We start from the raw sequence: 72,089 nt of genomic DNA, 5'->3' as shown, positions 1-72,089 counted from the left end.
TTCAGCAGGAAAATCTGGCTCTGTTTCTAATGCTTCATAAAGTTCATTAGCCAATTGCAAATAATTTTCGAAACTTTCATTATTTCTAATGCTTTCGGAAAATTTAATACTTAATTGATTCAGTACACTAACTAACATTCCAAGAAACTTTTTACGTCATTTTGCTAAAAAGTTCATATTTCTGCACCATATCTCTTTCTAACAATTCACGCTTAAAGCCAGTGTCAGATGGGAAAAATGTTATACATGCGTGCATGTGCTGACAAATGATTGACCTAATTAAATAGTCCACACAAGTGCAAGAGTATGTATGAAAGCAAATCTTAAAATACTTTTCGCATCTCATACAAAAACTGTTACATGTTTGATTAGCCTGTGTAACCACATATGATGATACATTCCACTGTTTATCGGAAATAATTTGTATCTGCTTTATATTTTCACTTCTCTTATGCCTTTTTGTTGTCTCTCTCTATCTTGTTGATATACAAATTCAATTCATTCTTTTATTTCTGTAACAAAAGGCTTCCACTTCAATCCTTAACACCATATCAATGGTCTTATCCATTCTCTTACTGTATTTTCTTCCCATGACACGTTTCTTCATTTGATTATGGTGGCTTTCTAAGAACATGTTAGTGTTAATCCCTAATCCTTTCCTATAGCAATATGCCCATGTAGGTTCACGGTAGCAGTAAACTTTTCTTAAATATGTTACAAATGATTTTGTATCATCATCTCACTCAAGCTCATCCAAAAATTTATTTAAACTAGACCTGAATTCCCTTTCATCTAAAATCATTTTTATAGTTATCAATTTCTCATACATTAAGTCTCTCTTTTCTCTATTAACAATCTTGGCAGCTGCTACCCTCTTCCAACTTCTGGACACGTGCTAAGAGCATAACAGTTTATGCCGTGAAGCACCCATGACAGATGACCCAGCATTGAAATATGCTGGGCAGTCATCTGTCATGAATGACTTTGTTTGATTTTACCGACTGCCTTAGAGATTTTTTCAAAAAATATTTTACGTTACTTCGTCTTGTCTGTTTGCAAAAAAATGCAACTGGAACTCCGCTTCCAAATTCATCAATCACCATTAATGTATGCAACTGGTAATTGTAACAATTTGTTCCAAGGGTGACATCAAAGCAAATTATGTCTGTGCCAAACTCCTTCAACATTTCCGCCTACATCTTAGTCATTTTTATTAACATATAATCTTCCTCTCTAAGCCCATAATCAACAGTGTTGACATTTTTATGAAACAATACTGAAAATTGCTCGCCTGTTTTTCTCTACCCAAAGGTTCACACTGATATAATCAGTTGGGTGTTTGTATGTACGGTATGGTTTTAATTTTTTTTTCTTATGTTCCACAAATCTTTACTGGAGACTAAAGAATACCCTCAGTGATAATTAATTATTATACGATGCTTCACGTATATTGCCAATGATAACAAAAATCCCTTTGATATCTCTGTACAAATGTTCGTTTGGTTTGTTTTACGGTGACATTATCAATAAAAAAGCGACGAAAATAATAGTTTATATCCAATCTTAATCATTATCACACTTAACATAGATAAAACTATTACTTATTGATACATAGGCCATCGGGCACCATAACATATTTATCGTCTCGACTAAAAAAATTGCTCTCTATACTCTGATTACCTTGTAACAAAGGCTATAAACTCTATCCGTAAACCAAACCAAACCTTTCGCGACACACGGCTAAAAAACGGCACAACGATATATACATATATAAAAAAACATGGTTCGAATATACTAAAATGGCGAACAAAGCGGATGGTACAATAATGATAATTAGAATACATAGGTAAGAATAAATAAGTTTCGCGTATGATAGAAAAACTAAATGTTATGAAGTAATAAAACATTAAAATTAGTAAAAATTAGACTAACATGAAGAAGAGAAAAAACTATTTGATAGATAAAAACAGCGAAAAAGTGTCACTGGCCGTTCTATCTGTATGACGCACACCACTAGAACGTTAATCCAACCGTCGGGTACAGGTCCGTACTTGGCAAGACCGAGTGAAGCCCTTGCCAGTATCTCTGCACCCGCAGAGATACGACTTCTAAAATACAAATTATGCCTGCAATCTGCTCTAATTAACGAAGGTTGGCTAGTCCTTTCGTTACCGTGCCGCATACGATGTATAACTAAACTGATCGCGATAGCCGTTGTGATCGTTATGCAAAGAAATCATATCCCAATCCTATTACGTGTTTGTAAGATCGGTTGGATAAAGCCGCGAATTGAGCACCAGACAATGCTGACCCGGCAGAACTGAGGCCAACATTAGTACGCGTAATAATAAAAAAAGAGAAAATATTTAAAAAAGACAAGAAAAACATTATCAAAATTATTAAAACTAATTCATTATTGCATCATCTTAAAAAAACACGAAAATACACGACGTTAAAATATAAAATATAAAAAACTATACTAATACTACAAACCAATTACATTATACAAACTTATTACAGAACCATCCAGCTGGTCAGATACAATTAGCATGTCTATGATGTAATTCTTTTAACTAATAAAGAATAATAATCATAATAAAGTAGACAGATCCAATGCGGCACTGTTTGCCTAGCATATACATTTTTTTGTAAACTCTACTTTTAAACTCTAATTGCGTTCTCTACGCAATTTTTAGGTACGCGGTTTTTGTCTCTTGGTAGCGCGCGTTTACTTAAAAATTCACTTTCTTTTCGAATCATAGACATGCTAAATACTATTCCCTCCGCGAAAAATCATAAAAACGAATGAAAAGATAAGCAACCGAACATACTCTGTTTTAAACATATTTGCTATCTCATTAGTCAATTTTCAACGATACAAAACTTAAAAACTATTATTAAAAACTAAATAAAAAAACGTATGCCAATGTTTGATTAAAACACCCATATTTGAATTATATAAAACAAAACTAATCCTAATTATCCTAAACCTATCAAAATCCTAACTAAAATGTTACTAACTTATTAAGAAAGTACAAACTAAAAAATACTAAAAAGTATCAATCTTACAGGCATAATAAATTATGTATTATTCTGACTATCCTATACCTATCATGATCTAATCTAAGTAATTATGTCCCATTCGCAAATCATCTCGAAAAAATTATGTAATTACAGGGTTCATCAAACATCGAAGCGGGTCCAAGGGCTCGCGGCCCGGAACCGACCGACCTCCTCAGAGGATGTTACAATTCTTAATGATTCTTTTTCAACCCTGAACTTGCACTTTATATTGCAGGGACCCTAGTAGAAGCAGGTGGGGGAGTCAATCTGCACTGAGGGTTGTGCAAACCTTTGACGACAATGCCAATTGTCGTTACAATATGGCCTTCAGTAAATATAGTGCCAAAATTAATATTCATGTCATTTTTGATAACAATCCACATAGCCTTCACTGTTCTCATTTCTAATGAACCAACATTTGACTTATATTTTCCATAACATTCTATTTTGTAGAGTAAAACACTGGAAGACTTATTAATAAGTATATATTCAATGATGTTTCTTCTTCGGCTGATTGTAATGAAAGCGGAGGTATTTTATAAAGTCTATACATAAGTTGCGACAGGTTATGTCAAACGCGAACATTGTGATTGCCTGACAAGTTATCAACATATATGACGCTGACGCGCGGTTTTTTAAAAGTGTAAGAATGAATAATTTTGTCCATGTTCCCCTGGGATGCAAGCATCACGTATTATTATGAATGAAGTAATAAAATTATTCTTACAACAATCAATTGTCTCAAATCTAACAAGTAATATCAAATTAAAATGAGAATAATATAACAATAATAAAGTAATATAATATATAATCATGGTATAACAACAATATAATAATGTGCATAACAAGAAGACTAATGATTTTGACAGAAAATAACTAAAAAAAAACAAAACACTAAATTGACAATGTCAAAATTTATAATTCGAGAAAAGAAGATTTATGATTTTTGAAAAAAAAAATTGACGGATCAAAAAATATAATTCAAAAACATATGCATATATAAATATATCCAACATTTATATCCAAATTAGATTAAATGCTATATTCAAAATCACTTTTTATAGTTTTAAATCTAAATAAAAATCAATGTTTATAAATTCAAATAAATGTTGACATGAAAAAAAGTGAAATGTCATTTTATGTTCTGATCAATCTGTTCAGATTGATTCTGAGGTCAATTCTGTTCAGATCATAAATATATTGAATTAGCAATAATTTATGATATTGAATTTTGCTTAGTAATTATAGATATCAAGCCATTATTTATAATTCCACATGATATATATTATTAATTATTAGAATATATTATCGGCATAGAAACAAAAAAGTCATTAATAAAATAGGGTAAATTAAGACTTTTTTTAATTTCCTTAGCGGGGATCGTAAATTTATTGCCTTTATTAGCATTTAAATCATATAAGCATATATCAAAATCTCTAGAATCACATGGAATTATAAAAATTTATATGTTTAGGCGAGTTCAAAGTTTACCAACTGAACCCGCCTAAACTACATTTGAAGGCCAAAACATCATTTGCAATATGTATTAGGTTATGGGCGTTGTACGTTAATCTGCCAGTTCCATATAGTTTGGGGTATTCACTTACAAATTTAATGAGGGTATTTTTAGCTACATCATTCTTCTCAATACAGGTTTCAGCATCACATAAGATCCTGATCTCCAAACGAAGTTGTATAAAATTTATGTAGTTTGGCTTTCCAGATCATGTAGTCTTTAAGCGCTCTGGGTAATCTCGAAAATTCTGCTGGAATGTGAGCTTTAAATTTTAGTAAATATTCGCTCACTGTATCCTGTAATATCATTGTATTGTCATCTAATTGGACGTCTTTCGTTCCTTTTACCCAGAGGCTTAAAAGTCTCTTGGTGACACCTAGGCAGACAATATGCATTTAGTCGAGTGCTATTTGAGATTCCATTCCGATATTTAATTCCTCCAAAACGGAGTCATTTGTGTGATGTCCTGGGTTCATCCTCATGCGAAAAGATTTATCTGTTCGAAGATCTGAAAATGTGTTATTTAAAATGACATGGGTTGAAAACTCTTCTCTTTGAATACTTTTGGAGCAGCTTTCATAACCCGCATGCCCAGTTGTCTTTGTAATGAACAGGACTAGCACAGATTATTTTTGATATATAAACATGACAATTTCTATTGAGACAAATTAAACCATGTTGTAACACTTTCATTTCTTCCACAAAAGTCTTAAGGAAAATGTTTGCATCGTCTAGTTTACCATTTCCATGGTGCACCCCTACCAGAAATAGTTCAATCTTTTGTGGAATCTAACATCAGAGATATGGGCCAAAAGGCACTAGCCGAACTCTTCGTCAATGGAATGTGGAATACGTGCTTCTACCCCAAAATGAATGTATGAACCACCGTTAATTAATTTTATACCATCGGTGGCATATTTTGGAGTGCCAATTCATCTTTCGAACACACTAGTGGATTTTGGGAAGACAATAAAGTTTTGGGGAAATGGGATTGTAAGTTTTTAATTGTAGAGAGAGAGGTTTGGGAATTTGTTTGTTTTCTATGAGTGAATCAATGAATTTCAAAGCATTCCGATTTATAAGGTCGGTGGGATCTGAATTTATAGGCTCGTAAGTGTTTATATCAGCTAGGAGGGACATGGATTTGGAAATATAGTCATCTTTGTTCATGATAACCGTCATGTTACCCTTATCTGCCCTGGTAACAATAATTTCTGGGTGTTGTTTGATAAAGGATTTGCAAAGGTGGATATCTTTGAGTAATTCTTTATGTTGATGAAAGTTAGAAATGTCAAATTTGAAAAATGAATTAAGTTGGTTGCAAAAAATAGATTTAATGCGGTTTTTTTCATTGATATCTTTTAAATTACGTAAACTATATTCTAAAGAGCTAAGTGTTTTGACAAAATTAAACGATTTTTTCTGTTGTGGAATGGAAAATTTGGGACCTAATGCTAAAATATTCAAAACATTGGATGGGATGTCTAAATCTGAAATGTTTTTAACCCATTTATTGATGATATCAGGGTTTATATTTAATTTGGATTCGTTAGACTTTTTCGAATAAAGGGTATTGAATTTTTTTATGAAGGATTTTTTTGACATATTAAAAGAATTATTGAATCTAGAGTTTTCGAAATCTAAAAAATTGTTAATGTCAATGTGATTATTAATAGTGGAAAATAAGGATTGGATGTTGTAATTTAGAGATTTATTTATGTTATCAATAGAGGTAATGCAATGTTTGATTTCTAGATTCAGCAACATAAAGGAGAAAGAAAGCTTTTTATTTTTAAAATAATTGGAATTTAGATGATCAAAGTTTGTTAATTTGAAATCAAAGGATTTTGGTAGGAGTTTTTCTTTACGACAACGAAGTAAAAAAGTTCTTTTGTTGGTGACGATAGCCAGTTTTGAGAAAAGGTTTGAAATAGTTTTAAATAAAATGAGTTTGGTAGGTCCATAGCAATGGAAAATGTAATCGAAAAAAGATGGAAAAGAGTAAGGAATGCATTGTGTAAAACTATTATGAAAATAATTGTTGTAACGGTAAATTGACGAATTATTGAAATTATTATAATTCTGTGTGTAAGTTCGATATTGATAAGAGGAACGATTATTATGTCTTACCTTATTTGTATGGAGAGCACTATTCACATATATAGTATTGAAATTATAGTTATTTTGAAAATTCATGTTGTTAAAATTAAAAAACACTTGTAAAAGTTCTTGAAAATGATCAAAATCTTGGATTTGTAACTTCAGTGTAGTATTGGTTATGAGTGTCCTAACAAGGAAGTCTTGATATGTAGGTTTCGTAAGAGTCTTAAAACTTGTAGAATATTTGAAAATCAGTGTCTTGAGAATGAACAAAAAATCTTGAATATTTTATGTTGAAATTGTCCAATTTTTCAGCCCTTGGATTATATAAAGCGAGAGGTTTTTCTTCAGATGGTGAAATAATATAATAAAATTGTTTCTTGGGCATCCATCCAGTAATTAAAAAACAGTTTTAATGAAAAATGTTTTTATTTAAAGAACATACGTTTCGGGTCTTGATTTGACCCATCTTCAGTGCTACAATTAAATAATTCAGGGTTACAAATTAAAACAATATAAAAAATACATAATTAACAGACAAAAATAAGTAAAACAATGTATATGAAAAGTATATATGAAAAACAACCATAAAATAAACAATATAAAGAAACTCACCATACAAATAAACTTTGAAAAACAACACAAAAACACAAAATTGCACGAAAAATAAATAAAAGTGAAATAAAAAATTGATGAAACGTCGAGTTATGAAAATTTTTTAAAAAAATTGTAAAATTAAAATGAATGATATATTTTATTATAAAAAAGCTTATTCCAACGAACATGTTGTTAGTTTGGAAGTTGTATTACGAATGTGTACGAGAGTAAAATGTGTGCGAACGTGTTTGCGGAAATACTGGAAACTGTATCGTCATTGGTGAGAGAACGGGATAGAGAGAATTTTGGTGGTTCCATATTACGAAGATTTTCTCAACGATCATGCGCAGTAGGAACATAGTAAAAAATTTATACATGTGCAAGACATCCATAACAAATCCCCAAATAATGTGAATGAAGAGAAAATTATTAAGAAAAAGTATAGATTTAACAGAAAAACGATAATAGTTATGGAACGATAAAAGTTACATAAAAATTATAACATAACATATATATGTATATATAAACGCAAAACAATAATGTAATATATGTATACACATACACATACACATATATGCATACACCAAAGAATATGTAGAATACATAAAAGAAATGTTAGGATGTATTACGCATATTGAAAAAATTATTTGAAGCAATCGCGGTAAATATTGCAAAGAGAAGCCGAATCAAATCGTTTGTTAATAGAAGGTAATATTTGTATGAAAATACTCTCAGCGAACTTCCTGCGTAAAATGTTAGATTCACGATGAATAACTCTTGGATTGGTGAAATTAAAAGAATGTTTAAATTTGGAGACATGTTCGGTGATCATGGTTTTATTTTGTTTTCTGTTCAAACTATTAAGTTCGTGTTGGCGCATTCTTTTTGAGAGAAATTGTGAGGTTTCTCCAACATAACAGCTTGAACAATCATTACAATCAATGACATATACGATGTTTGAAGTGCGGGAAATAGGGGTAGGAGTTTTTAAATTAGTGTATAAGTCTGAGAGAGTGTGTCCAGTCGAACATACTAGCTTCAGACCAACGGATGAAAAAGTTTTTTCCATGAGTGAAAAGGCAGTCAATGTACGGTAATGAGATGAAGGAATTGAGAGATAGTGAATTTTTCAGGAGGCTTCACAAGGTTTTGTGAAATACTATTTTGTTGTGATTGGGAGGTAAATAGGAAGCTGTACGGAATTTATTACGAAGAACAGGGTAATCTATTATTTATTACTGAGCGTAAAAGTTGTAGTGGATAGGAATTATTTTGAAGGGTAGAATATATCAAATTAATATTTTTTTCCCAATGTGATGGATGAGAAAGAAGGATGGCATGATCTAGTAAGTTGATGATGTATGCAATCTTGGGTAGATTTGGGGTGATAGGAATGGTAGTTTTAAATAGCGTCCAGACCAAGTGGATTTTTGATACCAACATGTAGTGATAGAGTTGTTATTTATGAAAAGAGTAATATCTAAAAAATTAATGGAGTTGTTAAATTGAGTCTCTAAGGTAAAACTAAGGTGTGAGTCAAAATTATTAAAAGATTTAGGAAATTGGTTATGTTATAAGTAGGAATGCAAGTTAAAATGTCGTCAACGTAACGTTTGTAAAAAAGAGGTACATATGACAAGGTATTAAGAGTAGAGTTCTCTAGGAACTGCATACAAAGTTCAGCAAGAGGGGCACTCAAACTGGAACCCATTGGGGTGCCAAATTTTTGTTTAACAAAAGGAGTCGTTGAACGAAAATAAGTATTGGAAATAATGAATTTAATACATTTCAAACCAAGAAAATTGAAATCTGTGTGTTTGCTGATATCAGCCCATTTATGGTCTATGGCAGAGAGGATAAGGTCAGGTGAAATGTTAGTGAAGAGGGAAACAACATCTAACTTATAAAGGAAAAATCAGATGGTACATTGAGGGAGTTAAGTTCGGGAATGAGTTCAAAAGAATTTTTTGACAAAATGGGGAGAATTATGAGTGATATTGGACAAAATTGAACTAATAAATTTGGATAATTTGCAAAGAGGGGGAATTTAAGTCAGCAACTATTGGTCGAAGGGAAAGCAATCTTTGTGGATTTTGGGAAGACAATAAAGTTTTGGGGAAATGGGATTGTAAGTTTTTAATTGTAGAGAGAGAGGTTTGGGAATTTGTTTGTTTTCTATGAGTGAATCAATGAATTTCAAAGTATTCCGATTTATAAGGTCGGTGGATCTGAATTTATAGCTCGTAAGTGTTTATATCAGCTAGGAGGGACATGGATTTGGAAATATAGTCATCTTTGTTCATGATAACCGTCATGTTACCCTTATCTGCTGCCCTGTAACAACAATTTCTGGGTGTTGTTTGATAAAGGATTTGCAAGGTGGATATCTTTGAGTAATTCTTTATGTTGATGAAAGTTAGAAATGTCCAATTTGAAATGAATTAAGTTGGTTGCAAAAATAGATTTAATGCGGTTTTTTTCATTGATATCTTTTAAATTACGTAAACTATATTCTAAAGAGCTAAGTGTTTTGACAAAATTAAACGATTTTTTCTGTTGTGGAAGGAAAATTTGGACCTAATGCTAAAATATTCAAAACATTGGTGGGATGTCTAAATCTGAAATGTTTTTAACCCATTTATTGATGATATCAGGGTTTATATTTAATTTGGATTCGTTAGACTTTTTCGAATAAGGTTATTGAATTTTTTAATGAGGATTTTTTTGACATATTAAAAAGAATTATTGAATCTAGAGTTTTCGAAATCTAAAAAAATTGTTAATGTCAATGTGATTATTAATAGTGGAAATAAGGATTGGATTGTAATTTAGAGATTTATGTTATGTTATCAATAGAGGTACTGCAATGTTTGATTTCTAGATTCAGCAACATAAAGGAGAAAGAAAGCTTTTATTTTTAAAATAATTGGAATTTAGATGATCAAGTTTGTTAATTTGAAATCAAAGGATTTTGGTAGGAGTTTTTCTTTACGACAAAAAGTAAAAAAGTTCTTTTTGTATGGTGACGCTTAGCCAGTTTTTGAGAAAAGTTTGAAATAGTTTTTTTAAATAAAATGAGTTTGGTAGGCCATATCAATGTAACCCTAGTAGAAACGAATCGTGGCGCAATATTGTACTTTTTATGGCTCTATATTGTTTACCATATTGCTATATATTATTCTGTTAACATTTTCCCATATAAATCCAATATTAAGACCAATTAGGCCCCATATAAACCAATATTGATAAACAATATTAAAATCCCATTCAAAACTAATATAAGCCCAATATTAAAAACCAATATAATATTAATATAAATAAACAATATTTACCCTACATAAAAAAACAATATAAGCTCAATATAATAAACAATATTTACCCAAATTCAAAATTATTATTTAACCCACATTTAAAAATATCATTAAATTAATATAGAAAAACAGTATTTAACTCATTGATAATAAAAGTTTATTCATTCTAAATGAATACATACATTTTTAAATAGTTTATGTATTGAATCTAATAATTTTATTACCAATTTACACATTATTTTATGATATAAGATATAAAACAATCAAAATATTTTCAGTCATCATAATAATTTGGAGGATCTTAATGGTAAATCATAATTCATCTTTGTTAATCCTATCGCCTTAATTGTCTTTATAAGTATTTTAATTTGTGATTTGTGATGTAATTCTTATATTATTTGGATATTTTCACACATTTCTTGCATTCGATCACGATTACACCTGATAAGATAAATATATTAATATTTTATAGCAATATTTCTGGAATATATTGATTTTATAAACTCATAATAAATTCAATTACTTAGCTTTTAATAAAAAAACATTTCTGGCATTGTAGTTTATTGAAAACTCATATTTCTAGAACTCGATCACAGTTAATCTGAAATAATTAAAATACAGTAATATAAAATTTTGAACATTAATTTACAAACAATGCAATTATGATTTTAATTAAAACAAAAAACTGTTGATGGAAATACGAATATCAAATATTCAAAAGCGATAACAAATTATTGAAAAGTCTGCATTTAATAAGTTTGTTAATATTTTATTACCTTTTTATCAAATCCATTTTTGCATTTTTGATAGTTTTTATATATACAGCTGATTTTACATCCATTTCAATTTAGTCAATCTAGAATATATAAAACACATCATTGTTTACTAAATATGTATGTTTATTTTATATAATATAAGTAATAAATATACTTACGACGTACTTTAACCATAAAACTCAAATTGTGTTAATTAACCGCTGGATTTTAATTATAAACTGTTCACAAAATATGTTCTTAGCCAATTATTATTTTGATATCATAGATCATTTTATTATTCACTAAAAATTCACGCAAGTTTTTTCCAGACTTACTATATATTATGAATATTTTTTAATATTATAATAAATTCTAAATTCAACAAGAATTGCTAAAAGCACAGCCAAACAAATTTGACTCTACTGAAAAATGCGACAATGCGAGTATCTGCTTCCCTTCCCCGACCAATGCGGTTCGAATAAAAGGTTTTTATGTTTATGCTTTTTATGTTTTTGTATCATTTTTATGTTACGAAGTATACGCTCATTAATTTGTCGTTATTAGTTTATTCAGTGTAGTAGTCATTAAAGTTTATACATAACTTCTTTTTCAATCATTTCAATATGATATAGTTAGTAAATTACATAATCTGTGAAATGTTACTTAGAAAATATTCAAAGCGACATTAGTAAAAGCCAGATTAATTACTATTATATTAAATATGTTCATATATATACCTTTTAAATGTTTAGATTTATTATTAAATAATTTTTTTTTCTGAATTATATTACATAAATTTTATGTTCACTAACAAAATTAATATTTCACTTATTTTATTCTACGTTTTGGGCTAAGGATTCTTTCGTTCTGTAAGAACTAACCAACAACAAACGTACACAATAATAAATTTAAACAAATCTCCTTTTACCTTAAGTTAATTTTTTAATTAAACTTTTACTCTTAAATTAAACATTAATATAAATAATAAACTAGTATAGTAATATAAATAATAATTGCTATTAAGAAAATGTAAGAATATGTAATTAAAACAAACGTGCTATGACAAAATATTAGTTCATAAAATACGTATAAAATAACTTCGGCCATAACTGACACAGTCAGGTAAAATATTTCTTCGTAGGGACAAACGCATAGGACGAAGGACATGCATCGTACACGAAGCGAGATACTCTTATACAAATATCGGTTATATGAAAGAAAGAAGACACTCTTGAGAAGTTTCTCAAAAACAGATGTTCGTACATATATATGGTATGGTTCATACATACATGTATATGATGCAATTTCAGAATTTTTATTCTATGAATAAATATAAAACTCGATATATATTAGTAGATATAACAGATTTAAATAATATTAATACATACCGAACCAGGGTAAAACAAATTTAAGCAGGTCATGTGACTAACCACAGAATTTTATTATTTAACTTTTATTTTATTCGAAGTTTTGAATTTTTTCATCAAACATTTTGTTTACATTTTTTTCTCGGTTACTCACATTATTTAAATTTAATATATATATTCTGATACTTTTGCACTATTATAATCTTGTATAATTTTTTTTTGTTTTGTTTATTGAATGATGGCCATACTTACAATATCGTTAAATAATATAGTTATAAATAAATACAATATAGTTAAATTATTTATTGCTTTTTTAACTTCCGTAGGGTAGTTATAGTAATGAGACGAAAATCGAAAATGAAATTTTTTGCGTATCTTCACGTTTAATAATGGATTTAATTAATTTAGCTATTAATTAATTAATTCTGATCAAAAATATGTTACTTAAGAGTCACCATAGATGTTTTTGGCGCTAATTGATGATTTAAAATTGATTATTTTCTTGACCAATGTTAATGTTACTTATTTCCCAAGTTCGATAATAAAGAAAAAATAAATGTGAACATAATATTTACAATTTATATTGAATTCATATAAAATTTATATCAAACTGTTAATTACAATCGAGCTGATCAATGATTAGCTATGTATTAGCTAAGATATTATCAATGAGTTAAATTCTGTTTTTATATGAATTAAATAATATTTTTAAATGTGGATTAAATAATAATTTTGAATTTGGGGTAAATATTGTTTATTTATATTAATCTTATATTGATTTTCAATATTGAGCTTATATTAGTTTTGAATGGGATTTTAATATTGTTTATCCATATATTATATGGAGCCCATACTGGTTTTAATATTGACACTTACACAAAAGCATTAATGTAAAAAAATGTATCAAACTATTAATTACGATCGAGCATATGACCTTTTAAAAGCTTTAATCGTGTTTTTGGTGATAATCAATTATTTAAAGTTAATTTTCTTCGTAACCCTTATAAAGACCACATATTTCCCAAGTTCGATAATACTAAAGAAACGAATCGTGGTTGCCCAGAAAAAAATGCATAACCCCCACATTTGAAATTTATATTTAATTCATAAGAAAAATGGATCAAACTATTAATTGCGATCGAGCATATGACTTTTTAAAAGCTTTAATCATGATTTTGATGCTAACTAATTATTTAAAATTAATTTTTTTCGTAACCCTTATAAAGACCACATATTTCCCAAGTTCGATAATACTAAAGAAACGAATCGTGGTTGCCCAGAAAAAAATGCATAATCTTCACATTTAAAATTTATATTGAATTTAAAAGAAATATGTATCAAACTATTAATTGCGATCGAGCATATGTCTTTTTAAAAGCTTTAATCATGATTTTGGTGCTAATTAATTATTTAAAGTTAATTTTTTTCGTGACCCTTATAAATACCATGTATTTCCCAAGTTCGATAATACTGAAGAAACAAATCGTGGTTGCCCAGAAAAAAAATGCATAACCCCCACATTTAAAATTTATATTGAATTTAAAAGAAATATGTATCAAACTATTAATTGCGATCGAACATATGACTTTTTAAAACCTTTAATCATGATTTTGGTGCTAATTAATTATTTAAAGTTAATTTTTTTCGTAACCCTTATAAAGACCACATATTTCCCAAGTTCGATAATACTGAAGAAACGAATCGTGGTTGCCCAGAAAAAAAATGCATAACCCCCACATTTAAATTTATATTTAATTTATAAGAAATATGTATCAAACTATTAACTGCGATTGAGCATATGACTTTTTAAAAGCTTTAATCATGATTTTGGTGCTAATTAATTATTAAAAGTTAATTTTTTTCGTGACCCTTATAAATACCATATATTTCCCAAGTTCGATAATACTGGAGAAACGAATCTTGGTCGCCCAAAAAAAAATGCATAACCCCCACATTTAAAATTTATATTTAATTTATAAGAAATATGTATCAAACTATTAACTGCGATTGAGCATGTGACTTTTTAAAAGCTTTAATCATGATTTTGGTGCTAATTAATTATTAAAGTTAATTTTTTTTGTGACCCTTATAAATACCATATATTTCCCAAGTTCGATAATACTGGAGAAACGAATCTTGGTCGCCCAGAAAAAAATGCATGAAACCCACATTTAAAATTTATATTGAATTTATAAGAAAAATGTATCAAACTATTAATTGCGATCGAGCATATGACTTTTTAAAAGCCTTAATCATGATTTTGGGGCTGATTATTATTTAAAGTTAATTTTTTTCGTGACCCTTATAAATACCATGTATTTCCCAAGTTCGATAATACTGAAAAAACGAATCTTGGTCGCCCAGAAGAAAAATGCATGAAACCCACATTTCAAAATTATGTATAATTTGTGTAAATATAAAATTAGAGGCGTAAATCAGATGGTAAACATGTTTATTATTTGTAATAAACCATATAAAACAATTTTCCGATAAATTTTCCAAATTTTCCATAATTTTGAAAACAAATATTGTCCGGTCCATCTAAAGACAAGATTCGAATATTGCGCCACGATATTTTACCCCTCTAGCCACGATATATTTCTACTAGGGTATATATATATATATATATATATATATATATATATATATATATATATATATATATATTATATGTTTAAATATTATTCAAAATACACTTCTAAATATTTCTCGTTTTAATTACAAATAATTATAATATATAATATTCTAAGCAAATTTGCTATTAATTTAAAGCACCTTTTAAATCACTTTCAACATACATATATTTCATAAACACCATTGTGCAAACATACAATTGACTGCATAATATTTTTCTAAAATTAAATATTACGATATATAAAAAATATATACGATATAAATTATTATATTACATACATTATTCTAATTTCAATTATTTACACGTTTCACATAGCTGTTTCACATATTCCCATTCCTTTTGGTGTGGCCTTGATTCTATTAGCAGCCCACACGGATGGCTGGTATTCTTGGACTGTATACGGACTGTATTTGAAACTAAAAAACGTTCTGTTTTCTTATAATAACAAACTAAAAAAAGACCTTACTTTAAATGATAAAAGGAAACTTAACACAATAAAACTTTTAAATTAAACCAAAGAAGGAGAGCAAACTGAATACGAATTGAATACGGAACTGGAAACGCGCTAGAACGAAACAGAACTAGGAACCAACTAGAATAGACTGACCCCATGTCGGAAGTCTAGGTGAAAGTTTTGGAAGGAAAGAGACAGGTAGTCTGGATTAGGATGGAATAAATCGGTTGACATATTGCAATCCCGAGATGGCGACTTTATTATTATAGACTCATGTAATAGTCTTAGTGGCGTCACCATTTCTTCCCCGGGCGAAAAGGGTACCATTTTAAATACTAGAAAATATAAATGGAAATATCAAAACCATTAGTCAAACTATGCGAAAATGAAACACATGAGAGATGGTGAAGAAATAACATGTTGATTATTAATTGAATTGAAGAAAGTTAAGTTTTGATGGAATATCTAATGTTTTTATGCTCACCAATCAGAATCAATATTAAGGATAAGTAATCTTGACAGGAAAGCAGTAACCTTTATTTTTGTTTAAAATATATTATAGTTGCTCAGTATCTTGCTGTAATAATACTGCCAAATTTCATTTTTTCGATATTATAGCAAATGATTTTAGTATATTCTATTAATGGATATCACTTCCATGAGACTTGCATATAGCACCACAGGAAATTATTTTAGGCTTGCATCATACATGCTTGTTTTCGGAAGACATGAGAATTTGTCTTGGTGTAATTATCGATTGCCATATCTAAGATGCCTTTATGTTGAATAGGAATTAAAATTTCATTGATCTTGTTTGTGGATTTGTTTATGATGGTTGTAGTTTATTTTTGAGTAACCAGCATGACTTGAAACAACCAGTTCGGATTTGAAGTGTGTCCAATATGGGTATTCATTTCCAAATTAAAGGCATTTTCACAATAACTGCAATACATTATGATGATTCATAGCGTTCAATATTCTTGAATGTACAGATTTTTGAATATTATCAAAAGTTGTGAGAACAACTGAGCATATAACATTCTGCTGCTCTTGAGTGTGATTGAGTTGTCATGCGATTCCTCTGAATAGAAGTAGGTTACTGATAAAGTTACTACATATAATGGTAAAAGGAATTAATTGAAAGGTAACAAATAGAAGCATTAGACTTTCTATCATTTGCAAATATGAAACAACATATTTCCTCACTATAAATTACTGTGTAGGTAGGGGGCAGAGCTTTACTACAGGGCGTTTCAATAACGTATCCCTGGTTCTTACTAAAGCTGTGCGCACCTCTCGGTCTTTTCCGGGAAAAACGTCTTCAATAACCCCCATAGACCATTGAAGAGGTGGCAAATTTTCATTTTTGATTAGAACTAACATACCCTTTTTAGCCGGGAGAGAAGGGGTATTCCACTTTTGACGTGATTGTAATGTACAGTGTTTAATTCATAAATGCCGAGAGGATCTTCCGAAGATTTCCGAAATTTTTGTTCTAAAATACAATAACGCTTATGCGCGAGTTCATATGATTTCTGAAAATCAGTTTGTGTTAAACATTCGAAGTGAACACATCGATTGCGTAACAAAATAAACACGTTAAAAATGCAGGCTTGCCTGGTATACATTTATAATAAAACAGTTATTTTAATAACTATATAATGGAGTGTGTTAAACCGAAAAACACACTTCTATTTAATTTCAAAGTAATTGAAGGAATAATTTTGCCATTAACTGCTCATTTCTGGTTAAAAGGAATTTTAAATAGTATTTATGAAGATATCAGCTGTATATACGGAATATCCATGGAAAATAAGGTATTAAATGTGAAATTTAATAATGAGAAAATTATAAATGAAATTAAAAGTAAATATGAAACTAATATAAAATTTAAGTCCGATAAAAATCAGTGTTATGAAATTGAATATAGTGAACCTAGGGAACCGCCACAGTGGATAAAATTGTTAAATGTACAATGGGAGACATCGGAAGAACAAATAAGGAAAATAATGTCAGAGTACGGCAAAATATTAAAGTACCAAGAAGATATATGGACAGGAGAAGGCATTATAAACTGCTACACTGGAAATCGAACCTTATTAATAGAAGTAACAAAAGAAATTCCAAGCATGATTAAAGTGAATGGAAAAAACACAACAATAATAATTAGAGGACAACCAAGAAAATGTTTTAAATGTGGAGAAACAAGCCACGTGAAAAAAGAATGTACAATGAACTCAAAAATAGGAGAAAGATTAAAAGATTTAGGGAAAAATAAACCAATAGTGAAAAAGAATGAAGAAAACATAATAGATAAAATTGTTGTTACCCAAAAGGAAAAAAATGATCAAATTAGAAAAAATGAAGAAGAAATTAATAATAAAAAAGAAGAAAAAATAATAATTATAAAAAACAATGAAAGTTCTAATTATATGACTGAATATAAAAAAATAAAACAAAAAGAAGAAAAAGGAAAACAAAGCATAAATGAAACAGAAAAAACGCCTATCAGTAATAAAAAAATTAAAATAACAACCCCAAATACAGAGGAAGTAATGAAGGATATAATTGAAAACATGGATATAAATACACCAATTTCTTCAATGAATTGTATTCTACAGGATTCAGATATAGATATGTCAGAAGAAGACAGATCACTAGAATATGGAAAAGAATATGGTGAAACACCTAATCCTGAAATAAATAAAGAAATAACAAAATTAAAAACTATATAATTTAAATTTCTTCTTAAATTCCTTTTTAAGAACACATCTTGATGAATAATTATAAAATCAGAAATATTGCCACAATAAATATAAATGGTATTAGAAGTTTAACGACTAAAATATTACTGAAAAAATTTATAACAGATAATGATTTAGATATAATATTGTTACAAGAAATAAATGAAAACGATTTAAGATTTTTTAAACCATATGAAGGTATACTAAACATTAATGAAAATCAAAGAGGTACAGCCATATTAACAAGACCAGGAATTGAAATAAAAAATGTAATCCTTCATGAAAATTCTAGAATAATAGGTGCTAACATAGATGATTTAAATTTAGTAAATATATATGCCCATGCCGGTAATGGTCAGCGTCCACAAAGGGAGAAATTATTTGAAGAAGATATAGCCAGTATAATAGGACCAAACAAATCTAATATCATGATCGCAGGCGATTTTAATTGTGTATTAAATGCCAAGGACCAAAAAGGAAAAACAAATTATAGTGCAGCACTAAAAAGATTGTTAAACCAATTAAAATTAAAAGATGCGTGGCAGTATTTAAATAAGAAAGATAATGGGTTTACATTTATTAGGGGTGATTCAGCTTCATGATTAGATAGATTTTATACTGACACTTTAATAAAAAATAGAATAGTTGATTGCAAAGTAATTCCAGTAGCCTTCTCAGACCATAATGCGGTAGTTCTGAAATTGAAAGTTGTGACATCAGTGCCATTTTTTGGAAAAAGTTACTGGAAAATGAACACAAAAATACTTAAATCCGAAGACTTTGATAATTTATTTAGACAAGAATGGGAGAAAATTGTTAAAATTTCATCACGTACGAATGTAATTGATTGGTGGCAAAATAAAGTAAAAACCAAATTAAAATACATTACAAAAAATTTATCCAGACAAAATGCAATAGATTTCAATAATACAATAAATTTTTTTGAAAAGGTATTGAAGGAGGCAGTTGTAAATCACAACAATAATGGTGAAATGTGGGAAATAATTAAAGAAACAAAAGCCACAATTAGAAAATTATATGATACTCGTAACGAAGGAATTAAAATAAGATCAAGGACCCAAACAATTACAGAGGAAGAGCGCATTACTACATATCAAATTGCAAAGGAAAAAATCAATGGAGAAAACAAATTCATTAAATCGTTATTTAATAACGAAAATATTTGTTTAAAAAATTCTAAAGAAATAATTGTAGAAATGGAAAGGTCATACAAAAATTTCTACAAAGAAAAACCGATAAATTATAAGGAAATGGATCTCATACTAAGGAAATATAATAAAAACATAAGCATTCTTTCTAATGAACAACTAAGAAAAGAAATTTCGGAGGAAGAAGTGAGGGAAGCGATTAAGACAAGCAGTAAAAATAGGACACCTGGAATAGATGGCATTCCGTATGAATTTTATCAAAAATATGAAGACATTTTAACACCCTTTTTAGTTAAAATATTTAACGAATTTTTAAACGAACCGGAAAAGATAAATAAAAAACTTAATGAAGGAATAATAATATTAATTTCGAAAAAAAAGGATCCAAAATATACGGACGATTATAGACCAATTACGCTTTCAAACTGTGATATGAAATTATTTTCAAAAATTATTTCAAATAGAATAAAAATTGCTGTTCAAAATATTATTAACCAGGGGCAATCATGCTGTATGGATAAAAGAAATATTGTTGATAATTTAATAACTGTTAGAAACTTGGTGGCATACTATAATATAAAACATAATAAAAAAGCATCTTTGATAAACATAGATTTTAGGAAAGCCTTTGACATGATGTCACATGATTATTTGCTGCATGTATTAAGAAAAATATCAATTCCTGACAAAATAACCAAAGTAATAATGAATCTTAATAAAAATGCAACCTCACAATTACAAATAAATGGGAATCTATCTGAATATATAAAAATTGAAAGATCCGTCAGACAGGGATGTCCATTGTCAATGAATCTATTTGTTATTGGTTTAAATCCTTTACTTGAAGAATTGGAAAACAAATTAGAAGGTCAAAATATAATAACTAAAAATGTTAAGATACTTGCATATGCTGATGATGTTACTTTAATAGTTAAATCAAATAGTGAAGAAAGAAAATCCTTAGAAATCATTAAATCTTATTGTAAAAGTTCAGGAGCAGAAATAAATGAACAAAAATCCACATTTCTATCGCTAGGTATGAGATGGGTAAGGGATTCAGAAAGCAACATACCAGAAACCCCAAAAATTAAATATTTGGGAATGATTATATCAAAAAATTTAGAGGAAATGATTAATGAGAACTGGAATAAGTTAATAAATAATATAAGAGTGACATTAAATACAGATTTATCAAGACGACTAAATGTATTTCAAAAAATCTGGCATATAAATCAATTTGCCTTAGCAAAATTGTGGTATTTAGCGCAAGTATTACCAATGCATAAAGTATTTTCACAAAAAATTGAAACTATAATAGGTTACTATATCTGGAATGGTTATAGAATAAGAATTAATAGAAATCAATTAAAATTGAAAGAAAACCAAGGAAGTCTAAATTTAATATCAACTGCTGAAAAATGTAAAGCATTACTCTTTAAAAATATGATAAAACAGATCATAACAAAGGAAATCAACACAGGATTTTTAGAACTTTGGATCAATAATAAACATTTTCCGAAATCTATTAAAAAAGAATGGGTAATCATAAATGAAAAATATCAATGGAATCTAGAAAATACTACAACAAAAGAAAATATATATAAAACTAACTAATGATTATACTCCAAGAATAATGGAGAAAAAACCCGAATTTGAACTGGAATAATATTTGGAAGAATTTAAAAAACAAAAATATTCCTTCTGACTGGAGAACCACAAACTATATGATAGTCAATGAATGCATAGCCATGAAAATGAAGCTGTTTAAAATGAAAATGGCTGATACTGTTAATTGTACAAAATGTAACAAAGAAGAAAATGCAATACATTTCTTAACAGAGTGCGGTGAAAATAAAAAGATATGGAATTGGATGAAGCATAGACTGAAATTATTAAAAATTAATCTAAATGAGAAAGATTATAAATTAATAAAATTCGACATTATGAAAAGACCAGAAGAAGAAAACAATATCATAATATGGCTATTATCTGGTGTTCTAAATAATATATACAATGGAATTGAAGAATTAACATTAATCGAAAGGAATTTAAGAGAGAAGCGGAAAGACTACATAATAAGAAATAAAAATAAGAATAATTCATCTATGTACAAAATTTTGTAAATTATAATGTAGATATTTAAGAAATAAAGTATAATTCTATAAAAAAAAATGTAAAAAAAAAAAAACAATTACATTAACGTTGTTACGAAATGGTAATGCGACCACGTAACGTCCATCGAAATTCCGTATTGCGGTGGACGTATAGAACTGTTCGTAATAATCGTTTTCCGACACAATCATGTCAGGTACATCTTCTTACTCAAAAAATGTTTTCATTTGTTTAGATAAGGAATCATGTTCAATCGTGCATAGATTTGTCGAACTTGAATCAGGCGATGCAACGTTTGGAAGAGATCCCATTATTACATAACCCAATTTTGTATCCAATGCGATAGGTGAATCGACGGTTTTTATGTGATTTGACATAAAAATAGCATTAAATACATCACAACCCAAGATTCCATTAACAGTTTGAGGAATGAAAAATTTATTATCCGCGAGTTGTAAAGATAAAAATTTATTAATGGAATCGAAGGGAATTTTAATGGTCGGTTGTGGTTTGACAATTTCATGTATTACATAGGCACATACAAACATTTGAAAGGAACAATCATTCGACATAATAATAAAATTTGCCATGCCCGTAATTTTTTGTGAAGAGTTACCTATAGAAATGGCTTGAGCCTCTATCGGTGTTATCTCTAGTTGAGCGGATTTACAGAATGACTCAGTCACATAGTTGCGATCGCTTGCGGTGTTAATAATGACACGTAACGGACTAGTTTTAATACCTGTTGCCAAAACATAAACAGTTGCGGTCGGCATAAGATTTATATAATGTGATAAATCTGATCTACAACGCATAAAGTATTACTTTGATTGGGATCGGAAGTTTTCTGCTTCGAATTTTTGGAATGAATATCTGTTCGAAATTGTTTTGTATTGTTAACACAATTATTTGAATGTAATAAAGTGTGATGTTTGGTATTACAATACAGACATGTTTTCTTAGAATGACACGGACTGTTACGTTTATGACCCAGGAAATTAAAACAAAGATTCAATCTCTTAATTGCCGACCATCTGTCATTGATATTTAATTCTAGAAATTGCAAACATTTGAAAATATTATGACTTTTGTTGCATAAGTAACATTTAAGCGGTTTGACATTGCTGGTCACCAAAGAATGTGAAATGTTGGGTTTCGTAACCTTCTCGCGCAAATCATAAATATAACTTTGACCTTTTTGCACTTTATTGTAATAATTCTTTATAGGGAGGATATACGCCCTGAAAATTATTTTTAAATTTTTCCTGGTAATTGGTATCTAATTTGAATAGAGCGATCGATGTTAGTAAAAAATCATACAGGTCTGGAATATTTAATTGATTTAATGCTTGTACAGCAGTGTCAAATTTCTCGATGAAGTTATGCAACTGTGATGAGTTTACAGTTTTAAAAGACATTAGCTGTTTGAAATAGTTAATGTCCAGATAACGTTTATTTTCGTATTTGTTTATTAGTGCTTCCCATAAAATTGAATAATTATTGGCAGTAGGTAATATAGTATTGAAAATTTTCATTACTGGGCCTTCTAATGCGCTCATTAAATAATGAAATTTGGATATTATATCAATCTCGGGATTTTCGTGTATAAGTGTTTTAAATGTTTCGTAAAACAGCGGCCATTTTTTGAAATCACCCGCAAATTTAGGTATTTCAATTGTTGGTAGACGGGATTTTGAAATAAATTTAGATGGGGAATCTTCACTTTTTGTAAAAGAGGAAGTATTATTTACAGCAGAAATAGTTTTTTCAATATATTTTATCTCCGCGTATAATTGTTCCACGGATAGAAGGGCAGCATAATCCGGTACGAAACTGGGATTTTCCAACGCGTTTAATTTATTAATATCGTCGGTAAGTTTTATGAATTGATCTCGAATGTTATCTAACATTACCAGGTTTGTACAGAATTGTTGCTTGCTTGACGCATCTTCCACATCTCTGCTCAAGTCATACGTCTTCTGTATAATCGAAAAATACATTTCTCGTTTTGAAATTAGTCGTGCGATTTCAGCACTGGCAGATACACTCTTGGGCGGCATGTTTAGGATTATATAAGAAACTTGGAAATATAATAATCTTACCTCGTTATCCGGTAAATGCAAATATATATATATATATATATATATATATATACTTGTAAATTAGTACTTAGATTCTGAATCGGCAACTTGTAGAAACTCTCAATCTTAATTGAGATCCGGCTCGAATGGTGTGGCCTTGTTTCGATTAGCAGACCACACGGATGGCTGGTATTCTTGGACTGTATATGGACTGTATTTGAAACTAAAAAATGTTCTGTTTTCTTATAATAACAAACTAAAAAATGACCTCAATGATAAAAGGAAACTTAACACAATAAAACTTCTAAATTAAACCAACGAAGGATAGCAAACTGAATACGAATTGAATACGGAACTGGAAACGCACTAGAACGAAACAGAACTAGGAACCAACTAGAATAGACTGACCACATGTCGGAAGTCTAGGTCAAAGTTTTGGAAGGAAAGAGACAGGTAGTCTGGATTAGAATGGAATAAATTGGTTGACATATTGCGACCCCGAGATGGCGACTTTATTATTATCGACTCATGTAATAGTCATAGTTGCGTCACCACCTTTATTTTTACTGAATAATATATGCTTTTATAAAATAGCTTAAAACTAATTGATGCACGATATTTTTGACCAAATCCTCTTTGGTCAACATATAATTACCTGTGCAAAATTCATTGATTTTCTAATTCAAGTCCAAAAACGGGCATTGTTTGTCCCTGAGCCTTGGTGATAGTCATCGCAAATGCCAATCATACTTCTCATTTAAAACTTTCTTGCGGCACATGGCTTCTGTTTTATTTCTTAAGTTCATTGCCTGAAAATATTGGGGCATGTTTGATGCCTTCGATAATCTTGGGCTTTAATATTAACACAATCTGTTGCAGGCTGTAATATTACAATAGCTAATATTAGCACATTTTATTCATTGTAGTTTTCTGCTTAATGAATTTACTATCAAACACTTCTATGGTTTAATACTTACATGGTTATTTTTCAATAGACTCAATTTTACCACTGTGCTTTATTAGATTTAGTTATTATCAGAGTTAGTTGCTATTAGGAAAATGATAAATTTTATGATAATGCCTGATTTGTATCGTGTAATAAAATGACGCTGTTCAATGTATGAACATATATACCATGAATCGTAATATTCTCTGCTAAAACTTTTCTTTCAATAAGCAGAATGATCTTCAAGCAAATTTGATTTCATAAACGCTTCCATTAATGAACACCAATAATGATGCAGTGTTACGACATACACGTCGTTACGACATACACGTCGTACACATGCATTCTTATTTATCTATGTTACCAAGTACCAACCGTCACTATACCTCATAGAAACGCATGGAATCGTTCATTCATTTGTTGCATTCGTTGCTGTATGGTCTTTGGTCTAGAGTTGTAGACTCTCGACAGAATTCAAACTACGGTAAAATGTCAAAATATTTTTTAATTAAATAATATAAAATTTCGGCTATTTATTGAGATTTTTAATAACATAGGGTATGTCCTAAATGGGATCTATATGCACACGGTGAGCAAAGCAAATTTTAAATCGGTTCAGGCGTTCATCGAGGACAACGCCTGTGACACTAAATATATATAAATTAAGATATTATTATGGCTCCCCTGTTTTGCTCTCTTTGCAGTCTTTGTTTCCCAAAGCGAAACCATTCTACAGCTATTTGAACAAAATTAGCTTTAGTAAATCCAGGAGTGTTGTTAATTATTGTCTAAAATAAAACCGAACAGGGATTAGAAACATTAATTGAAATAAATTTAAGCTAAATTACCTTTAATCACTTTCATTGTTTTCAGTTTGTTTACTGGCATATTACTTTTTCGGCCATACCAGGAACTTACCACGAACATACATATTTTCTGCAGAATTTTTCTAACATAGCTTTTCTAAAAACAAAACATTAAAACATAATTACTACCAAATTATTCTATTTCAATATCTCTCAAGGTGCAATTATAGTTTACCAATTCTGCGACATATGATTCATTTTTTTTTAATTCTTCACAGCATGTAATATCGTCTTCGGCACCAAGCGGAAATAAGGAATCGAAAACATTACCATTTTGATTAGATGTCAATGTAGGACAACTTGAATTTTGAAGTAATTGGTCCATTTTGGTATTCAATCCCTTAGTATGAAATCTGTTTTTACGCACTGCTTTTTTAAGTTCAAATTTACGTTCACTATTTTTTGTTCTACCTTTTCTGCAAACCAATCCATATCTGTTTGTGTTCCTTGCTCCTCAAAGGTTTTGCGCACCCCAACGTTATGATTTAGCCCCATGAGTGGAGATAAGGGTGAAGGGCTCAGTTTTTCTAAATTAGGAGTTTGTCAGTGGATGCTTGTTGAACTCCTCGGCGATTGAGGATCCATCAACAATTGTTGGTTAGGATTAAAATCTGAAAGAATATTTTTTATTGTTTCAAAAATATATATTCTATTGCATTAAAATATGTAGGATTTTATACGTACTATATGCTTCTTCATTAGACTCATATTGGCTGTTGGGTTTCTTTAAACGAAACCCTTTGCCAAGATTCTCCTCAGCCGACGTATAGTCGCTGTCTTGCGCAAACTTTCTCGCTTTATAATATGAATCTATGCACTGGCAAAATAGATTTAAAAAAAATCTACTTTTATATTTAGTTAAAGAAGTGCACTTAACGAAATACCGCAAAACATTCACATCCTCTTTTGTCCAAGTACTATCGGGTGCACTTTTTTCATTATTAGAGAATATTTTGATGCTATATGCTTAGGAGGCCACCAACACTTTGAAACATAATTGCCCGTTTTAATTAGCCAATTAACAGGCACCTCTGAGTTTATCATATTATCAGTTTCATTAATGAAATTTATGACCGCTTGGGTATACATTCTGAAAAGCCATCGTAAAGAGGTTACAAAAACATTCAAAAATCTTCGAAATCAGAATAATCACATTTGTTGAAACTTTCTTAACAATTTGATATATGAATCAAACGAGAAAAATTAATTGAAAATACCTGCTAACGATGATGATTCAAAAGATTTTTCACGATTACTATGATTGACTTACCTATTCGAAGCACAACGATTCACGAAACGAAAATGTAGTGAGATAAAGATGCGTGAAGTGAACGACTTGTAAACTTTCGACAAGGAAAATAAAGATTTCGTGGCGCCAAGTTTTTGTAGAACTGTCAAGTGTTTACTAGAGCAGTCAGTGAGTTAATTTTTTTTAAATAGAATAACTATAATGGATCAACACAAAAAAAAGACACGTAAACCATTAAAGGATTTATCCAAACGCAGAATTCAATCGATAGTTGCGCAAAAGGTGCAAAGGTATAAAAGACTTTTGGATCAACAAGTAGATAATTCTACACTTAGTATCGGCGTAATTGCAAGCAAGAATGATATAGAAAATACAGTGGCTAATATAGAGATTGTTGAATTTTCAAATATGCCTTCAACGTCTTCAAATATTGGTTTTGAATCATCTGATATTGATAGTATTTTGCAACAATCAGCCAACAAAACCATTGACTCTTCATCCACTGAGTCCTCAACCTTTCAGGAAGATTTGCGCTATTGGATAAATGATCAAAATATTACCTTACATAGTGCTAACCTTTTATTGAAACTTTTATGAAAACATTATGGACTTGATGCATATCTTCCATGCGATGTACGGACATTAATGGAAACACCAAGGCATGGTACAGAAAGCATTCAGGCACTTAATAGGGGGTTTTATGTACATTTTGGTGTAGAAAGTTCTATTATTCGAGCCATGACCAAAATGTACAAAAAATGCGAGCCAATTAATATTAAATTACAGTTAAATTGTTATGGTATGTCGATATACCAAAGTAGTACGTTTTGGCCAATTCAGTTAATGATCGAGGAAGATTTTTTTTTGTAATAGATTTATTTAGCAATCAGAAAATTACAATTTTTCTATAAGCTAAACTGCGAACTATGTGGGGGTTAAAATAAGATAGGATCCACTGATCTATCTTACGTTATGTTACTTAATATATTTATATATATACTAGCTGACCCGACAGACGTTGTCCTGTACACGTACGTCTATATTAAAAAAGTATTTAACTTTTCAATATCATTCAACTTTTTTTTTAAATTATCCATAAATAAATTTAATTAATACAATAGTTATATTTATTTTCAAATGAACAATTTAACAATATTATATTCAGGAATGCAATTCCAATAATTAATGTTATTATAATTAATATTAATTAATTATATAATTAATCTTAATTAATATAGTATATAATTCCTTTTTTTATTTTAAACTTTTAATGTAGTAGAGTTTATTGTAATGCCAAAGGATATACAATATTCTTGGTGAGATTATTAGGTGTATAAATATATAAATTATTTGGGTTTCTGACTCTTAACATATAGCTGTCCGTGATTAAAGCACGGATTTTCTAAATTTATACCGCAAAAGTTCATTGTCTGCCCTTGTGACTTGTTTATGGTCGTAGCATATGCCAAACGTATAGGAAACTGCAGTCTTTTACAATGTATTACTGGTTCCGAAGGAATTAGTGGTATTCTAGGCAAAAGAACAACATCATCTTTGAATTTTCCGCCCAGAATAATTGCCTCTATAATGTTTCCCATAATTTTTGTTATTGCTAATCTTTTGCCATTGCATAATTTTGGGGCATTTAAATTTCTTAATAATATAATTGGAAAACCAACTTTCAATAGTAATTTGTGCGGCGGCATTCCTGGTAAATCAAGAGAATTTAAAAATTCGACTGGATAATTGACGATTTCATCAGGATCAATAACAGTATCAACTGATTTAAATGTGAATTCATATCCTGGCAGTATCTGTTGTATTTTTAAATTCATTTAGTCTATATCCAAATTCGTTGCTGCTAAAATTGCTTGTTCTTGTAGCCGCTCATGATCTTTATGATTATGCATTAAATTTGGAAAAATATTTTCTATTAGTTTGGCTTTGCTATCAACCATATTACAAAAATTATCAGGGAATTGAATGTACTCTGTATTTTCATAAAAATTAATTCTGCCATTACCAATATCCAATAATCGTTGTGAAAATTTCGACCCCAGTGCATCAATTAGGCATTGAACACGAATGTTAACACTAAGATATAATTTCTTTACGTGGCGCCACAGATAAGACTTTTTTAAGCAGGCATTTATTTCATCAGCACGCGTGGCTCGTGGAATAATGGGCAATGTCTGTCTGAAATCGCCAGACAGTAGCAATAGGCAGCTACCAAAAAGACAATTATTATTTTTAATATCTTTCAGCGACCTATCAAGAGCTTCAAGCGAATGCTTGTGCGCCACTTGTACATTCATCCCAGATGATTATTTTACATTTTCGCAAAATTTTCGCCATTCCTGATTTCTTCTTTATGTTGCACATTGCTTCTGGGTTAACATGAACATTTAAAGGTAACTTAAATGCCGAATGCGCAGGTAGTCCTCCTTCAAGTAATGTAGCTGCAATTCCTGATGAAGCTATTGCCAACGCAATATTATTTTGCGACCGCACACGCGCAAGAATCAGTGAAATAATAAATGTTTTGCCAGTGCCTCCGGGTGCGTTCAAAAAAAAAGAATCCGCCCTGTTGTGCCTCAATTGACGTATTGATTTGATCATATCACTTTGTTGCTCGGCTGTAAGCAATATTTTATTATTAACAACAAAAGTAGCTAAAGCAGTTTTATCAAACTGGTGTTCACGTTGAACATCGCTGTTCATGATATCTACTGCTGCTCGGCTCGGTGCTGACATGCTAATTGAATTAGCGACATGTTCGAAATTTGGATACAAATATCTTAAATCTTTATTAAAGCTTCGTTATATACTAGTTCTGAAAATTCATGATTATTATCTTGATTATTAATTTTATATCGATGCAAAATATCCTCACTCATTGGGTCTTTATGTGTATTCCACAGTGCAGATGCATCTGATGGAAAACATGTTGTTAACATTATTGCAAATAATTGTCGAATTTGATGTGCAGATGAAATCAGTGCTGCATCTGCAAGAGTCATGTCCCATTGATTATCATTCTCCAATAAGTGCAACTCACGTCACGCATCATAAAAAGTTTCATATAAAATTCCAATGACTGTCCTCAAATTTTGGAATGATCTTGGTGCTATAACATTAATCAACAACAAACGTAAATAAAAGCATTCTCTTTGCTTAGGATGAACAGTATACAATCTACCCAAATTGTTTGTCATATATATGCCTTCGAATCCTGAAACAGGAATACCTCGTTTTCTAGGTACCCAATCTTTTAATTTTTTATCCCATTAAAAATATTTGGGTGTATCTGTATATAATAATGTTCTAGCAAATCTTGCAGCAATATCTGATCTATTACAAAGCTTAAAAAATGCAGTAAGAGTAGTCTTCGGAGCAGTCAAAGCTTGTTGTAATATATTGTTTTCTGTGAAGTATACTCGCTGACCGTTCTCCAAATGCACAGCCAAATGTACAGATGGATTCCTTTCATGTATGGTAAAACCAAAAATACGCCAGATAGCTTCATTGCTACTGACGTATCTACCCATTTGATATCGAGTTATTTCATCATTCTCATTAATACTTTTAATTGCAAATATCGCTTTGTCGCTCCCCTTATGATGAACATATTTGCATATGTATTTTATTGACTTTACCGAGCTACACAGTTTGACATTTATATGTGCTTTATAGGTTTTGCATAGCAAAGGCGAATAAGGAACTACCCATCGATTATCAACATCTATTACCCCGCCATTCGACAGTCGCAATTCAAAACATTGTCCACCATTGTCAACGTCACGTCGCCGATAAGCGGGGTAACCATCAATGTCGGTGATAGTATCGTTTTGAATTGATTTTGGGAAATGTTTTGTACATTTTCCATTCACTATGCATGGTGACATAATGGTGAGAGTACCGCATGGACCATGTATCATGTTAGTAGTTATAATATCGAACAATTCCTCATCAACATTTTATCAGGAATTTCTGCTGAGATAATATTGTCAATCTCTACAGAATGTACCTTATCAATTAACCACAACAAAATATGTGCATGGGGTAAACCTCTTTTCTGCCATTCTACTGAGTATAATCAACAGCGTGTTTCACCAAAAACAGATTGATGCGTTATCAAATTCATCAATTATTTAAACTTCTGTTTAAAAACTCGTGCAGTTGTATCATGCCTATCCATCGCTGTTTGTCCCGGCATCAGCAATTTTTTTATTTCATCCCATTTGGGATTGCACGTAAAGGTAATGAACAGATTAGGTCTGCCATATGCACGAACATAAGCCATAGCATCTTGAATGTACTCCTGCATATGTCGCGGACTTCCAATATAAGAAGATGGAAGAATATATGCAGTACCAATATGACTAATATCATTCATTGCATCTACATTACCAAGTACTGCATCACGCAAATGTATATGTTCCTCGGCGCGGAGTTTGGCTTGATTAAACTTTATGAATGTTATTTTCTTCATTAGCTCGAATTATTGATCGGTAGCAGTAAAAGTCCATGGCACTTACTTTTTCGGCAAGTTCTGCACATGGAATAAACTATATTAAAATTATTTTAATTATTATTATTTGATTTTTTTTTATAAAAATAAGATTTTTACGTGTATTTGGATCCCTTTGTTTAATATTTAAATGGTACCCATCTTCACCTTTCCAAAATATCAATGGATACTGCAAAGCATCATAAGAACGATGACTGTCCTGTATAATCTGTATGGTATTATCTCTCCGTTGTATACGTATATCACGCCCCTCACATAGATCACCAGCTATTACGACCGCGACTTCATTGACTGTTGGAACATTATATGCGCCAGCATGTTCTCCAACCGGCACTTTGTCTGCTCTAATAATAATAGCGTAATCATCGTTTTCTAGTCTACTTGAAAGAGTCTTAAACAAATGGTTATGATTTTTAAAAAATATTTACAAAGAGTTCACAATATCTCTTTTCTTCATAAGCTGTATGTGATTAAATTCGCATCGCATGTTTGTTTGTCGTTCATCATCGCCCATAAAATAAATCTGTAAGAATTGCGCATTCACATCAGGCATGGTAAACAATGAACCGATTTGGTGGTAAACTTGACCTTGTATCTTGAATGTTGATTCGAAATTTCGACCATCTTCATTTTCAAATACTTTCGTAGCACCAAATGACGTCATCTGAAAACATGAATTAAATTTGCGAATTCTTTTCAGTAATATTTTTGATTGAGACGTTGTTCCATCTAGTAGAGTTTTTAAAGGTTCCGGTGGTGTTGTTAATTTTGTCAATATAATTTTCCCTGATGCGCAACATAAACCTGCTGATTCTCCTTTGAATTTTAGAGCATGGCAATGTTTACATACTTTGTCCATATTACCAATGGTAATTAAAGAGTGTGATGAATAATCAATTTCAGGATCATAATTAAACGCCAGGCGCAAAAGTGATGCACGTACCAATGCTCTGTGATTATTAACTTGTCGTTGATTATTTTCTCTAATGGCGGCGGTCGCACCTCATTGGACCTCTCAATTTCTTAATGCCATATCTTTCAGTCGTTGAATATTTGCTACTTGCTCTCTTAAATTCGTATTGTCCATCATATGTTGTTCATGGGTCCTATTCAATCTTCGTTCATAGATTGCTCGAGCTTGCCGAGTACGTCTTCCAAACGTCCACGTTGTACATGGTTGTATATTTTTTTCTTAGAAATATTAACACAAAATTGAGCACAATATGGACATGATTTTTAACAAATAATGCTAAAGAGCGTTGACATTAACACTCATTATAATGCATTTAATTCATTATATTTCATATTCATTATATTTATCTCATTCTTTTCTTTCAGTTCTATAGGTTAACGTTTGTATAAATATCGTGATATGTAAGTGTTATCAACATTTAAATTCGAATTATAAGTAAATTGATATTTCTTCAACTGTCATATCTCTAAATGAATATATCCATAGATAAAAGATTATATGAATATATCATAGGTTTCCTCTCAATTCTCAAACTGATTGTGATTTTCTTCACCTATGATGCGACTGCATAGTGCAATGAATAAGATTCGTATAGTTAGTTTAAGTTGTTGATCTTGAGTCAACGCAGTCAATATTTAATGACTAACTTTCTATAATATTCAATTAAACATTGAGTATAATAAATAAAACATAATGAGTGACAAAGAATTGTTCCACGATTTTTTTTAAGAACGATTACCATCAGTTACATTTGTTACAGTTTGTTAAAGTTGAAAAAAAAAGAATGTCTTGGTATGTAAAATACCATCATTTATTGATAAAAAGTTTTAATATAGTATTTAATTCGTCAAGCACAATTTTATTTATAATCAATTTATGTAAAACTATAATGTGATTTTGACAGAAAAAATGGTGCCATTGTATGAATAGATACAATTTCTGGAAGACTTTAGAATTGGCAGAACATCTCTAGTGCAAGTGCAAGATATCACAAACATACGACGACGGTGAATATTAAAATATAAATAAATATGACGCAACAGTTTAGTAAAATATGAGCATATCTGCATCAGGAAAATAAATGAATTTTATTGCTTACCCAAAACAAATCACCGTTAATTATAATTTTGGGTACTAATATTTTCATAGGTTTGTGGGACATCAATCTGACAACTATAAAGATTTTAGTGATCGCTTTGATATAAGTTATAGTACTCTGCACGTAATAGTGCCAAGAATTTTTTCTGTGAAATATGTCTCTAAAATTCATAAAATGGCTATACAATAATGAGAAATTAGGCATTGACAAAATGACTATACAAATATGATTGGTTCACCCGATGGCTGCTACATTCGAATAGTTAAATCAGCAAGATATTAAAAATCATATATGAACCGAAGAGGATATTATTCTATTAAAATGCAGTAATGTTCTATATCTAGTTCTATATGTGTTTTTATATTTTCATGTATTCTATAAATCTTGTTTAATAGCAGATTCAAGCAGTTCGTCATGATAAAAAAAATCATCAATGTATGTATTGGATTTCCTGCTTCTGTACACGTTGCCAGATGTGTCATTTTACCCAACTATGGGATACTGTCTACTCGCAAAGAACAACCTAATGTTATCATAAAAAATATTCAATTTGGGTATATTTACACAAATCCATAAAAATTGTGATGGAAAACATTAAAATTGAGCATACATTAGATATACCATAACAAAAAATTCAGGCAGCTGCATTATCTAGAAGAAAGAGATGATAATCTGTTTTGACACTTTATAATTACATGCTGCATAATTGTATAATTTGAGACTCAATGATACATTTGAGTATGTCTCGACAGAAAAATATATTATTGAGACTTCGAATATGGTTGATTATATTCCTTATTTAATAAATGTTTGAGTGTAATGGGCTGAGATTGCTTATATACATTCATTGTGTGAGAGGATAAAAAGTGAGTGAATTGTTAAGCATACAGTAATTGAATAGCAGTGTCATACCAATCATTTGAAATAGTGCTTCGAGACGTTAAATAGGAGTCTATGCAAAAAAGACATGGTTTTTAGGAGGTATTATCAGATTGAGTTCTACACATTGGAAAGAAAGACACCAGGTTTGAAACAAAATGAAGCTTTTGTATCAAGACCTTTTGATTATGTTTAAATTGATTATTGTTGACATGTATGCTTGTGCGATTATACTAAATTTAATTAAATAGTAAAATATGTTTTGTCAGAATAATATTATGTATTGAAAAGAATACAATATTACTGTATTAAAGAATAAAATATGTATGTATGTTCCACAATATTGTATTTTTCACTATATTAGATACTATACAGTTTATTATGCAAGTTTTTGGGTACTAATTAATTGCTTCCAATATGTTAAATAATTGATTTTATGTTTGTTGTCACATATATAGTCAAATTTAGCTGCATATTAGAAACATTAATGTTATTCTGTTGCAAAACTTGCTATCTGTTTTTGATATATCTCTGCATTTGGTTAACGACGTGTAAATTTTTTCACATATAGACATATTTTAGTTGAATTTCCGTAATAATATCTTTTGCAATTTTTGATCTGCTTTTAATTAAACATAAATCATAGCCTTCAAAGAAAAATTTTAATTACATTTGTATTTCAACATCTGTTAAACTAAAATATACTCGTATAATTGTATCTGGAAAAAAGATACTTTATTTAACTTCTGTCACATCTCAGCTGCTTTTCGGCAATAATATTCATAATTTTTATTCATAATCATGAATTTATAATACATATTCTAATATAATGTCCTGAGTAAAGGGAAATTTTTGACAGATGACAGTTGCAATGCCCAAAATATTTTCAATGTCAAACAATGATAAGCGGTTTTTTGTAATTTTTTCCATTTATTTCTACAATCTAACTATATTTCCATGAATCAAAACATTCTAGAAAATTTCCCGAACAAACGTCAGGAAGATTCATGAAAATCCGAATTATAGTTTAGGAGGATTAATGAAACTTACATTGTTACAGAAGAATTTTATATATAAGATATAACTAGTGATTTTACTTAAATACTATGTAGAGGCCACTTTCTCTTCAATCTTGAGTTTTGTTGAGGGCACAGTAAATCTTTTATCGATTCATTTGGGTGCATCTCCAATCTGTTACGGTATTTTGATGATAGTTCTTTATATGTTTCGTGCACAGTCAGCATTTTTAGGTCGCCATAGACAGTTTGATTTGTGACATACCAGGGTGAGTTGAGGATGGCTCTTAAGATTTTAGTTTGTGTTCTCTGCATAATTTCCAGATTAGATTTAAAGCTCCCACAGCTCTAGACCATAGGTCCATATTGGCTTAATGATGGCCTTGTATAGCAGTAGTTTGTTTTCGACGGATAGTTTGGACTGTCTGCTAAGTAACCAGTTCATCTCCTTCATTTTTAGTAGAATTTTTTCCTTTTTCTTTTTTATATGTTCTTTCCACGTGAGTCTTGTGTCTAGATGGAGTCCCAGATATTTTACTACTTGTACTTGTGGGATCATGATGTTGTTTAAATATACAGGAGGACAAATTTTTTGACACAACGTGAATGCTATGTGCGCAGATTTTGATTCGTTAATCCGTATGTGCCATTTGTTTAGCCATTTCTCTAATATGTAGATATAATTTTGAGTCAGTTGAGATGCTAATAGAGGATTTTGATTTCTGAATAAGATAGCAGTGTCGTCTGCAAATGTAGCTATAATAGAGTTAGGAGGTATTGGTATATCTATTGTAAATAAAACATATAATAATGGTCCCAGGATGCTGCCCTGCGGGACACCTGACCTTATTTTACAGAAATCTGACAGTTCAGCGTTCACTCTAATCTGGAATGATCTGTTTTCTAAATATGATTTTAATAACTTGAAGTATTTAACTGGAAAGTGTTTTTTAATTTTATATAACAACGCAGGATGCCATACCTTATCAAAGGCCTGACGAACGTCCAAGAAAATGCCACTGCAATATTCCTTTTGTTCAAATGTTTTATTAATATTTTCAACAATCCTATGGATTTGTTGAGTCGTTGAGTGTTTATGTCTGAACCCGAACTGATGTGGCGGCACCCAATTGTCTGTCGGTAAATCATATTTAATTTTATTATATATTATTTTTTCCAGTATTTCATATCCATAAAAATTGTGATGGAAAACATTAAAATTGAGCATACATTAGATATACCATAACAAAAAATTCAGGCAGCTGCATTATCTAGAAGAAAGAGATGATAATCTGTTTTGACACTTTATAATTACATGCTGCATAATTGTATAATTTGAGACTCAATGATACATTTGAGTATGTCTCGACAGAAAAATATATTATTGAGACTTCGAATATGGTTGATTATATTCCTTATTTAATAAATGTTTGAGTGTAATGGGCTGAGATTGCTTATATACATTCATTGTGTGAGAGGATAAAAAGTGAGTGAATTGTTAAGCATACAGTAATTGAATAGCAGTGTCATACCAATCATTTGAAATAGTGCTTCGAGACGTTAAATAGGAGTCTATGCAAAAAAGACATGGTTTTTAGGAGGTATTATCAGATTGAGTTCTACACATTGGAAAGAAAGACACCAGGTTTGAAACAAAATGATGCTTTTGTATCAAGACCTTTTGATTATGTTTAAATTGATTATTGTTGACATGTATGCTTGTGCGATTATACTAAATTTAATTAAATAGTAAAATATGTTTTGTCAGAATAATATTATGTATTGAAAAGAATACAATATTACTGTATTAAAGAATAAAATATGTATGTATGTTCCACAATATTGTATTTTTCACTATATTAGATACTATACAGTTTATTATGCAAGTTTTTGGGTACTAATTAATTGCTTCCAATATGTTAAATAATTGATTTTATGTTTGTTGTCACATATATAGTCAAATTTAGCTGCATATTAGAAACATTAATGTTATTCTGTTGCAAAACTTGCTATCTGTTTTTGATATATCTCTGCATTTGGTTAACGACGTGTAAATTTTTTCACATATAGACATATTTTAGTTGAATTTCCGTAATAATATCTTTTGCAATTTTTGATCTGCTTTTAATTAAACATAAATCATAGCCTTCAAAGAAAAATTTTAATTACATTTGTATTTCAACATCTGTTAAACTAAAATATACTCGTATAATTGTATCTGGAAAAAAGATACTTTATTTAACTTCTGTCACATCTCAGCTGCTTTTCGGCAATAATATTCATAATTTTTATTCATAATCATGAATTTATAATACATATTCTAATATAATGTCCTGAGTAAAGGGAAATTTTTGACAGATGACAGTTGCAATGCCCAAAATATTTTCAATGTCAAACAATGATAAGCGGTTTTTTGTAATTTTTTCCATTTATTTCTACAATCTAACTATATTTCCATGAATCAAAACATTCTAGAAAATTTCCCGAACAAACGTCAGGAAGATTCATGAAAATCCGAATTATAGTTTAGGAGGATTAATGAAACTTACATTGTTACAGAAGAATTTTATATATAAGATATAACTAGTGATTTTACTTAAATACTATGTAGAGGCCACTTTCTCTTCAATCTTGAGTTTTGTTGAGGGCACAGTAAATCCTTTATCGATTCATTTGGGTGCATCTCCAATCTGTTACGGTATTTTGATGATAGTTCTTTATATGTTTCGTGCACAGTCAGCATTTTTAGGTCGCCATAGACAGTTTGATTTGTGACATACCAGGGTGAGTTGAGGATGGCTCTTAAGATTTTAGTTTGTGTTCTCTGCATAATTTCCAGATTAGATTTAAAGCTCCCACAGCTCTAGACCATAGGTCCATATTGGCTTAATGATGGCCTTGTATAGCAGTAGTTTGTTTTCGACGGATAGTTTGGACTGTCCGCTAAGTAACCAGTTCATCTCCTTCATTTTTAGTAGAATTTTTTCCTTTTTCTTTTTTATATGTTCTTTCCACGTGAGTCTTGTGTCTAGATGGAGTCCCAGATATTTTACTACTTGTACTTGTGGGATCATGATGTTGTTTAAATATACAGGAGGACAAATTTTTTGACACAACGTGAATGCTATGTGCGCAGATTTTGATTCGTTAATCCGTATGTGCCATTTGTTTAGCCATTTCTCTAATATGTAGATATAATTTTGAGTCAGTTGAGATGCTAATAGAGGATTTTGATTTCTGAATAAGATAGCAGTGTCGTCTGCAAATGTAGCTATAATAGAGTTAGGAGGTATTGGTATATCTATTGTAAATAAAACATATAATAATGGTCCCAGGATGCTGCCCTGCGGGACACCTGACCTTATTTTACAGAAATCTGACAGTTCAGCGTTCACTCTAATCTGGAATGATCTGTTTTCTAAATATGATTTTAATAACTTGAAGTATTTAACTGGAAAGTGTTTTTTAATTTTATATAACAACGCAGGATGCCATACCTTATCAAAGGCCTGACGAACGTCCAAGAAAATGCCACTGCAATATTCCTTTTGTTCAAATGTTTTATTAATATTTTCAACAATCCTATGGATTTGTTGAGTCGTTGAGTGTTTATGTCTGAACCCGAACTGATGTGGCGGCACCCAATTGTCTGTCGGTAAATCATATTTAATTTTATTATATATTATTTTTTCCAGTATTTTGGAAATTATAGGAAGCAAGCTGATAGGTCTGTATGACGAAACATCCGTTGGATTTTTACCTGGTTTGAGTATCATTATAATTTATGCCTTCTTAAAGTGGTTTGGCCAGTAACCAATCCTGAGTATAGCGTTGAATATATATGTAATTGCAATAATTGTTTTCCTTGGAATTTCTTTAATGATTTTGCCACCTATTAAATCATAACCCGGAGACTTTTTTGCTTTTAGATTATTTATTTCATAACTGACTTCCTTCGGTTTAACAGGGGTTATAGCTTCCACCATTTCTATTGATTTATGTAATTCTTCTGCTATTTCAGTATCCATAGAATTGTCGAAAAGCAGAAATACTGAGGTTAAATGTTTGGCAAAAAGCAGTGCCTTTTTGAGACCACTTCTTGCCCAAGGTTTATTTATATTTTCTCTAATTGGTGGTGCTGGAATTTTTGGTTTTTTATTATTCCGAATTGGCTGCCAGATAGTATTGTCCGTTTTAGACAGGCTTAAAATATATTTTTCAAAATTTTCGGAAGTGGCTAGTTTTAATTTTGCTTTGAGCAATCGGCATAATTTATTAAATTGAGTTTTGTCTTCTGGTTTGTGATAACGTTGCCATTTTGCTCTTGCCCTCCTTTTCTCCTGTATTAGATTTTTTATTTCCAGCGGGATATCTTGCACTGAACAAAAATGTAGTTCTGGAGTTGCTTGTACCACTGAATCCTGAATGTTAACACGTTGACGGACAATTGCGGCTATAGCCGCAATAGGTCGCCGCTATAGGAAGTTCACAATGTGGCATGACTGCTATAGCCGTCCAAAACGAAACGGTCGTTTTTAGACACTACGGCTATAGTAGCACAAATGTGCACTTACTGGCGTATACGTAGAAGCATAGTGTCGTGTAAATAGGAGGGGTCTGCCACAAGAAATAACACGTCGTAAGCTTAGAAAAGAAGAACATGTATGGCGACGCCAAAATCAGACTTATGTGTCCAAATCGAAAGATAAACGGGATGTGCTATGTCTAACAACAGCTTACCACCCAAGCATGATAAGCACAGCTAACCGGCGACAACAGGAAAAGAGAAAACGAATTGAAATAGTGAATTATAATCAGAATATGTCAGGTGTAGACAGAGCAGATCAGATGATGTCCTATTATTCCTGTCCACGGAAGACAATTAGATGGTATAAAAAGGTAATCTTTCATCTACTGGATGTAGCAGTATGGAATTCTTTCTACATCTTTAAAGAAAAGACAGGTTCTCAAATGAAGTATATAGAGTACAGGGAAGCAATCATACGATCTCTAACTGGTATAGATAATAAACGGGATGGAAGAACTTTGGTTCAATTTAAACGTGCACAAATCCAAACCAATGAAATCAACAACAATGGAACACAGCATTTTCCTGAGAAAATTTCACCTCCTGAAAATTATCAGCGAAACACATATTTTCAGCGTTGTAAACAATGTTATAAACAGGGAATAAGGAAGGAAACATCATATTGCTGCAAGAATTGCATGTCAAAACCTGCACTGTGTCCTGCACCATGCTTTTGGCATACCGAAAATAATGTATAATAATTATAAAATTATAATAATTTTTTTTGTCATTTATTTATTTTTGTTTGATTAAGAACTAACATTTCGTGTAAAACTCCCAAAAATACTTTGTTGCATACAAAAATTGCTTGTTTGAACCATTAAACCTGTCGTTTACGTTTTTAAATTTTTGCTGTTATAGCCGCAACCTAATTAAAGGTACTAAATTAATCAAAATTAAGTTTATTTAAGCAGAAAGAGTAAAACTATACTTCTAACATTCTAAAAATCACAAAAACATATAGTATCAATTTTCGAACTTCGCTTGTTCCTACTGTCCGTCAACGTGTTAAGAATGAATTCGTATATTGATTTATCGATATCTTCTTCATTTTTCAATCGCATTTTAAGATTTGTTCGTTCATTTAGTGTGTTGCGAAATTTTTCCCAATTTGTGAATTTATTATGAAGCATTCTGTTGTTTTTTATAGGTATTGGTGCAACTCCTATTGTGGGCCGGCCGTGGTCCCGTGGTAAGAACGTGGGCTACCAAATCCTAGTCCCGGGTTCGAATCCAACTGCGGCCGGTTCGATATCAAAGCAGCTTGATACCAAATTTTCACTTGAAATCATAGATTTCAAATATGATTTCAAGTGAAAATGGCCTTTCGTGGGCATTGCTGCAGCATACGTATATGCAGAGTGTGCAATAGAGAGGGACAACAGAAGACAACAAGGACTCTGACTCTGTGCATCCATGACTGAGTTGGAGAATAAGTATACCAATACCTTCGGGAAAAAGTTAAAATTCAAATATATGTAATAAAAAGGAAAAAGTAATAAAAACATGTAAATATGTTAGGAAAAAAGTAAAAAAAAATGTATGTAATAAGTAAGAAATAGTAATATGTATGTAAGAAAAAGCGTTAAGTGTCTTAAAAATGTCAGAAAAAAAGTGTTAAGTATCTTAAAAATGTAAGAAAAAAGTAATAAAGTTTAAAAAAAAAAAAATTGTTAGAATGATTGGAGAATGGTCGGATAATAAATCAAATGATGGTTTTATTTCAATGTATTTTTCGTCAATATTCTTTGTAATGAAAAAATCGAGCAGATCCGGTATTTTGTTAGTATCGCTCGGCCAGTATGTTGAGCTTCCAGTTGATATGTAAGAGAGATTGTTTTTATCTATTGCATTTAATAATTCCTTGCCTCTAGATGTAATTAATCGAGAACCCCATCTTGTATGTTTGCAATAGTAATCTCCCCCTACAATAAATTTTGGGCCTAGTTGTGAAAGAAAATTTTCGAAATCATTCTGTTTAATTTTATGTCGTGGCGGACAGTAAACCGCTGACAATGTTATGCATTGACTTTTATTGAGGTTGCCTGCAGGAGATCATATTGATAAACTGGTAAAGGATAGTAGTCAATTGTGTTTTTAATTAATATAGCGTATTAATATAACCTATTTAACATCTGTACCAAATTTCAGCTCTATGCGAATTGTTCCTAACTGAAAACTTAATTTGACTGGGGTAATTGGTAAATATTGCTAAAGTTGCATTCGAATCAGGATGAGAAAGAAGTGCGGCATTTGCCAAAGCTACTTTCATTTTACAAATGGCCTTGATACATTTGTCTGGTAAATTTACAGGTTTATTTTCTTTAAGAGCATGTGATGATAAAAAAAAGAGTGCGCGTAAGCAAAACAAACAAATGCGATTGAAGTAAAACTTTTTTGTTATCATAGAATGGCATTTCAATTGTAAATAAATACATCATATAACAATTTTGAATAATGTTTATTAGTAATATGGTAACGCTTGTGATGCACACTTTTATTAGTGTCACCCATTATACATATTTATATGATAATAAATTATAAATTATATATTTATAATAGTATTAAAAATATTTATAATTTTTGAAAACAATAATGTAATTTAAATCATACTCCAAATATGAAATGATCGGTTTGTCATTGTAATTAGCAGTTCGGACTTGGACCTTCATTTGAGAAATGAAGTAATTGCTGATTAATTCTATTAATTCTATTATATTCTATAATATTCGTTCACACAATGCATTATGTAGAACAAAGCCTAAAAAAATATTGTTTTCACAATTTCACTCATCATGTAATTGTGATTGAAGAACTTCATGTAATTAAAATTAACATACATTCATTGACTGCTTGTATTATTTTTTACTTTTTTGCTGGCGATATAAGCTCATTCTTTGAGCAGCTGTAGTATCTGTGTTGCCTATAAAAATATTTTCCATTTTAGTAATAACCTCAAAGGTATATAGTAACCTCAAAAACCTCGAATAATACAAATTAATTCTTTGTTACTTTTTTACACGGCAAAGATTTTTTATTTGTTTTATTATTTGCACTATAATTATTTACGGGAGACGGGATAAAATATTCTACCGATCCAGACATTTTTTATTAACTCAAGATTTGTTCAAATAGTTAACCTTAAAATGTAATGACATAAAACAACAAAAAATTAACAATATGCTTCACGCTTACGGTGACGTACGCACGTACAAAGTTACGCATACAAAGACACGTCGCCTCGCACATGATACGACGTCCGTATAGAAATGATATCATCGAGAGAAAATGACGAATCAGGGGCACTCGACCCTTATCTTACCTTATCTGCCGTAACGCACTTACGTTGCATTTGTACGGATTTACACCTTAGTTGCGTCTAAAGAAGTTTTACTTCAAAAATTATACAGTGGAGCTGCGTTAGGTATGTAAGCTCTATAAAATTTTCACATACCTATGAAGCGTCATAATTATTTTGCCGTCTTTGATAGTTCAGAAGGTTAGGAAATTCATCTACTGCAGCTCTTTTTTCCGGTAATTGAGTAGAACCTCTTGTCAATACCAGAATGTCATCTATGTGGCATACACAAAAATTTAGATCTTTGAGAACTTAAAACGTTTGAGCGGCGTTTCTTAGACTATATATCATAAAATTATATTTAAAAAGTCCAAATCGTGTTGTGTATTAGCATGTATAATACGTTGGAAACTTATTGAGAACTTCTTAGCTTTTTGTTTGTCTATTCGCTATGTGCGAAGGCATGGAAGGGGAACTCAAATTCACTGAAGCGTTCGTAGTGGTCATTTTGAGCGCTATGGGAGGCTATTATAACCGAAATAGTGAACAAATAAGCGGGAAATATTATTTTATTTCAAATTTGAATAAATTAAATAAAAATGAGGCACCGAAGTAGATTGTAAAAGCAACAGTAGGAAAAGCGAGTGTAAATTCTATGAATTTTCTACAGCCAAATGGAAATTAAATCAACGTTAACATTGGATAACTAAGTATCATAACCTTATTTTTATATTTAAATTAAATTTTGTAAAATAGTTTAAGTTGTAAAATTGTTATGCTTAGCAAAAAGAAAATTTTGAAGTCAATAAATTGTTCTAATGATTAAAAGCAAAAAAAGAATATATTGCAAATAGTTTAATATTAAGGCTGAAATATTGAAAAATTTAAATTTATTATATTAAATTAATTACATATATATTAATTACATATAATTATGGATTAATTTTAATTGAATGATTAAAAGCCGTATGATTGTATATGTAGTAATTGGATCTAAAAAATCAGAAGAGGTGTTGACTCCTGCCTACTTTTCAAAAATATTTCCTTCAATTTACAAGTCTCGACAAGTTAATGTAGTTGTTTTCCCTTGGTCATAATTTGAAGCTGCAATTTTATTTGATATGTGTTGGACTCAAATCATGTCTTTATAATAATGTCCAAGTCTTTAGTTTGACGAAAAATAATAAAAAAGGGGTGAATTAAATTTTTATTTACTTATTCTATTAATAAAATATTTTTATCATTATGTATTTTTTTTATTATGAACTATTCCAAGATTATTACATAAGTTTCAAGCCACTTAACCTTAAAAATGTTTACTGCATTTCTTTATTTATTTAATCATTATACTTAACTATGTTTTAAGTACGCTGAAGTAAATTTAATAAATTCAATAAACATGTAGCGTTTACTTTATTATTGTATCTTGAATATTATTATTTATAACATTTATTTAATATCTTTTTTCTTCAACAAACATATAAAAACCGCGCACTGATAGCAAAATGATCAAATTTTCATATTTCATAAATAGTTCATATTTAGTCTGGCGCTGCGGTCACGCACATAGCGAATATCGCCCCCGTGACCGCAGCATTTACCTGTCCATGCCGATAACGCTGCCAATTCCACATCGTTTGTTACATCAAAAAAAAAAACTAGTGGGCATCGTGCTTTAAGGCAAATTGCTGGAACTTACCGTACCAAAATTTTTTTTTTTTTAAAAGATTAACATTTTTGGAAAAAATTTACTCTGAAAGAATTAGATTTTTGAGAAACTATAAATTTTTGACAAAAATTTACTTTTTTTGAAAAAAAAAGAGATTTTTTGAAAAAAAATTTATTTTGAAATATTTTGAAAAGTCTGAACTTTTTTTCAAAGCAATGGTACTGCTTTAACTGCATAGAGACGAAATATCGAAGCGCGTAAGCGCCGCGCCGCCGTATAACGAATAAATATTGCTACAGAAACCATAGGAATGTAAACAAAATTTATACTTATTGTTAAAATCTCTATAAAATATTTGACAATTTGATGTGCATATGTCTTATGATCAATTTTGATCGCCAGATGGCATTTTTTTTACTTTTTTTTAGGCTTGCAACGAATAGTGTATTCCGCAAAATGTCGAATACCGAATATTCGGCAACTATTCGGCAGGTTTTTAGCGCCTAAACTCGTTTATATAAATGCAATTACAATTCTTAGTTGTTATATCGCTAATGCACTACATGTTTGTTCAAGTTTTATGTCTAGGCTTGCATTCGGTTACTCTTTGTTATTTAGAAAATTTGACTCCATTTATACTATTCGGCTGAATGCCAAATATTTAAATAACATAACTGAAAGAGAAAAAAATAACTAAATAAAGAAAAATGCGATTCTTTACGTATATATATATATATATATATATATATATATATATATATATATATATATGATATTCAGTTTTCAGGGCAATACATCAATTAAAAAATTTGTATGTCTTTAAAACATTTTTATTTATTCCATACGTTTCGACACATTGTTTTGTGTCATCTTCAGTGGACTATGTAATTGAATTAATCCTAATTATTTCATATTATAAATGTTCACAATGCACAATCCTAATTATTTCATATTACAAATGTTCACAATGCACAATCCTAATTATTTCATATTATAAATGTTACAGTGCACTAAAAAACCAATCCTTGTCATTTTAAGTTGAACAATATATAAATTTTTGACTGAGATTTTTATGAATTTGTGAAGTACATCACGCCGTACATTTCCGTGCTCCGATGTACGGGTGACTTGAGTAGTCAAAACAATGTGTCGAAACGTATGGAATAAATAAAAATGTTTTAAAGTCATACAAATTTTTTTAATTGATGTATTGCCCTGAAAACTGAATATCACATATTTCAACATCAAAATTATATAAAAAAAAATATATATATATATATATATATATATATATATATATATCCATTTATTTCTTTTATAAACATTTAAGTAGTAATATGTTATATTATTTAAATAGTATATTAATTCTTATATATATATATATATATACATTAGAGTGGGCCAATTTTTTGCATATTGAGGCACCTCGCTAATTTAACTTTTTACAACATTTGAAACAATATTGTAAAAAAAAGCATAACTTGCAAATGAATTTAAAGCCAGCGAAAAATTTAAAACATTTTTTAATTTAAAGAAAAAATTGAAAAATCTCATGAAAATTATATTATGACATATATCAAGTTATATATCATTTTATTCGTAATTTTATTCTGCATCTTTCGTACGAACAAAGTTTTTTCGTATCTTTTACCGTTTCGGAGAAAATCGATGAAAACTAGTGAAAACTTGCATTAAAAAATCGGATTTTTTTTATAAAAAGAAGAAAAAATAATATAACTACAAATAAATTTGTTTTATATTCATTGAGATCTATAAAAATCAATAAATACATATTTCAATACAAAAGTTTAAAAAAAAACAAAAAAACACCTAAAAACTCAATAATTCACTATAATTCGTATTGTCCATATATATAAAACTGTTTGAACATCTAAAAAATTTTTCGAAAAAAATTTGTCTATCATAAGGGTTCGCAGTTCGAAAATTTCCCAGACTTTTGTCTTGACGATTCACACCGTAACCCGGAGCGACGCTTCGCCGCAGGTCAAATGCACATCGCTTGGGACTCGGTCTTAATACTTATGGTGTGGCCGCGCGCCTTCTATAGGGGGATAGATCGCGTCGTATGCGATGCGATCAACTTTTGGCAAAAGTTCGCTGTGTTGTTCAGGCAGGTTTGAATATTATTCCCCGGTGTATTTTATACATTATATTCGATACTTTTAGCCTGTCAACTATATAGCGGCGTTACTTTTAATAATGTCGTAGACCGTGTTTGGAATTATATACGTCGTATATGTTCGGATGTCGGTTTACGGCCGGGTTCTGGACCTTATTTATAAGTGTTCAACCATACTGTACAGCATATCCGCGGGCATGTGTCGTTGACGCAAAGACTCTTATGCGGAAAATAAAATATACAAATGCAATCAACTCAATACTCTCCGAGCGAGAATAAAAGTGAGTTATGACGATGAATTTGCCCCGAAGTTTCAATCTAACGAAGGGTAAAGAGACTAAATAAACTGGGTCTCGGACCGCTAATGTTATATACGGACCACCGTTTCGACGGTTGTTAAAGGTCTAGCCTCTGTGTAAGCGCAGAATTTATAAAAGTTGCCGGGTTTAGACCGTCGTGAGACAGGTTAGTTTTACCCTACTGATGAATTGTCGTTGCGATAGAATTTCTGCTTAGTACGAGAGGAACCGCAGGCTCGGACGTGGTGCAAAGCTACCATCCGTGGGTATGCCTGAACGACTCTAAGGCCATATCCTTTCTAGATAACAACGATATTTTGAGGAGTCTCGTGAGTCGAAAGACTCAATACAATGTGATTTATTAGGTATTTGGCGCACGCCGTTTATCGCACGAGCCATTTTAGCCGTTTTATAGCGGTCGATCATGGTTCACTAGTTCGATGTAGAGATTTGGAATCGTTTATAGACGACTTTAAGGTACCAGGCGGGATGTTGTATTTGGTAGAGCAGTTACCACGCTGCGATATGCTGGAACACAGCCTTTGGCTTGGAGATTCGTCATGTTGGCTTGGCGTCACCCCACGCTCTTAGAGCATAAGCCTTAAGCCGTCGCATTGCAGTATGCCACAATCAGTATGACTTGACCCTCAGAAAGTTGTACATATTGTACATGTGATACTTCTTTGGTATCTACTTAGCTATTTTGTACAACGTGCCTAAGTCAGCACGTTAGGCAAAACTTATCGGCATATTCCGATACTAGAAATATTCATTATTTCTTTAAATAACTATAAGGCTATATAAATAGTTATAAAATTTGTGAGAGTTAACGAAGAGTATTTGTTTTTAAGAGAAACTTTTCGTATTTCTTACTATGAATATATGATATATTTTATTTTATATAAGGGAGAATGTTTTTTCTAGTTCTTGGAAATGCGTACAAGTTACCAATTAAATGAAATGCGTACAAGTTGCTAATAAGCAAAGTACGTATAAGTTATCAATAATGGAAAATACGTGCAAGTTGTCAATGTGTAAAATACGTGCAAGTTGTTAATGTGCAAAATACGAGCAAGTTGCCATTTTTATTTAATTTTTGTAAATTACTCTAAATCTATAATAAATAGTAACTCAGCTTGACCTAAAATCTTGCTACAAAACAGCTTAGAACATTTCTCGGCTTTTTAATATCAGTAACTTACGGGTACCGCAAACTACATCAAGTAAACTGTTAGGGGACATTAGCGAGAAAGCGTAACCTAGAATCTTGCATCGAAACAGGTCAAACTTCTTTTGTAGAAAAATATTGTTTTTGGGTTTTTAGGAATAACATATATTTATTATATTATTTATTTACATGTCATGGTTTAAATAACACATTTTTATTTCTTTAAGTTATATTTTTATTTAAAATAAAATTTCTTACATTTAGCTAATACAATTACAAAAAACTAATATCTGAAATCTTGCTTGCTTTTCAGTCGAGGATGCTTTTTACGAGATTGTAGTGTTGCAGTCATAACTCCATCGCGATTTCGCTGTAATACGCGTTTTGATACGTTAGCCAGTAATTGAACATGTCTCTCAGTTCCCTGAATGTGGACGGGAATTTTAGGGTCACTCCATGGGCACTCATTGCTTTGTAGATATTGTACTAGATGTTCATGAGGTATATTTAGCGTGAAGGCTGGTTCGAATATATTTGAATAATCGTCCATATCTATCATATTAGTATAGTCGGTGCATTCGAAATTTATTTCGGGTGCTTTGTAATCTCTCAATTGCGTCAGGTCTTCCACATTATTACGGCAATATAAGATTTTTCTTATAGCTGAATCTCGTATTTCCTTTTTATTATCGAACAACATTGCTAATAAAATATTTTCCGAGTGAGCATAGTACGCGTTTTCTTTAGCAACATTGTTCACAATTTGTCTTAAATTCGAGTCTAAATATTGCGTCCAGCTAATAAATTTATAAAATAATATACTACCGTACACCACAGAGTTGTAATATTTAATGTTAAAGTACATTGGAATATATACTTTCATTACGTAGTTTGCCAGAATTTTCAAATTTTTGGATGGCTTATTAGTAGTTACATATAACCGAAGTAACCTACTAGCCTTTGTGAGCCATCGGGAATGTGCTATTGGCCCCGGTTTCTTGTTAGCTAAGTCTGTCGATACTTCTCCAGAAGCAACTGCTTTAGCTATTTTTATTAAATAACTTGAGTCAGTTGTCGATTCAACAGGACTTAAATCAGCCAAATTTTCAAGTGGGATCGTTTCAAAGTCTGTTACCGGCTGGAAGTAAATAAGAAAAAATAAATTATATTGAATTTGAACATAAAGTATTAACAAATAGTAAATATGTTATAACTCACCGGTATATTTTCGCATGTTTCAATTTGTTTGCTTAATATTCCGGTTTTTGTTCGTGGTCCAGTGGTCAATGATTTTTCCAAATAGTTAAATAAATGCCGAAGTGGAAGTTCGTTAAAGTGGAGAAGACACACAAACCAATGAAGAGGCCTATTTAACTGAATTTCAAATCGACGTAAAATCCCATTTTTTACGCCTGTATTTGCTGGTTCACCATCGCAACATATGCCTATCAAAGAATCGAGAGCTATTCCTTTATCGGCGAAAAACTCGTTCAATTTGATTACTTTACTTTCCGAATCTTCATTTTCCAATTTTGTGTAACCCAACAATTGGCAATTCGGTTCCTTTAAAATAACTAAATGCGCTTCTTTAATCATTCGTGGGTGAAACTTCTTATCGATTTTTTCCATGGTAATAGAATCATTTTTTCGGCCGTCGAATGTAAATGCTATTAATTCAGAAGAATCATATCGTTTGAGTAGAGCTTGCCTATTTTTCTGCCTCTCACGAACGCTTTTATTTTTATCCATAATGACAGGATTGCCCCAATCATCCTTTATGTCCAGGTCTTTCAGGATTGCTGTCACCACGGCAGAACCAACTCTATCAGAGATTGCAAATCTGTCGCATATTAGCTTTGTATCTTCGACTATATGGTCCACGTTTTATATGAGAAGTATTTTGTGAACTTTTCAAACTGCTTTTAAACTCAAAACCAACATCAGGAGTATATGTCTCACCTGGAGTAATATCGCTAGTGATTGTAGATGCTGATACTTTATCTTCAATTTTTATAATATATTCTGGTATCGTAGATTTCCTCTCATTATGTTGATCCATCATAAACGCTTGTAAGTGTGCTGGGATCAGTCCGCAGGAACACAGTATTCTTCGCAAATCGCATTTGCATTTTCCAATATAAAATAATTCTTTCGTGGATTCTACAAACTCCTGAAATGATGCTTGGGTAGACTTGCTTTTATTTGTACTTTTATATTTATCAATCAATCGGTTCAATTTTCTAGCGATACTTCGTTTCTCCATAATTGGAATATCAATTTTTTCCCACGTCTGAATCAATTTCGTTACCACATTTGGAGTAAATGTTTTATATGAAAACATTTTATTTTGTTTTTTTGATTCTTCGGCCAAATAAAAATAATACCTGATAATTTCCATACTTGTCGGAAGATTTACTCCAGTAAATTCTTCTGCTTCCCCAAATGTAATTTGATCATGCGAGCGCATATGATTCAAATTACTGGCACTTGCGCCTGAATTTAAATAAGAATTCGCCATTGATACTTCACGTCTAACTGGAGAACTGAATGAAGATTAATGCGGGTTTTTCATATTAATATATTCTTTTCGAAACTTCGAGAATTATAATAAAAAAATACTAGCGCATTCTGATGGTAATAAATAACAACAAACTAAACCCGATTTAAAAACCCCCGTACAAACTATCAATTAAAATATAACTTACAATTTGAATTATTCACATGCCTAAATTAATATATTAACTTATTAAAAACATTATTTTATTGAAAATTTCGCTGGCTAAAGAGTTATTTGCGATATATGGTTTTGAAGTCAAAATTCATTTAAATAACACATATATTTCATATGAAAAGGTGCCCATATCGCTTAATTTTACTACAATAATGATTCGGCCCAACCTAATATATATATATATATATATATATATATATATATATATATATATATATATATATATATATAAGCTGAATTACAAAGTTAAAACTATTTATTTGAAGTATATAAGTGAGTTTTAGACATTTAGCCAAAATTAAAATTAAAATCTGAATTATTTTCGATATACAAAGAAAAATTTTTTGAAAAAAAAAAATTGAAATATTTTTCTTTCCCAAAAGTAATTGTTTTGTAAACACAATTACACAAACAGCAAGTAAACCATTTTTGTACATTTAGCTCTGTATCTTCGAAATGGCTGGATCGGTCTTTGGTGAAACCTAATCACTACTTCTCCCAATCATTACAAATTGAATGTCTTCTGGTTCATTCAAATGGGATACTCCGTTCTCTCAAAAACCCGATTTCTATTTTCTGCACTCTTTACTCCGTATCTCCGTAACGGCTGGATCTGCCTTTGCCAAATACTAATCAGCATATCTCCCTATTAATAGGAACTGAATGTTTAATAAATCATTCAAATTGGTTCATCCGTGCTCCCGAAAACGTGATCCATTTTTTCTGAGGTATGGCAAAATTTTTAAAAACCCCTGAAACATGAAGAAATGCAAAAATTTTCATTTTTGATTTTCGGCCCGTTACTATAACTTACCCTACGGGAAGTTAACAATAATGCCACAAGTGACAATAAACACGCACACATACAATGTAAGGTTGGATTACGATTTGGAGAAATGGTCTTCATCTTTGACACAATTTTCTTCAAAATTGGGACTTTAACACGTCAGAGCAATTTTAATACAATCTTCGGCATTTAATCTATTTCTCCATAGCTTCTTCAATCCAGATAGCTTCATTGCTACTGACGTATCGACCCATTTGATATCGAGTTATTTCATCATTCTCATTAATACTTTTGCAAATATTGCTTTGTCGCTCTCTGTATGAACATATTTGCATATGTATTTTATCGACTTCACCGAGCTGCACAGTTTGACATTTATATGTGCTTTATAGGTTCTGCATAGCAAAGGCGAATAAGGAACTACCCATCGATTATCAACATCTATTACCCCGCCATTCGACAGTCGCAATTCAAAACATTGTCCACCATTGTCAACGTCACGTCGCCGATAAGCGGGGTAACCATCAATGTCGGTGATAGTATCGTTTTGAAATGATTTTGGAAAATGTTTTGTGCATTTTCCATTGTCCATGCATGGTGACATAATGGTGAGAGTACCGCATGGACCATGTATCATGTTAGTAGTTATAATATCGAACAATTTCTCATCAACATTTTTATCAGGAATTTCTGCTGAGATAATATTGTCCATCTCTACAGAATGTACCTTATAGATTAACCACAACAAAATATGTGCACGGGGTAAACCTCTTTCCTGCATTCTACTATCAAATTTATCTGTTTGAAAACTCGTGCAGTTATATCATGCCTATCCATTGTTGTTTGTCCCGGCATCAGCAATTTTTTTTTATTTTATCCCATTTGGGATTGCACGTAAAGTTTGAACAGATTAGGTCATATGCACGAACATAAGCCATAGTATCTTGAATGTACTCCTGCGTATGTCGCGGACTTCCAATATAAGAAGATGGAAGAATATATGCAGTACCAATATGACTAATATTAGTAACTGCATCTACATTACCAAGTACTGCATCACGTAAATGTATATATTCCTCAGCACGGAGTTTGGCTTGATTAAACTTTATGAATATCAATCTCTCACTCTCAATTTTCACATATGCTGTGTGCATTTAAGAATGTTATTTTCTTCATTAGCTCCAATTATTAATCGGTAGCAGTAAAAGCCCATAGCACTTACTTTTTTGGCACTGGGATAAAATATATTAAAATTATTTTAATTATTATTTGATTTTTTTTATAAAAATAAGATTTTTACCTGTATTTGGATCCCTCTGTTTAATATTTAAATAGTACCCATCTTCATCTTTCCAAAATATCAATGGATACTGCAAAGCATCATAACAACGATGACCGTCTTGTATTATCTACATGGTATTATCCCTCCGTTGTATTTCTAAACTATTCTCAATAAGAAATTCATTAATAATACTATATATGTTAAGGTAATAATACTATATAGGTTAAGGGATTCTTCTTCATATCCACATGTAAATGTCGGGGAATTGATCATCTTAATTTTGTTTAGGTGCTTTCCAAACCTCCCGTGACCTAGTCGGATCCCACATATATTTGTAATGTATTTTCTATTTTGTTTTATTTTTTTAAACCAAGGTTGCGTAGATACTTTCGGGTTTATTGATCCATAATTGTCCTTTTTTCTCTAGAGACTTTACTACTAGAGACGCATGTTATATTATTTGCGTCTTATAGCATTTTAATTTTTGGCACTTCTCAGCTGCTTTTCTACAATAATAATGTAGACATTACATTTTCTTTATTTATAATCATGAATTTATTATATTTTAATATTGCCTTAGCCTATATAAGTAGATTCATGAAAATCCGAATTATAGTTTAGGAGGATTAACCATTCATATAAACTTACAGAAGAATTTTATATATAAGATATATATATATATATATATAAATATATATATATATATATATATATATATATACAGTACAGGCCAAAAGTTTCCGGACACATGAAAAATCTCATTTTCTGAGTTTTTAGCTATATTTTTCATATAAAAATAATTTTATTCAAGTTAGTTTTGTACATTCTATGTAGTATTAATATTTAGTGACTGATTTGTAACCAATTTGTGAGAAATGCCGGACTAATTAGCAATGAAAATGTTAAAATGTCACAGCCGATTTTCCTGAATATGACCACCCTTTGTTTTGATCACTGCAGCGCATATTTTTGGTAATCTTTTGACGAGTTTTTGCAATGTTTGCGCAGGTATGTTCTTCCAGGACTCGTTAAGGCAATTCCACAGGACAGGGAGGCTGGTTGGATGCAAATCCTTCACGCGGCGTTTAAGCTCGTCCCACAACAGCTCTATTGGATTAAGATCCGGCGATTGTGCAGGCCACTCAAAAAACCACTTCTGCGAGCAGTAAATAACCAAAAGAGATTGCAATTTGCCAAAACCCACTTAAATTGGACCATCGATCAATGGAAATCAGTTTTATGGACGGATGAGTCAAAATTCGAACTTTTCGGAAATCATCGACGTAGGAAGGGTAATGAAAGACTCAATTCTAAGTGTATTTAGATAAAGGTGAAGCACGGTGGTGGTTTAGTAATGTCTTGGGGTTGTTTTAGATTCAATGGAGTCGAATCGCTTGTCAAAATAGATGGAACTTTGAAGAAAGAACAGTATCATACCATACTTCAGCGCCACGCCATTCCATCTGGTCTTAATTTAATTGGTCCAAAATTTATTTTTCAACAAGATAATGACCCTAAACACGCTTCCTGACTCTTTGTCAATTATTTGAAGCAAAAACAAGACGAAAAAATACTTCAAATAATGGAGTTAATCCAATAGAGCTGTTGTGGGACGAGCTTAAACGCCGCGTGAAGGATTTGCATCCAACCAGCCTCCCTGTCCTGTGGAATTGCCTTAACGAGTCCTGGAAGAACATACCTGCGCAAACATTGCAAAAACTCGTCAAAAGATTACCAAAAATATGCGCTGCAGTGATCAAAACAAAGGGTGGTCATATTCAGGAAAATCGACTGTGACATTTTAACATTTTTATTGCTAATTAGTCCGACATTTCTCACAAATTGGTTACAAATCAGTCACCAAATATTAATAAATTTATTTATTCATATATTTATAATACTAACGTGGCATATTTAGAGTCGGCAGGGCGTTAACTTTTAGATTTGTCTTTGAATTTGTTGACAAATATTCCACTTTGCAAATATTTGTGAAATGCGCGTCACAAATATGTCGATTTTTGCCACAAACCAAAGGGGTTACCTCATCCATTAAAGGATTGTTTGTCCTCTGCACCCAAACTGAAAACATCTAGAACATTTTCATAGTATTTTCATCATATTCATATTCATTATACAAACATAATACATCATTATATACATACTTGATCATTAGATGCTGGAAAGACATGCATCTTTTTATTATTTCTGGTGTTAACATAATTTGGTACGTTACACTTTACCATTTTAGCTTAATAATAAGTAAAAAAAATAATTACCAAAACAAGGTAGCCACAACGCTTAAAAGATAAACAAATATAATCGAACTACAAGAAGCTATCACAACTTAGACATAAAATGGCGATCAAATGTATGATTTTCTGATGGGTTTTTCCCACAAGGAACGCCGATTAGTAGTGCAGCCATGCTCATTTATATATGAGTGCAGCCATCTATTTTTCTTTCCGATGTATCAAATTGTAAATAGTGGCGCCGTTCTTCAATCAATTCGAATACTAAGCCATTTCAAAACACGGTTCTCTACATTTGTTCGGAGATTACCAGCCATGCTAGTAATATAAAGTTATATGTAAGTACTCTAATACTAGTGCGAAGGTTGAAATTGTTTTGCGTTGAGTTAAGTGTCGCAAGTTTCACAATATTAGGTTCAGCTTCACTCAAAGAGCATCTCATATCATGCTCAATGTTCATACGATTCCTTACTTTTGTTTTTAATATAAGAAAAGCTGAGAAACCAGTTTCACATCTGTAAGTTGTAGCAAATGCAATCAAGATCTTTAAAGCTCTGTCAGCTATGATGGTATATTCTGCAGCTGCTTTTCGCCAAAATGTGCAGAGTTTATCATTTTGAAAATCAACTTTCAATAAGTTATTTTCACGCAGCCCGAGACACATGCTGGCACATCTTCCTCCTTGAATATATCTACGCAAGTAGAAAATGGTCTTAAAATCCAGGAGTAGCACTCACGAATGTCCATGTCGGGAAAATATTGCTGCAGTGAGTTTATAACAGCAGTTAAGTGTTAAACCACACAATTTTCAAATGTGATTTTGTCTCGTTTATTATTTAGTAATTGTTCACTTAGTTGTGTAAACATTGACACATCACCAGCTTGAACTCTGCGTTGGTAAAATTCCAATTTGCGTAAAAAGCTTGCGATTTTATCCTGCAGCATAAAATTATTTGTTTCATTTCCTTGCAGTGAAATATTCAGATTATTAATTTCAGTAAAAAAATCAGCAAGGTACGCTATTTTTAGAACAAATATATGGTGTTTAATTTTTGCATAATATTCTTTGCCTGTTTGTGTTCTCTGGTTTTCAAAAAACAATCCAATTTCTTCTCGTAATTCATAGACTCTACTTAGAACTTTGTCTCTTGATAACCAACGTATCTCTGTATGGTACAAAAGTGCATTAAATGTAACACCAACTTCATCGCACAAAACTTTAAATAATCTTCAGTTAGTAGCGCTGTCTCGAATATGATTAACAATTTTTACTATATCACTCAACGTGTTTAGCAAATCTGGTGGGAGTGTTTTTACAGACAAAGCGTAACGTTGTATCAATGATAGTGGAAAACTTGAGGAGCAACTTGTTTCACAAGTGACTGAAAACCAGAACGGATGCCCATCATGGAACCGTCTGTATAAATACCAACCAGCTTTAACCAGTCCAGGACATTTTCCTCAATAAACTCTTTTAGCGTTTGAAATACGTCTTCGCCACGAGTAGTAGTGGGCAAAGACTTGCAGAACAAATATTCCTCCTTTACATCATCATTTTTATGTATCATGCGAACATTAATAATTGTGAACACGAAGCAACATCTGTGGACTCGTCCAACTTCAGTGCAAACATAGGACTTTCCTTTATTTCAGCAATAACGGTTGCTAAAATATCGGCACTTATTTCACATATGCGTCTTTGAATGGTATCGTTTGAGAGTGATATTTGTTTAATCTTAGCTGCATGTTGCTCACCTATAACAAGTGTTGCCGCATCTAATAGCAAGGTTTGATGAGGTCCTCTCCTTTAGTGTGTGGTTTTTTATTACGTGCGGTGCGATAAGCAATTTTGTATGAAACTTGAAGGCATGATTAGGGCTTACAATACCGGGTTTCCGTAATCCCGAATACCGGGATCCCGGACGATTTTTGTCCGGTATTCAATACCGGTATTGATGCAAATAATACCGGTATTACGGTATTACCAGTATTCTATCAAAAATTCAACTTACGCAAAACACATATCAAGTTTTAGTTTCCAAACTATGTATTGTGTATTGCCGACTCAGCTTGACTCAGCTGAGGCAAGATAAAGCGATTGTTTATATATTATGTGTGGCAGCCAGCTAATAAAAGGGTTCATTTACAAAAGTTATTATGCGTTCAGTGCCTCGTTCCTATATCGAATTCGCTATCAATTATTTTCAAACATAATATGTAATCGATGAGATATAATTCTTTATTTATTATATATAAACCATTTTACATAAGTAAGAACGGCAGTTGTTTAAATTGCGTGTCGCTGACAACATATTGAGAATTTGCGAAGTGTATTGTTATGGCCCAACGCTTAATTAGTTAATATTAATAACTAATATAGTAGAAACACACCACATAATGAATCATATTCTCAATTGTATTGCATTCAATATAAAAATAGTCAACATTGTAATAAGCTTTTATCGATGAATTGCACACATCGCAGTAATTCCCGAGAAATCCGAACGGGTAATAACTTGACTTGCACTCACACATATAAAGAAATTCTATTGATCATATTCAAAATCAAGTGAATTCCCTTAAACTAAATAAAATGTTATATAAAGGCAAAATGTAACTTTAAGTAGGCAGTTGTGTAAATTTCGTGTAGATAACATTAACATCTCAAAGTTGCGGGAAAATAAATGTTTATATGAAGAACAGTGTGTTTAATATTGTGTGAATATTGTGTTTAATTTGAACTTATGATATTTATAAGTGAGTATCTAAATCAAAGTTAATTAAGTTAGTGTGTAATTAAAAAATATTAAAATAAATACTTCACCCGTGTGTGTGAACAAAAAATAAAAGATGAAATTACTTTTTTTTTGAAAAAACAGGAATAAAAAGAACGAACCTACAAAATATGTATAATTAACTTCCCGTAGGGTAAGTTATAGTAATCGCAAAAAAATCGAAAATGAAAATTTTTATATATCTTTACGTTTCAGAGGTTTCTGAACATTTTGGCATACCTTAGAAAAAATGGATGTATGTATGTGTGTGTGTGTGTGTATGTGTGTGTGTGTATGTATGTATCTGTGTATGTATGTGCGGATACAAATTTTCGTCGACGATTTCGGGAACACGGATCAACCGATTTGAATAATTCAAAAAACATTCGATCCGTATTGATAAGGAGACGTGCTGATTAGTTTTTGGCAAAGGCAGGTCAAGCCGTTCCGAAGATACGGGGCAAAAAGTTCCGAAAACGGTAACTCAGTTTTTAAGAGAACGGAGCGTCCGATTTGAATAATTCAAAAAACATTTTATTTGTATTGACAAGATGAAGAATCGATACAACTTTCATGAAGGTAGGTCCAGCGGTTTCGGAGATATAAAGAAAAAAGTAAAAAAATGAGCCATTTGGCGGTCAAAAATGATCATTAGACATATGCACATCAAATTATCAGATATTTTATAGAGATTTTAACAATAAGTATACATTTTGTTAACATTCCTATGGGTTCCGTACCAATGCTTATGCGTTAGACAGCGACGCGGCGCTTACGCGCTTTATATTTTGTCCCTATGTAGTTAAAGCAGTACGATTGCTTTGAAAAAAGAGTTCAGATCTTCCACAATATGTCAAAATAAAGAAAAAAAAAATTTTTTTTTAAAAATTTTTTTTTTCAAAAAAAACTAATTTTTTGTCCAATTTATAGTTTCTCAAAAATCTAAATTTTCCAAAGTAATTTTTTTTCAAAAATGTTAATCGTTTTTAAAAAAAATAATAATTTTTGGTACGGGAAGTTCCAGCAATTTGCCTTAAGGCACGATGCCCTAATTGCCTTAAGACAGAATTCCACTTACAGCTAGTTTCTTAATTACAATTGTACCAACAAGTGTAGAATCGGAAAGAGCTTTTTCGGCGGCTGGTTATATCTTATATATAAAAATGGATCGCAAAATGTGTTGGTAAGCGCATAACTCAACAACGCCTGGACCAATTTGGCCAATTCTTTTTTTAAAATGTTCGTTGAAGTCCAAGGATGGTTGTTACGGCGAGAAAAAAACGAATAATTTCCGGGAAAACCTTAAAAACAGCCCCTTTCTTCTTTAATCGAGTAGGCAACGCAATTTGTAAAAAAAAACAATGATCTATGTCATGACATTTTGTGTAGTTTTTGATAATCTAATTTTGAATATATTTATATAAACATAGAAATATCTTTCTATTAATCAAGCTATATTGGCAGCCAAAAACATTGATGTAAATGAATTAAATTTCAAAATTCAAGAACAAATTACAGGCGAAACAGTTGATTCGGCAAGTAACAAAGACGATCCACCGGAGTTTTTAAACTCGCCGGATTGGCTAGGATTGTCACCTCACAATCTTCAATTAAAGGTTGGATCGGCAATTATAATGTTGCGAAATATCGACCAACTATATTCAAAGGATAGTATAAAGCAGAAGATGTTCTCGCACCATGCATCCCAATGCGTTTCCAGTGCGTTTATGGTATCATTAAGTGTTTGTGGTATTAATTTAGAAAACCCATGATTCTCACATGAAAAATTGTATATTGTTTGTTCCCGTATTGGAAAACCATCAGATTTGTTTGTCTATCGCGCCAGGTAATCAAACAAAAAACATCGTTTATCACATCGTTTTGAATTATGATTTACTTTATTAAAATTACTTACTTTTATATGCTTATAGTGTTTTATTTAATTATTTTTAATTCACACCGAATTATTACCAGGGTTACGGTTCTGTTCAGGATAATTTTTTGCAAAGAATAGAAAAAAGATAGGCACAAAACACCGCCACATTACAATTTTTTTTTTGACAGGACGAAGTCTGTCGGGCCGGCTAGTTTGTAATAAAATTCGGTTCTCGCTTGATGATCAAACAATTGATTGTTTATGTTTCTTAAGAGCATATTTTATTAAGCAAAATGTTAGCCATGAATTATAATTTATTTTCTTAAATATATTATTAAATAATGAATTCTTATTATAAATGTAGAATGTAAAATGTAACATAGAAAAATATATATTTTTTACTGACACGTTATTTGTTTCTATCTACTTCTACTCCTTATGTAATAAATAAATAATATGTACTCATTTCAGGCCAATATTTGTTAGATTTCATATATTATTTGTTAATATGTCAATGTAACAACTGAAGTAAGTAAAAATATAACTATTTAATTTTTCATCGACAATACCGGTATTAAAACCGGGATCCCGGAATTTCATTTTTCAAATACCGGTAGTATTCAGATTTTTGTACGGTATTGGAAGCCCTAGGCATGATTCATTTGCTTTCTGTATGTTGCCTGTAGAATCCATGCGCGAAAACTTCAGAATCTTCTCCTTTTTCTTAAAAAAATCTATATTTTTATCTGCAAACTGCTTGTGAACTGTAGCAAAATGTTCTTTTAATTTGTTCGGTTTTATGCTTTCTGAATTATGCACTTTATTACATAAAACACACTGAGGCTTTTCTATATTTTTGTCTGAGATGCTAGTGAAACCCCATTGTAGAAATGCTTCTTTATAAGTGCGCTTTTTGCCAGATGGAGTAGAAGCCATGTCAAAAACACTTGTAGGTACCTAAAACAAAAGTTAACTAATAACATACCTACGAAAACGAGTCACTCGTGACAATATAAACGTGACGATATTAACAAATACTACTTACCTTTGAATTTAAACAATACGATTTCTGCAATGCGCGGCGGAATGTAATATTGTTACAATACAAGTGATAAGTGAATAGGTATTCGATCATGGGTCTAAGTTAAGTTATATACCCTAACCTTAATCACTTGGATGTTTTCTATTGGCCATTGTACCATTGGTTACCATTCCCATGGTGGTCATTTGCAGGGCCGCTACAGTCTTATCAATCATACTGAAATATTAGGGTCCTACGGCAAGTCGTTTAATTTAAAAAAATCGTCGAAAAGTTTGCAAAAATTAGTGTAATTTTTTTGGCGTTTGTCAAAATTATAACTTTCCTCGAAGCTTGCTCAAAAACGCCTGAACCAATGTCAAAAATTTAAAAGCCAATCAAAGTATTTTAATGTGGATTATCTTTTCTTAGTTTTGTGCAGCAATCGGCCGAGCTATTTCTTTGTAATTTGGATAAAATTGTTAAACTTTTCGTCCATATTTAAGCTCATACCACCGAATCGATTTTAAAAAATCAAAAACTTTTTAAAAGATATTATTTGGGAATGATACGGATTAGTTTTAGTTGGTGCTACATTTAGTTTTAGGTGAAAATCTATCGAACCGTTTTCTTGTAATTAATTGTTGCAGAAAAATTGAAACCGAATTTTATGGAACTTTTTTTGGCGATATATATCATGGTCTTATAGAACTTACTGAAATAATACTGCCTTACGACAAGTAGTTTAATTTTAAAAATTCATCAAAGGTTTTTTTGACGTTTGTTAAAATTAAAATTAGACGATTTACTTTTTTATTTATTAAATGACATTTATACAATTATAAATCTATATATTATATACAATAAATACAAATTTTTTTAACTAAAATATGATATGTCATCCAGATCGACGTTTGGTTGGTCAGCATCACTGGTATTAGTATCAATAGAGTGGCTTTCACTATTGCTTGTGGAAGTAGCATATAAAGATTTCTTCATTTTACAAAATTCATCTTTAGATGGTTCGTAACCAACGCAGTTATGGTTGATTCGCTGACTACTTAACAATAGCCCGTTAAGTGTATTAGTTACCAATTTGTTGCGTGTTTGGCATTTTATTAATCCAATCTTGCTAAATATTCGCTTACATTCGGCATTAGCATGAGGTAATGACATAACATTTAAGAAAAATTTAGCTAAGTTTTCAAAACTCCAAACCTCTTCCTTATCTTTGTAAATTAAAATTTTGTGCCAAAAATGATCTTCTGGATCATCAAGACTAATGTCATCCGGCAATTCAAAATTCTGGAATTTTCGCCATTCATTATCAATAATTTGACTTTGGCTTGGGTTTAATAATCGGGGCAGTTTACTCAACAATGGAAGCAAACTTGGCGTAGTGATTACTGTTTTACCATTCATTGCCTCCGCAGGATCCATTACTGATAAATATTTCAATATAGTATCATTGAAATCGAATCGTTTTTTTATTTCTTCACATCTTCGAATTATAAACTTCCTGAATTTTGCAAGAAAATGTAATTTTTCTTGTAAACGAGGATGTTTTGAAAAGTCTGCTTGATTAAAATATTTAAAAACTTCTACTCCAACATAAATATTTTGAATATTCTTAAATTTAGTCTGATCCGATGGTTCAATATTATATATGGGTGTTTTATTTACGTAGTCATCATCCATATATGTTTTTAATAAATCCTATAAAATAAAATAAAATATGTCATACTAATTTTCTTATGAACTGACATAATAATAGGGTTTTCGGACTGGAATAACTTGTTTAAATTCGTGAAGTTAGGTAAAATCCACAATAAAAAATGATAGTAGAGCTTTATTATGGGATTTCGCAAGTATTGAAGTATTCTTGCAACTTCATATTCATTTTCATCTGTTCCACCACTATCATCTTTTTTCCTTTTACTCATCTTCCTGTATTCCTCTTCATAATTTAATTGATTGAAATATAAAATTAATGCCTTCCACTCGTTCTACCACTGCTCGAAGTGATAACTAGCGGGTCTGAGCAGGTTGTAAAATTTTATGCTGTTTCAAATCCAAAATCGATTGAATTCTTTTGTATGCATATTGGCGTTTTGAGCTCACTGAAAAATGATTATGAACCAGCTGTGGTAATTTCTCACATTCTGGGGGTAATTCAGAACAAGCATTACTTGCGCAGAGATGTAATGAGTGACACAGGCATTTCATTATGTAAATTCTAGGACATCTCTGCTCAAATCGTTCTTACTGAGTTTTTATCCCCCATCATAGTATCACACCCATCTGATCCAAGCCCAATGATATTTGTTAAAGACAAAAGATTTTTCAACGCAGTTAAAAATATGTTTTGCTGATGCTTCAGATGATTTATCTTCTTCATTAAAAATCTGATACAACACCCAAAAGCGACTGGTGATTTTGCCTGGCTCAGCATCATAAAATCTAACAACAATGCATAAATTTTGTGTCCTAGAAATGTCAGTTGACTCGTCATTTAGAACACTAAATAATACATTTTTTAACTTTATAGATAAATCTTCTTTTTCAGTTGCTCCAATTACGTTTGACACTACAGCAGCAGACTTTCATGATTTTAACCTCAAATCCTGGGCGATTTTTGAATCTGGAAAGCAATCTTTTAAAAGAGGTGTCAGGTGGTCCATTAACCGAAAAGGAAGATTGTGCTCAGCAAGAAATTCACAAAGTTTTATTTCTGCACGTGTTGCCTTGTTATCAAATGATGTTTCCACTTTTTTTTGAGTAAATGATTGAATTGATTTTTGATTCGAAGCCGAAGTGATTGATGACAAATGACTTTTAGATTTGTCATGATTTTTAATTACCGTGAGCTCAGCAGTAAACGATGTATTACATAATCTGCATCTAGCTTTAAACTTGTTTGATACATCTGGCATTAACCACGTGTTGAACTTTGTATCATTCATCCATTCTCTCAAAAATTTTTGCTTTCTACGTGCATAAAGTTTCGGCTTTTTAGCCTGTAGTCTTCTTGTATCTTCATCAGAACTTATGTTCCTCATCTTGTTCGAAATCGAATAAATAAAATACTTTTAAAAATACAAGCAGAAACTACTAGCTATACCAATTGATTTGTGAATAATTACCTGATTTAGCACAAAAAATATTTTTCAGCGGATTATAATTTCAGTTGTAAATTACTGCAGCGCACAACAAATATAAATATCACAGAGCTCCAAACGATAAATGGCTTTCGAATCCAAACAACAAAAGTGTACATACAACAAAGATCACGTTACTGAGAGTGTAGGTACCATAGATAATGTAAAAAAGGTACATAGATATGCTTATTTATCTATGGTTGCAATTTCCACAACTAAATTTCGATACGGTGTTACGAACATATGCTTTATAAATATAATTAACATCCATTGCCTACAAGAGAGGGCAGCATAATACATAAAAAATATGATCGGTAAATTATCTTCATTTTACTGAATTATCGTGGAATGATGAGTTATCGTGAGGGTCGTATGTTCTAAATTATATGTTTTGTACGATACGTATGTGATAAATGCTAATTCTGCCGGCTGTTGACCACTAGTTTGCGCACGACTCCACTGTGGTGTCGCCGGACGGCATAGTGGTAGTAGTGTTGTTGCGTAGATGGGACCTATGCTCGAGTCGAAGGTACATTTGGGAAATTATACACGACAATACGAACAATCTATTACTTCGAAGGACTAGATATAATTTATTATTAAAATGGCTATATCAGCCTGATATAAAATAACTTAATTGAAAAATAAGTAAATATTTAGTATTTATTTGTAAGATGTTAATGGTTCAAGATATACGTGCAGAAGGATTGAGTTTTTTGCAACTAGCTAGTGCCTAGGGTATAATTATTTTATTACTCTAGGTCAGTGGTCGGGGAACTTTTGGAACCATTACCCCAAAATGTTTTTGTGCAACCTCTCATTACCGCACAAAAAATAACTAAAAGAGCCTATAATTGGAATCTGTTTGCAGCATATTTCTGTATAACCATCTTAACCCGCAGTTTAACGGTTTGCTACATTGTTTGTTACTTCTAAACTTTGAAAAAGGCTGAGACAAAAGGTTTGAAGGAAACAATATAAGGAAACAAGTGAAAACTATATGTTTTATGAATAAATATATTTTTCATGATAATCCTCCTAATACATAAATAAACTAGTAGTGTATGGCATCATGCCTTAAGGTAAATTGCTGGAACTTTCCGCACCGTGACGAAATGTTCGAGGAATTTTAAATGTTTTCAATTAGATTATTATAAATACTGTAACATTGTATAATATTCATAAGATATATATAAGCTGAATTGCTTAGTTAAAATTATTTATTTGAAGTATATAAGTAAGTTTTAGAACTTTAGCCAGAATTAAAATTAAAATCTGAATTATTTTCGATATACAAAGAAACATTTTTCGAAAAAAAAATTGAAATATTTTTCTTTTCCAAAAGCAATTGTTTTGTCAACACAAACAGCAAGTTTTTTTAATCATTTAAATCGGATGCTTAGGTTTCTCAAAAACAGCCATTTTTTGCACATTTAGCTCTGTATCTTCGACATGGCTGGACGTGTCTTTGCCAAAACCTAAGCACTACTTCTTCCAATCATTACAAATTGAATGTTTTTTGGATCACTCAAATGGGATACTCCGTTCTCTCAAAAACTTGATTTCTATTTTCTGCACTCTTTACTCCGTATCTCCGTAACGGCTGGACCTGCCTTTGCCAAATACTAATCAGCATATCTCCGCATCAATAGAAACCGAATGTTGAATAAACCATTCAAATCGGTTAATCCGTGCGCCCAAAAACATGAGCGAAAAAATGCGGACACACAAAACACACACGCACATCCATTTTTTCTGAGGTATGTTGTATGAGGCTGGGTTATTTTCCCTTACAAAAACTGAAAAACCATTAATATGACCCAGCATAGCTGGAGCTTTATCCAAAGACACCAAATTGCAGTTTTCCCATTTTAATCTTTGCGCTTTGAGCTATTCGTTTACTTTATTATAAATATTTATTCCAAGACATCTGAACTCGAGAAGAAAACAAAACAGCAATTCATTTTCAAAATTATCTACACCTTTATAGCAAACATATACCAGTTGTGAATTACTACTGAAATCCGTTGTCTCAAGCTGAATAGCAACATATTTAGTTTGTTTTAGTGCAAAAACTTCACATTTTTGCTAATGCAGAGATTCTTTTCGGTAGTAGGTTTTACTGATGCTATGATTTAGAACAAGCAAGATATTTAACTTGTTTTAGAGCAAAAACAACTTATTCCTTCACATTTTCTGCTAATCCAGAAATTCTCTCCGATAGTAGGTTTTACTGAAGCTGCTTTAGTGCTTCGCAAATACATACATTTTACCCCCAAAAATTCCACTTTTACCCCATTTGGGGTAATTTACTCCGGTTCCCCGACTACAGGTCTTGAGTCTAGACCAGTGATTCCCAACCTTTTTTGTGCTACGCACCACCTTAACTATAATTGAGCTTGATGTTTGCTACAGAATGATTTTATATTGGGTTTTAGTTAGCTAAGCTTTAATCTCAAATCTCCACGTTCTGTTATATCAAGTCTATTTCTTTTTTTTATCAATAAATCATTCACAGCACTAAATCCACATTCTACTAAATATGAAGTTGGAAACGGCAGGAAAAGCTTTCTTGCGCACTTGGTTATTTTTGGATATTTGGCTTCAATTTCTTGACAAAGCCATACCATTGCCCCTTTCCTATTAAATAAAGTGTTTGCTGACTCATTATTTTGAAATTCAGCAAGTTCTTCCTGATACTGCATATCTGAAATATCAGTCAAATCCACTATTACTGGCTGCAACATCCATGCTGGGAAATCAATTTGTTTCAAATCAGAAAATCTCTCCTTCATGTCGACAGATACTTTATCCAGATGATTTGTCATTACAAGTAAAGCATTACTAGTTGCTTTACATTTTTGAAGCCAATGAAACTGCTCGAAATTTCTGTTGCCAACTTGTTTTATATACAATTCAATATTTGTAATGAAACCAAATATCTTCGCTTTCGCATCGACAAGTGTTTTATTTGGTCCTTGGAGTTGTTTATTTAATATATTCAATTTTTCAAATATATCTGTTAAATAACCTACAAACGCTTTACCATCGATAGTTAATAAAATCTTCATTTCAGGTTTGTCATTTAAAAATTCACTTAAAACATCAAAGAGTTGCATGAATCTGTTTAAGCAATTTCCTTTGGAAAGCCATCTTACTTCAGTATGAAGTAAAAGTCTAACATAGCTTTCATTTTGCTCTTCACAAAACAGCCTAAAAAGACGCTCAGATTTGGCACTGGCTTTAATAGCATTAATGCATTTTATAACTGCATGTAATACATTTTATAACTGCATGTAATACCTTATTTAGAACAGGAGAGATATTTTTTGCAACTAAGTGTTTCTTATGATTTACACAATGCACAATAACTATTTCAGGATTTATATCTTTAATCAATTTCAAGCAGCCATTTTTCTTGGCCATCATGTTAGGAGCACCATCTACAGCACAAGATGTTATATATTTCATAGATATGTTCTTCAATTCTAAATAGTTTTTTAACTTATTATATATGTCTTGGGATTTAGTAGTGCCTTCCAGTCTTTCCTCAGAAAATTGCCCTGCATCAATTAATTGTACATATGCCAGCAATACAGCCTCACTGTCTCTCAAGGTCGATCCATCCATTTGTATTGAAAAATATCTGGTTTTTAACTTATCAATTCATTGGTTATCAATATCGTCACTCATTTCGTCTATCCTTCTGCAAACAGTATTATTACTGAGTGGCATGGCTTTCACTTCTGTGTCATCTTTTTCTAAAACTGTTTTAAGAAATGCTGAAATTGATGGTTTTATCAAATTTTCTTCTATAGTGTGGTTTTTTCCACTTTTGCAAATTAATAATGAAATTTGATAACTCGCCTCAAGAAGACGACTGTTTGTTGAAGACCGTGCAGTAAATAGAGACGGCAATGTTGTTCTTTTCTCAAACTTTTTTTTTTAAGTTTTAAAATAATTCAAATCTGAATTTACATGCTCACGATGTTTTGCCTTCAAATGTGCCTCAAGACGACCTGGTTTCATTGATTCGTTGCTCAAGCACTGATGACATAAGACAAAAGGGTATCCGCTTTTAAATATTCATTCGAATATTGACGAGTTTTTCTCTTATTTGTTTCACTCATTTTATTGTGAGCTAAAAATATTGTAAAACTGTTTGAAAATATGTGTTAAAAATATTTAAATATGGCAGAAGAAACAGTGAACGTATGGAGGTGTGGTCCATATTAAATACCATAATTATCCAAATTGTAGTAATAATAAATTCCATAAAATATTATTTATATTTGGTTTATTTTATGTATGATTAATATCCACGACACTATGTGTTGTCATATTTATCGTTAATAAAATGTGATTGGTATTTTCTTATTTATAATCGAAAAGAAAGGTTTCAATAATTATACATTTTTGGAAAATTCGACTAGGGAGAAACAAAAGCCGTGTCCGATCTGACACTTGAATTTATTTTTGTTTTTTTCTGTGCTGTCAATATATGGGCCAATCTGTCCAGTAACATGTGATGCAGGGCCTTTTCACTTAGAACAAAATGCTCGTTCAGAAGGAATACTTAGGGGTCCATTTGTAGTCGCAGATTTGGCGCTAGTGAGCCGATGAAAAAGTATTTTCAAATGTTTTATTTTGGTTAGTAAGAAACGTCAGTGTTATTTTTGTGTAAGTTTACAAAATGGCGATGCTTGTTCGTTTGTGTTTCTATATTTATTCATCAGAAATTGCTCTCAAATGCATAATCCTTTGACAATATGAATAGAACAGCTTCAAACTCATATGGAGGACATAATTACTAAATGACTAGGTAGTGCATTGACATATTAGTCTAAACTTAATACACTTTAAGGAAAGAGGTCAGTTCTAGGAAATTGTGTAAGAAATCAAGAATACGCTTCTACAAGAAAGACATAATACACGATTAAAAAGCTGTTCCAGCTGTTTAAAATTGGATTACCACTTCATACGGATCTGAATATACTTGGGAGAAAATGAATTGCTTAAGAATGTCAAATTTTGCACGGGATGATTATTAGTTAATGAGAGTTAAGAATGACAGACGATGTAATGAACTAACACTAAAATGCATTATTCACTAAATTTCAATACATATTTATATTAATAAGTAGAAAAAAGTGTAGAAGTTATTCCAGTAGATTAGATGTGATATATATTATAGATAAACCGGTGTATTGCAGTGTATTCGTTGATTTATATTTTGATTTGATTGTATATTTATTATAATATAATATTATCTAGTATATTTTTGTTATTATTGTATTATTACAAAACATAATAGGATTGTAATACCAAATTTAGTTTCAAATACCCGTGCACTAAAAATCATTAATTTTCAATTCAAATTTTGCGCCATTAATTTGAATGCCAAAAGCAGCGCCATCACGTCGAGCGGAGGACCCTTTAAGTATTCCTTCTGAACGTAAAAATCGGGCGAGAGAAGCGTCTATATGAACACGGGGTATTCTAATATTGTCTAGGATGTGATGCGTGTTGACAAGCCGCGATGCGTGTTGGCAACCCGCTACATCACTCCGCCCTAATGAAAAAGATTGTTTCGCATCTCTGACTGCCATTCTTGAACTTCCTTGTAAATTTCTTTTGGTTGAGATTGTGTGATAAATTTTATTTGTTTGTGGCCGTGGCCGTTTTGAATGCCGTGTTGGCTTGTTGAGTTTGTTGATTGCTTACGTGGCCCTTCGCTGGTGAGTTAGCGGTTGAGAAGATGTGGCCCTTCGCTGGTTAGTTAGCGGCTGAGTATATTTGACACTTCGCTGGTGAGTTAGCGGTTGATTGTATGTGGCCCTTCGCTGGTGAGTTAGCGGTTGATTGTATGTGGCCCTTCGCTGGTGAGTTAGCGGTTGAGTGTATATGGCGGTTGCCAAATTGTTTGCTGATGCTCCCTGTCTGTTGCCATGGTGCTTATAATCGACTTATTTACCAGGATAATAAGTGATTTATTGAGCACGTGTTGTTGTTGATCTTGAAGTGCGTGGTCGAAGTCTCAGTTGTATGCTTAGAGTGCTCTTCGAATTACGGTAGTTGTGAGTCATTTATAATAATTATTTATATTTTTAAAAATTCTTTTCTTAATAATTCTTGAGACTTCAATTTATTTTTTTTAACTTCAGAATATGTCTTGATCTTCTTACCTTCTTTTATGTGTGTTACTTGTTCACTCTCGGGGTCACCAAAATATGGAGGTGTGGTAGTCCTCCATATTAATACCAATATTATTTATCCAAATTGTAGTAATAATAAATTCCATAAAATATTATTTATATTTGGTTTATTTTATGTATGATTAATATCCACGACACTATGTGTTGTCATATTTATCGTTAATAAAATGTGATTGGTATTTTCTTATTTATAATCGAAAAGAAAGGTTTCAAGAATTATACATTTTTGGAAAATTCGACTAGGGAGAAACAAAAGCCGTGTCCGATCTGACACTTGAATTTATTTTTGTTTTTTTCTGTGCTGTCAATATATGGGCCAATCTGTCCAGTAACATGTAATGCGTGTTGACAAGCCGCGATGCGTGTTGGCAACCCGCTACAAACGTATACGCAGAAAAATATTAATGGTCAACAGTCTTTTTTATACAACCTCTATAAAAGCTTATACCTGCGTGGGTTAAAAAAAACGACTGAAGCTTTACTCTGGAAAAGGTATAAAAAAATAAAATAGTAAATTAAGTTATAAAAGAAATTTTTTTAATTCAACAAGAGTTAAATCAAATGAATAGTTAATTCAACTTTGCTAGTGAATATTTCTAACAAAAACCATACAAAGGTTATTTAAAGTGTTCTCTATAAAAATTTAACCCATAAAATTTATTTTTTGTATTGATTGAATATTATAGCTATTATTTTGTAAAATTTCTTCAAAATAAAATTAAGTCATTGGTCCTGTTTACCCAATGGCCGTCCTAATTCACTCCGCTATTAAAGTAAAAAGAACCAGGTTACGAATATTTGAAAAAACAAAAAACGCATTTCTACAATGATGAATTAGCTGGAAGTTTTACTGAACATAGTCAGATAGTTGTTTGTTTGATATGTGTTGTGATAATTGGTTTGATTTTTACAATATAATTGCTCCAAGTCAAATTGGACCTTTGTGCCCCGCCTTACCCCCTATTGCATTATCTCATTTTTTTCACTTGACAGAAATTTCTGTATAATTGAATGCTTCTATAAATAAAATGGACTACTCACCAATTGATAATATATTAACAATATATATATATATATATATATATATATATATATATATATATATATATATAAGCATATTTATAAACTCAACAATTAATCCTAACAATTTCACTCACAAATCAACACTTGAGTATATTTATAAACTCAATGATTATTTCTTACTATTTCACTCACAAATCAACACTCACGTTTATTTATTAACTCAACGATTAATTCTAATGAATCAACACTTACTTCAATTTAACACCGACTGAATGATGGGAAACACTATAGAAGGCTGCAAGTTTTCGGGGTTTTTCGTAACATACGGCACATTTTGCGATAATTCCCCGA

The 72,089-nt window shown here is 31.1% G+C and overlaps 4 protein-coding genes across 4 annotated transcripts; 1 reads left to right on the top strand and 3 right to left on the bottom strand.

Annotated features, from left to right (window-relative positions):
* Positions 1-28,311: 28,311 nt before the first annotated feature.
* On the bottom strand, positions 28,312-28,800 carry LOC113380436 (ATP-dependent DNA helicase pif1-like). Its single transcript, XM_026619676.1, has one exon. It carries the CDS (start codon positions 28,798-28,800, stop codon positions 28,312-28,314), a length of 489 nt encoding a protein of 162 aa, XP_026475461.1.
* An 11,412-nt stretch (positions 28,801-40,212) lies between these two features.
* Positions 40,213-40,749, top strand: LOC113380435 (piggyBac transposable element-derived protein 4-like). The gene has a single exon (XM_026619675.1). The coding sequence runs from the start codon at positions 40,213-40,215 to the stop codon at positions 40,747-40,749; it is 537 nt and encodes a 178-aa protein (XP_026475460.1).
* Positions 40,750-55,963: 15,214 nt separating this feature from the next.
* LOC113380434 (protein ZBED8-like) lies at positions 55,964-56,338 on the bottom strand. Its single transcript, XM_026619674.1, has one exon. The coding sequence runs from the start codon at positions 56,336-56,338 to the stop codon at positions 55,964-55,966; it is 375 nt and encodes a 124-aa protein (XP_026475459.1).
* Positions 56,339-66,938: 10,600 nt separating this feature from the next.
* Positions 66,939-68,130, bottom strand: LOC113380431 (protein ZBED8-like). The gene is made up of 3 exons (XM_026619673.1): positions 67,804-68,130; positions 67,659-67,741; positions 66,939-67,596 (listed from the first exon to the last, which is right to left on the bottom strand). The coding sequence occupies exons 1-3, from the start codon at positions 68,128-68,130 to the stop codon at positions 66,939-66,941; spliced, it is 1,068 nt and encodes a 355-aa protein (XP_026475458.1).
* Positions 68,131-72,089: the final 3,959 nt, after the last annotated feature.

The sequence above is a fragment of the Ctenocephalides felis genome, unplaced genomic scaffold (assembly GCF_003426905.1).
Source record: "Ctenocephalides felis isolate EL2017-DRISC unplaced genomic scaffold, ASM342690v1 CF-g0.4_SCAFFOLD_02136, whole genome shotgun sequence".
In the NCBI taxonomy this organism is placed as follows: domain Eukaryota; kingdom Metazoa; phylum Arthropoda; class Insecta; order Siphonaptera; family Pulicidae; genus Ctenocephalides; species Ctenocephalides felis.
Note: the sequence above shows the minus strand (reverse complement) of the source record. Positions and strands in the feature narration are given on the sequence as shown.

Bases quoted from the DNA above. Each gene is read 5' to 3' on its own strand.
- LOC113380434 (XM_026619674.1), bottom strand. From the start codon at position 56,338: ATGTGTCTCGGGCTGCGTGAAAATAACTTATTGAAAGTTGATTTTCAA.
- LOC113380435 (XM_026619675.1), top strand. From the start codon at position 40,213: ATGATAAGCACAGCTAACCGGCGACAACAGGAAAAGAGAAAACGAATT.
- LOC113380431 (XM_026619673.1), bottom strand. From the start codon at position 68,130: ATGGATGGATCGACCTTGAGAGACAGTGAGGCTGTATTGCTGGCATAT. The intron at 67,742-67,803 runs GTATTACATGCA...ATGCTATTAAAG, and splicing joins TCTCTCCTGTTCTAAATAAG to CCAGTGCCAAATCTGAGCGT. The intron at 67,597-67,658 runs GTAAGATGGCTT...TGATGTTTTAAG, and splicing joins GACTTTTACTTCATACTGAA to TGAATTTTTAAATGACAAAC.
- LOC113380436 (XM_026619676.1), bottom strand. From the start codon at position 28,800: ATGAATTTAAAAATACAACAGATACTGCCAGGATATGAATTCACATTT.